Source organism: Chiloscyllium plagiosum, unplaced genomic scaffold (assembly GCF_037043375.1).
Source record: "Chiloscyllium plagiosum isolate Xiang-an unplaced genomic scaffold, Cpla_swu_hap1 HiC_scaffold_8, whole genome shotgun sequence".
Taxonomy (NCBI): Eukaryota; Metazoa; Chordata; class Chondrichthyes; order Orectolobiformes; family Hemiscylliidae; genus Chiloscyllium; species Chiloscyllium plagiosum.
The window spans coordinates 110,663,239-110,735,327 of NW_028270146.1; the positions used below are offsets into that span (position 1 = coordinate 110,663,239).

Here is a 72,089-nt window from a genome sequence, read left to right on the forward strand (position 1 = left end):
ATGAATGTTTGAGCACTTATTCAAGGGCATCTAGGTAGTTGCCAGAGGAAGTGATGGGGCTGGTACAGTTGTTGACATTTAAAAGGCATCAGGATGAGTATGTGAATAGGAAGGGTTTAGAGGGATATCAGCCAAGTGCTAGCTAATGGAATGAAATGAGATGAGAATATCTGGTTGGTATGGACGAGTTGGACAGGAGGATCCATTTCCATGCTGTGCACCTCTGTGACTCTGTGCCTCTGAATAGTCTATGACAGAGTCTTTCAGACAGGGATGGTTTGTGTGTCTCCCTCACGCTTCCTCAGAATCTGCAAACCCTATGTCTCCAAATTTCCACAAGACTCTATGAAATAGAAAAAAAGAGGGTCAGTGCTGAGGGAGTGCAGCACTGTCAGAGGGTCAGTGCTGAGGGAGTACTGCACTGTCAGAGGGTCAGTACTGAGGGAGTGCTGCACTGTCGGAGGATCAGTACTGAGGGAGTGCTGAACTGTCAGAGGGTCAGTACTGAGGGAATGCTGCACTGTAAGAGGGTCAGTACTGAGGGAGTGCTGCACTGTCAGAGGGTCAGTACTGAGGGAATGCTGCACTGTCAGAGGGTCAGTACTGAGGGAGTACTGCACTGTTAGAGGGTCAGTAATGAGGGAGTGCTGCAATGTCAGAAGGTCAGTACTGAGGGAGTGCTGCACTGTCAGAGGGTAAGTATTGAGGGAGTGCTGCACTGTCAGAGGGTCAGTACTGAGGGAGTGCTGAAATGTTAGAGGGTCAGTGCTGAGGGACTGCTGCACTGTCAGAGGGTCAGTACTGAGGGAGTGCTGCACTGTCAGAGGGTCAGTACTGAGGGAGTGCTGCACTGTCGGAGGGTCAGTAGTGAGGGAGTGTTGCACTGTCGGAGGGTAAGTACTGAGGGAATGCTGCACTGTCAGAGGGTCAGTACTGTGGGAGTGCTGCACTGTCAGAGGGTCAGTACTGTGGGAGTGCTGCACTGTCAGAGGGTCAGTACTGAGGGAATGCTGCACTGTCAGAGGCTCAATACTGAGGGAGTGCTGCACTATCAGAGGGTCAGTAATGAGGGAGTGCTGCAATGTCAGATGGTCAGTACTGAGGGAGTGCTGCACTGTCAGAGGGTCAGTACTGAGGGAGTGCTGCACTGTCAGAGGGTCAGTACTGAGGGAGTGCAGTAATGTCAGAGGGTCAGTACTGAGGGAGTGCTGCACTGTCAGAGGGTCAGTACTGAGGGAGTGCAGTAATGTCAGAGGGTCAGTACTGAGGGAGTACTGCACTGTCAGAGGGTCAGTACTGAGGGAATGCTGCACTGTCAGAGGGTCAGTACTGAGGGAATGCTGCACTGTCAGAGGGTCAGTACTGAGGGAGTGCTGCACTGTCAGAGGGTCAGTCCTGAGAGAGTGCTGCACTGTGTGAGGGTCTGTACTGAGGGAGTGGTGCACTGTCAGAGGGTGAGTACTGAGGTAGCGCTGCACTGTGAGAGGGTCAGTACTGAGGGAGTGCTGCACTGTCAGAGGGTCAGTACTGAGGGAGTGCAGTAATGTCAGAGGGATAGTACTGTGGGAGTTCTGCACTGTCAGATGGTCAGTAATGTGGGAGTGCTGCACTGTCAGAGGGACAGTAATGAGGGAGTGTTGCACTGTCAGAAGGTCAGTACTGAGGGAATGCTGCACTGTTAGAGGGTCAGTACTGAGGGAATGCCTCACTGTCAGAGGGTCAGTACTGAGGAAGTGCTGCACTGTGAGAGGGTCATTACTGAGGGAGTGCCGCACTGTCAGAGGGTGAGTACTGAGGTAGCGCTGCACTGTTAGATCGTCAGTACTGAGGGAGTGCTGCACTGTCAGAGGGTCAGTACTGAGGGAGTGCTGCACTGTCAGAGGGTCAGTACTGAGGGAGTGCTGCACTGTCAGAGGGTCAATACTGAGGGAATGCTGCACTGTCAGATGGTCAGTACTGAGGGAGTGCTGCACTGTCAGAGGGTCTGTACTGAGGGAGCGGTGCATTCTCAGAGGGTCAGCACTGAGGGAGCACGACACGGTTAGATTGTCAGAACTAAAGGATCGCTGCACTGTCAAAGAGCTGCAAGGTCATATGGTCAGTTCTGCGGGAATGCTGCACTGTCAGAGGGTCAGTGCTGTTCGAGTGCTGCACTGTCAGAAGATCAGTACTGCGGGAGTGCTGCACTGTCAGAGGGTCAGCACTGAGGGAGTGCTGCACTGTCAAAGAGTTAGTACTGAGCGAGCGCTGCACTGTAAGAATGTCAGAACTAAAGGAGCGCTGCACTGTCAAAGAGCTGCACTACCAGAGGGTCAGTACTGAGGGTGTACCGCACTGTCACACGGTCGGTATGGGGGCAGTGCCACAGTGTCACATGGTCAGTGCTGAGGAAGTTCTGCACTGTGTGAGCGTCAGTACTGAGGGAGTGCCGCACTGTCAGAGGGTCAGTACTGAGGGATCACTGCACTATCAGAGGGTCAGTACTGAGGGAGTGCCGCAATGTCAGAGGGTCAGTACTGAGGGAGTGCCGCACTGTCAGAGGGTCAGAACTGAGGAAGTGCCGCACTGTCACAGGGTCAGTTCTGAGGGAGTGCTGCACTGTCAGAGAGTCAGTACTGAGTGAGCACCACACTGTCAGAGTTTCAGCCCAGACAGCAAGCCTCACTATCAGAGGATCTGCACTGAATGAGCACTGCACCATCAAGGGGTCAGTACTGAAGGAGTGCCTCATTGACAGAGGGTCAGTCCTGAGAGTGCTGCACTGTCAGAGGGTCAATACTGAGGGAGTGCTGCACTGTCAGAGGGTAAGTACATAGAGAGTGCTGCACTGTCAGATAGACAGTACTGAGGCACTGCTGGACTGTCAGATGTGCAGGACCGAGGCAGAAGATCAGTGCTGAGGGACTGCTACATTGTCAATGAGTCAGGACTGAGGAAGTGCTGCATTGTCAGAGAGTCAGTTATGATGGAGTGCTGTACTGTCAGAGGTTTTGTACTGAGATTGGGCCACACTGTCGGAGGTCAGTATAGGGCCACTTCCACACAGTCAGAGAGTCAGTACTGAGGGAGTGGACCACTATCAGAGGATCAGTGTGGAGGGAGTGCAGCATTGTCAGAGGGTCAGTGTGGAGGGACTGCAGCATTGTCAGAGGATCAGTGTGGAGGGAGAGCAGCATTGTCAGAGGATCAGTGTGGAGGGAGTGCAGCATTGTCAGAGGGTCAGTGTGGAGGGAGTGCAGCATTGTCAGAGAATCAGTGTGGAGGGAATGCAGCATTGTCAGAGGGTCAGAATGGAGGGAGTGCAGCATTGTCAGAGGGTCAGTATGGAGGGAGTGCAGAATTGTCAGAGAGTCAGTGTGGAGGGAGTGCAGTATTGTCAGAGGGTCAGTGTGGAGGGAGTGTAGCATTGTCAGAGGATCAGAGTGGAGGGAGTGCAGCATTGTCAGAGGGTCAGTGTGGAGGGAGTGCAGCATTGTCAGAGGGTCAGTGTGGAGGGAGTGCAGCATTGTCAGAGGATCAGTGTGAAGGGAGTGCAGCATTGTCAGAGGGTCAGTGTGGAGGGAGTGCAGCATTATCAGAGGATCAGTGTGGAGGGTATGCAGCAGTGTCAGAGGGTCGGTATGGAGGGAGTGCAGCATTGTCAGAGGGTCAGTGTGGAGAGAGTGCAGCATTGTCAGAGGATCAGTGTGGAGGGAGTGCAGTATTGTCAGAGGGTCAGTGTGGAGGGAGTGCAGCATTGTCAGAGGGTCAGTGTGGAGGGAGTGCAGCATTGTCAGAGGATCAGTGTGAAGGGAGTGCAGCATTGTCAGAGGGTCAGTGTGGAGGGAGTGCAGCATTGTCAGAGGGTCAGTGTGGAGGGAGTGCAGCATTGTCAGAGGGGTAGTGTGGAGGGAGTGCAGCATTGTCAGAGAGTCAGTGTGGAGGGAGTGCAGCAGTGTGAGAGAGCCCGGACTGAGAGATTGCTGTGCAGTGAGAGGGTCAGTAATGATGAAGTGCACACTCTCTGAAGGTCAGTGCTAATGGATGGCCATGCCATCAGAGTGTCGCACTGTGAGAAGGTTACGACTGAGGGATCACCGCGCTGTGAAAGGTTTAGAACTGTGGGAGCACGGCACTCTGAGGCGATTAGTACTGATGGATCACTGCGCTGTGAGGGGTTCAGTACTGAGGGAGCGTCACGCTATGTCTCGGACAGTCAGTACTGAATGATTGCTGCATTGCCAGAGGGTCAGTACTGAGAGAGTGATGCACACTCAAAGGGTCATTCTGAGGGAGTGCTACATGGTCAGTGTGTCAGTTCTGAGGGAGTGTTGTTTCAGAGGGTCAGTACTGAGGGAGTTCTGCTCTGTCGGAGGGTGAGTACTGAGAAAATTCCACGTTATCGGAGGGTCAGTACCGATGGAGTGATGCACTGTGAGAGCATCTGTATTGAGGAAGTGCCACATTGTCGTAGGGTCAGTACTGAGGGAATGCCACACTGTATGAGTATCAGTACTGAGGGAATGCCACACTGTATGAGTATCAATACTGAGGGAATGCTGCACTATAGAAATGTCAGTACAAAGAGAGTGCTGCAGAGTCAGAGGGTCAGGACTGAGGGAATGCTGTTCTGTCAGAGGGTAACTACTGAGGGAATGCTGCACTGTCAGAGGGTGAGTACTGAGGGAATGCTGTTCTGTCAGAGGGTCACTACTGAGGGAATGCTGCACTGTCAGAGGGTCAGTACTGAGGTACTGATGAAGCACTTTCTGAGGTACTGAGAGAGCACTATCTGAGGAATTGAGGGAGCACTTTCTGAGGTATTAAGCGAGTACTATCTAAGGAACTCAGGGAGAAATATGTGAGGTACTGAGGAAGCACTATCTGAGGTACTGAGTAAGTACTATCTGAGGTATTGAGGGTGCACTGTCTGAGGTATTGAGGGAGCACTATCTGAGGTACTGAGGGAGCACTTTTGAGATATTGAAGGAACATTTTCTGAGGTACTGAGGGAGCACTATCTGATGCACTGAGGGAAAAAATTTTGAGATATTGATGGAGCACTTTCTGAGGTACTGAGGGAGCACTATCTGAGGTATTGCGCGGGCACTTTCTGAGGTATTAAGGGAGTAGTATCTGAGGTACTGTGGGAGCACTGTTTGAGTTATTGAGGGTGCACTATCTGATGAACTGAGGAATCACTATCTGAGGTATTGAGGGAGTACTAACTGAGGTACTGAGGAAGCACTATCTGAGTTATTGAGGGAGCACTATTTGATGTACTGAGGAAACAATATCTGAGGTATTGAGGGAGTACTATCAGACGTACTGAGGGAGCACTTTCTGAGGTACTGAGAGAACACTATCTGAGGTACTGAGGAAGCACTATCTGAGGCATTGAGGGAGCACTATTTGGGCTATTGAGGGAACACTTTCTGAGGTACTGAGGGAGAACTTTCTGAGGTACTGAGGGAGCACTATCTGAGGTATTGAGGGAATACTATCTGATGTAATGTGGAAGCACAATCTGAGGTATTGAGGGAGCACTATCTGAGGTATTGAGGGAGCACTATCTGAGGTACTGAGTGAGCACTTTCAGAGGTACTGAGGGAGCACTATCTGAGGTATTGAGGGAGTACTAACTGAGGTATTGAGGGAGCACATACTGGGTTTTGGGCAAGCACTATCTGAGGTATTGTAAGTGCACTTTCTGAGGTACGGAGGGAGCACTTTCTGAGGTATTGAGGGAGCACTATCTGAGGTACTGAGAGCGCACTTTTGAGATATTGAGGGAGCATTTTCTGACATATTGACGGAGCACATTCTGAGTTATTGAGGGAGCACTATCTGATGTACTGAGGAAGCACTGAGGCATTGAGGAACAACTATCTGAGGTACTGACGAAGCACTATCTGAGGTACTGCGGAAGCACTATCTTAGGTACTGAGGGAGCACTATTTGAGGTATTGAGGGAGTACTATCTGAGGTATTGAGGGAGCATTTTCTGAGGTACTGAGGAAGCACTATCTGAGGTATTGAGGGAGCACCTTCTGAGGTACTGAGGAAGCACTATCTGAGGTACTGAGGAAGCACTATCTGAAGTATTGAGGGAGCACTTTCTGAGGTATTAAGGGAGTACTATCTGAGGAACTCAGGGAGAAATATGTGAGATACTGAGGAAGCACTATCTGAGGTATCGAGGGAGGACCGTCTGAGGTACTGAGGGAGCACTGTCTGAAGTACTGAGGGAGCACTATCTGAGGTATTGATGGACAACTATCTGAGGAATTGAGAGTGCATTATCTGATGGACTGAGGGAGAAATATCTGAGCTATTGAGGGAGCACATTCTCAGGTATTGAGGGAGCACTTTCTGAAGTATTGAGGGAGAACTATCTGAGATATTGAGGGAGAACGATCTGACGTATTGAGGGAGCACTTTCTGAGGTATTGAGGGGGAAATATCTGAGCTATTGAGGGAGCACATTCTGAGATTTTGAGTGGGAGCAGCGTCAAAGTAAAAGTGAACTCGGGAGACTATAGCAAAGGTAAGACAGTTTGTTTTAAAATTGCTTACCGGTAGCGGGCAGCGGTGTGTTTTTTCTTTACTCTCTCTCCACAGAAAGAGCGGGAGCAGCAGAGGAAGTGACGGCAAGCAGAGGGGCAGCCGGGAAGGAAAAGTGAGTATATAAGTCAGGAAGGCGGGAGCAATTTCTGAGGTATTGAGGGAGCACTTTCTGAGGTACTGAGGGAGCACTTTCTGAGGTACTGAGGGAGCACTGAGGTATTGAGGGAGTACTATCTGATGTAATGAGGAAGCACTATCTGAGGTATTGAGGGAGCACTTTCTGAGGTACTGAGGGAGAACTATCTGAGGTATTGAGGGAGTACTATCTGAGGTATTGAGGGAGCACTTTCTGGGTTTTGAGGAAGCACTATCTGAGGTACTGAGGAAGCACTGTCTGAGGTATTGAGGGAGTACTAACTGAGGTACTAAGGGAGCACTTTCTGAGGTATTGAGGGAGCACTATCTGAGGTACTGAGAGAGCACTTTTTGAGATATTGAGGGAGCACTTTCTGAGGTGTTGAGGAAGCACTTTCTTAGTCATTGAGGGAGCACTATCTGATGTACTGAGGAAGCACTATCTGAGACATTGAGGGAGAACTATCTGAGGGACTGAGGGAGTACTATCTGAGTTATTGAGGGAGCACTATCAGATGTACTGTGGAAACACTCTGTGGTACTGAGGGAGGACTATCTGAGGTACTGAGGGAGAACTATCTGAGGAATTCAGAGCACATTATCTGATGTACAGAGGGAGTAATATCTGAGCTATTGTGGGAGCACATTCTGAGGTATTGTGGGAGCACATTCTGAGGTATTGAGGGAGCACTTTCTGAGGTATTGAGGGAGAACTATCTGAGACATTGAGGGAGAACGATCTGACGTATTGAGGGAGTATATTCTGAGGTAGGGAGAGAGAAATGTCTGAGGTATTGAGGGAGCAATTTCTGAGGCATTGATTGAGCACTTTCTGAGGTACTGAGGGCGCACTTTCTGAGGTAATGAGGGAGCACTTTCTGAGGTACTGAGGGAGCACTTTCTGAGGTGTTGAGGGAGTACTATCTGATGTAATGAGGAAGCATTATCTGAGGTATTGAGGGAGCACTTTCTGAGGTATTGAGGGAGCACTATCTGAGGTATTGAGGGAGCACTCACTGAGGTATTAAGGGAGTACTATCTGAGGTACTGAGGGAGCACTACCTGAGCTATTGAGAGAGCACAATCTGATGCACTGAGAGAGAACTATCTGAGGTACTGACGAAGCACTATCTGAGGTACTGCAGAAGCACTATCTTAGGTACTGAGGAAGCACTGTCTGAGTTATTGAGGGAGCACACTCTGATGTACTGAGGAAGCACTATCTGAAGTATTGAGGGAGCACTTTCTGAGGTATTAAGGGAGTACTATCTGATGAACTCAGGGAGAACTATGTGAGATACTGAGGAACCACTATCTGAGGTACTGAGTAAGCACTATCTGAGGTATTGAGGGAGAACTATCTGAGGTACTGAGGGAGAACTATCTGAGGAATTGAGAGCACATTATCTGATGTACTGAGGGAGTAATATCTGAGCTATTGTGGGAGCACATTCTGAGGTATTGAGGGAGCACTTTCTGAGGTATTGAGGGAGCACTTTCTGAGGTATTGAGGGAGCACTTTCTGAGGTATTGAGGGAGTACTATCTGAGGTATTGAGGGAGCACTTTTAGGGGCATTGATTGAGCACTTTCTGTGGAACTGAGGGTGCACTTTCTGAGGTACTGAGGAAGCACTATCTGAGGTATTGAGGGAGCACTTTCTGAGGTACTGAGGGAGCACTATCTGAAGTATTGAGAGAGCACTTTCTCAGGTATTAAAGGAGTACTATCTGAGGAACTCAGGGAGACCTATGTGAGATACTGAGGAAGCACTATCTGAAGTACTGAGTAAGCACTATCTGAGGTACTGAGGGAGCACTATTTGAGGTATTGAGGGAGAACTATCTGAGGAATTAAGAGTGCATTATCTGATGTACTGAGGGAGAAATATCTGAGCTATTGAGGGAGCACATTCTGAGGTATTGAGGGAGCACTTTCTGAAGTATTGAGGGAGAAATATCTGAGCTATTGAGGGAGCACATTCTGAGATTTTGAGTGGGAGCAGCGTCGAAGTAAAAGCGAACCCGGGAGACTGCAGCAAAGGTAAGACAGTTTGTTTTAAAATTGCTTACCTGTAGCGGGCAGCGGTGTGTTTTTTTTTAACTCTCTCTCCACAGAAAGAGCGGGAGCAGCTGAGGAAGTGACTGCAAGCAGAGGGGCAGCCGGGAAGGAAAAGTGAGTATGTAAGTCAGGAAGGCGGGAGCAATTTCTGAGGTATTGAGGGAGCACTATCTGTGGTATTGAGGGAGCACTATCTGTGGTATTGAGGGAGCACTTTCTGAGGTACTGAGGGAGAACTATCTGAGGTATTGAGGGAGAACTATCTGAGGTACTGAGGGAGCAGTTTCTGAGGTACTGAGGGAGCTCTTTCTGAGGTATTGAGGGAGTACTAACTGAGGTATTGAGGGAGCACTTTCTGGGTTTTGAGGGAGCACTATCTGAGGTACTGAGGGAGTACTAACTGAGGTACGGAGGGAGCATTTTCTGAGGTACTGAGATAGCACTATATGCGGTATATAGGGAGTACTAACTGAAGTATTGAGGGAGCACTTTCTGGGTTTTGAGGAAGCACTTTCTGAGGTACTGAGGGAGAACTATCTGAGGTATTAAGGGAATACTATCTGAGGTATTGAGGGAGTACTAACTGAGGTATTGAGGGAGCACTTTCTGGGTTTTGAGGAAGCACTATCTGAGGTACTGAGGGAGCACATTCTGAGGTACTGAGGGAAAACTATCTGAGGTACTGAGGGAGCAGTTTCTGAGGTACTGAGGGAGCTCTTTCTGAGGTATTGAGGGAGTACTAACTGAGGTATTGAGGGAGCACTTTCTGGGTTTTGAGGGAGCACTGTCTGAGGTACTGAGGGAGTACTAACTGAGGTACGGAGGGAGCATTTTCTGAGGTACTGAGATAGCACTATATGCGGTATATAGGGAGTACTAACTGAAGTATTGAGGGAGCACTTTCTGGGTTTTGAGGAAGCACTTTCTGAGGTACTGAGGGAGAACTATCTGAGGTATTAAGGGAATACTATCTGAGGTATTGAGGGAGTACTAACTGAGGTATTGAGGGAGCACTTTCTGGGTTTTGAGGAAGCACTATCTGAGGTACTGAGGGAGCACTATCTGAGTTAATGAGTGAGTACTAACAGGTACTGAGAGAGCACTTTTTGAGATATTGAGGGAGCACTTTCTGAGGTACTGAGGGAGCATTTTCTGAGTTTTTGAGGGACCACTATCTGATGTACTGTGGAAACACTACCTGAGGTACTGAGTGAGAACTATCTGAGGTACTGAGGGAGAAGTATCTGAGCTATTGTGGGAGCACATTCTGAGGTATTGTGGGAGCACGTTCTGAGGTATTGAGGGAGCACTTTCTGAAGTATTGAGGGATAATTATCTGAGACATTGAAGGAGAACGATCTGACGTATTGAGGGAGGACATTCTGAGGTATGGAGGGAGAAATATTTGAGGTTCTGAGGGTGCACTTTCTGAGGTACTGAGGGAGCACTATCTGAGGTACTGAGGGAGCACTCTCTGAGGTATTAAGGGAGTACTATCTGAGCTATTGAGGGAGCACAATCTGATGCACTGAGAGAGAACTATCTGAGGTACTGACGAAGCACTCTCTGAGGTACTGCGGAAGCACCATCTTAGGTACTGAGGAAGCACTATCTGAGGTATTGAGGGAGTACTATCTGATGTAATGAGGAAGCACTATCTGAGGTATTGAGGGAGCACCTTCTGAGGTACTGATGGAGTACTATCTGAGGTTTTGAGGGAGCACTTTCTGAGGTATTGAGGGAGCACTACCTGAGCTATTGAGGGAGCACAATCTGATGCACTGAGAGAGAACTATCTGAGGTACTGACGAAGCACTCTCTGAGGTACTGCAGAAGCACTATCTTAGGTACTGAGGGAGCACTATCTGAGGTATTGAGGGAGCACTTTCTGAGGTACTGAGGGAGCACTACCTGAGCTATTGAGGGAGCACAATCTGATGCACTGAGAGAGAACTATCTGAGGTACTGACGAAGCACTCTCTGAGGTACTGCGGAAGCACTATCTTAGGTACTGAGGGAGCACTATCTGAGGTAATGAGGGAGCACTTTCTGAGGTAATGAGGGAGCACTATCTGAGGTATTGAGGGAGCACTTTCTGAGGTACTGAGGAAGCACTATCTGAGGTATTGAGGGAGCACTTTCTGAGGTACTGAGGGAGCACTATCTGATCTATTGAGGGAGCACAATCCGATGCACTGAGAGAGAACTATCTGAGGTTCTGACGAAGCACTCTCTGAGGTAATGCGGAAGCACTATCTTAGGTACTGAGGGAGCACTATCTGATGTATTGATGGTGTACTATCTGATGTAATGAGGAAGCACTATCTGAGCTATTGATGGAGCACTTTCTGAGGTATTGAGGGAGTACTATCTGATGTAATGAGGAAGCACTATCTGAGGTATTGAGGGAGCACTTTCTGAGGTACTGAGGGAGAACTATCTGAGGTATTGAGGGAGTACTATCTGAGGTATTGAGGGAGCACTTTCTGGATTTTGAGGAAGCACTATCTGAGGTACTGAGGAAGCACTATCTGAGGTATTGAGGGAGTACTAACTGAGGTACTAAGGTAGCACTTTCTGAGGTACTGAGGGAGCACTATCTGAGGTACTGAGGAAGCACTATCTGAGACATTGAGGGAGAACTATCTGAGGGACTGAGGGAGTACTATCTGAGTTATTGAGGGAGCACTATCAGATGTACTGTGGAAACACTATCTGTGGTACTGAGGGAGAACTATCTGAGGAATTGAGAGCACATTATCTGATGTACAGAGGGAGTAATATCTGAGCTATTGTGGGAGCACATTCTGAGGTATTGTGGGAGCACATTCTGAGGTATTGATGGAGCACTTTCTGAGGTATTGAGGGAGAACTATCTGAGACATTGAGGGAGAACGATCTGACGTATTGAGGGAGTATATTCTGAGGTAGGGAGGGAGAAATGTCTGAGGTATTGAGGGAGCAATTTCTGAGGCATTGATTGAGCACCTTCTGAGGTACTGAGGGTGCACTTTCTGAGGTAATGAGGGAGCACTTTCTGAGGTACTGAGGGAGCACTTTCTGAGGTGTTGAGGGAGTACTATCTGATGTAATGAGGAAGCATTATCTGAGGTATTGAGGGAGCACTTTCTGAGGTATTGAGGGAGCACTATCTGTGGTATTGAGGGAGCACTCACTGAGGTATTAAGGGAGTACTATCTGAGGTACTGAGGGAGCACTACCTGAGGTATTGAGAGAGCACAATCTGATGCACTGAGAGAGAACTATCTGAGGTACTGACGAAGCACTATCTGAGGTACTGCGGAAGCACTATCTTAGGTACTGAGGAAGCACTGTCTGAGTTATTGAGGGAGCACACTCTGATGTATTGAGGAAGCACTATCTGAAGTATTGAGGGAGCACTTTCTGAGGTATTAAGGGAGTACTATCTGATGAACTCAGGGAGAACTATGTGAGATACTGAGGAACCACTATCTGAGGTACTGAGTAAGCACTATCTGAGGTATTGAGGGAGAACTATCTGAGGTACTGAGGGAGAACTCTCTGAGGAATTGAGAGCACATTATCTGATGTACTGAGGGAGTAATATCTGAGCTATTGTGGGAGCACATTCTGAGGTATTGTGGGAGCACATTCTGAGGTATTGAGGGAGCACTTTCTGAGGTATTGAGGGAGGAATATCTGAGGTATTGAGGGAGTACTATCTGAGGTATTGAGGGAGCTCTTTCAGAGGCATTGATTGAGCACTTTCTGTGGTACTGAGGGTGCACTTTCTGAGGTAATGAGGAAGCACTATCTGAGGTATTGAGGGAGCACTTTCTGAGGTACTGAGGGGGCACTATCTGAAGTATTGAGAGAGCACTTTCTCAGGTATTAAGGGAGTACTATCTGAGGAACTCAGGGAGAACTATGTGAGATACTGAGGAAGCACTATCTGAGGTACTGAGTAAGCACTATCTGAGGTACTGAGGGAGCACTATTTGAGGTATTGAGGGAGAAATATCTGAGGAATTGAGAGTGCATTATCTGATGTACTGAGGGAGAAATATCTGAGCTATTGAGGGAGCACATTCTGAGGTATTGAGGGAGCACTTTCTGAAGTATTGAGGGAGAACTCTCTGAGATATTGAAGGAGAACGATCTGACGTATTGAGGGATCACGTTCTGAGGTATTGAGGGAGAAATATCTGAGCTATTGAGGGAGCACATTCTGAGATTTTGATTGGGAGCAGCGTCGAAGTAAAAGCGAACCCGGGAGACTACAGCAAAGGTAAGACAGTTTGTTTTAAAATTGCTTACCGGTAGCGGGCAGCGGTGTGTTTTTTTTACTCTCTCTCCACAGAAAGAGCGGGAGCAGCAGAGGAAGTGACTGCAAGCAGAGGGGCAGCCGGGAAGGAAAAGTGAGCATATAAGTCAGGAAGGCGGGAGCAATTTCTGAGGTACTGAGGGAGCACTTTCTGAGGTATTGAGGGAGCACTATCTGAGGTATTGAGGGAGAACTATCTGAGGAATTGAGGGAGCACTTTCAGAGGCATTGATTGAGCACTTTCTGAGGTACTGAGGGAGCACTTTCTGAGGTTTTGAGGGAGTAAAATCTGATGTAATGAGGAAGCACTATCTGAGGTATTGAGGGAGCACTTTCTGAGGTACTGAGGGAGCACTATCTGAGGTATTGAGGGAACACTCTCTGAGGTATTAAAGGAGTACTATCTGAGGTACTGAGGGAGCACTACCTGAGATATTGAGGGAGTACAATCTGATGCACTGAGAGAGAACTATCTGGGGTACTGACGAAACACTATCTGAGGTACTGCGGAAGCACTATCTTAGGTACTGAGGAAGCACTGTCTGAGTTATTGTGGAAGCACTCTCTGATGTACTGAGGAAGCACTATCTGAAGTATTGAGGGAGCACTTTCTGAGGTATTGAGGGAGAATTATCTGAGACATTGAGGGAGAACGATCTGACGTATTGAGGGAGCACATTCTGACGTATAGAGGGAGAAATATTTGAGGTTCTGAGGGTGAACTTTCTGAGGTAATGAGGGAGTACTATCTGAGGTATTGAGAAAGCACTATCTGAGGTACTGAGGGAGCACTATCTGAGGTATTGAGGGAGCACTCTCTGAGGTATTAAGGGAGTACTATCTGAGCTATTGAGGGAGCACAATCTGATGCACTGAGAGAGAACTATCTGAGGTACTGACGAAGCACTCTATGAGGTCCTGCGGAAGCACCATCTTAGGTACTGAGGGAGCACTATCTGAGGTATTGAGGGAGCACTTTCTGAGGTACTGAGGGAGCACTACCTGAGCTATTGAAGGAGCACAATCTGATGCACTGAGAGAGAACTATCTGAGGTACTGACGAAGCACTCTCTGAGGTACTGCGGACGTACTATCTTAGGTACTGAGGGAGCAGTATCTGAGGAATTGAGGGAGCACTTTCTGAGGTACTGAGGGAGCACTACCTGAGCTATTGAGGGAGCACAATCTGATGCACTGAGAGAGAACTATCTGAGGTACTGACGAAGCACTCTCTGAGGTACTGCGGAAGCACTATCTTAGGTACTGAGGGAGCACTATCTGAGGTATTGAGTGAGCACTTTCTGAGGTATTGAGGGAGCACTATCTGAGGTATTGAGGGAGCACTTTCTGAGGTACTGAGGAAGCACTATCTGAGGTATTGAGGGAGCACTTTCTGAGGTACTGAGGGAGCACTACCTGAGCTATTGAGGGAGCACAATCTGATGCACTGAGAGAGAACTATCTGAGGTCTTGAGGGAGTACTAACTGAGGTACTAAGGGAGCACTATCTTAGGTACTGAGGGAGCACTATCTGAGGTATTGAGGGAGTACTATCTGATGTACTGAGGGAGCACTATCTGAGGTGTTGAGGGAGTACTATCTGAAGTAATGAGGAAGCACTATCTGAGGTATTGAGGGAGCACTTTCTGAGGTACTGAGGGAGCACTATCTGAGGTATTGAGGGAGCACTTTCTGAGGTACCGAGGGAGCACTACCTGAGCTATTGAGGGAGCACAATCTGATGCACTGAGAGAGAACTATCTGAGGTACTGACGAAGCACTCTCTGAGGTACTGCGGAAGCACTATCTTAGGTACTGAGGGAGCACTATCTGAGGTATTGAGGGAGTACTATCTGATGTAATGAGGAAGCACTATCTGAGGTTTTGAGGGAGCACTATCTGAGGTATTGAGGGAGCACTATCTGAGGTATTCAGGGAGCACTCTCTGAGGTATTAAGGGACTACTGTCTGAGGTACTGAGGGAGTACTACCTGAGCTATTGAGGGAGCACAATCTGATGCAGTGAGAGAGAACTATCTGAGGTACTGACGAAGCACTATCTGAGGTACTGCGGAAGCACTATCCTAGGTACTGAGGAAGCACTGCCTGAGTTATTGAGGGAGCACTATCTGAGCTACTGAGTAAGCACTATCTGAGGTACTGAGGGAGCACTGTCTGTGGAATTGAGCGTGCATTATCTGATGTACTGAGGGAGAAATAATTGAGATATTGAGGGAGAACGATCTGACGTATTGAGGGAGCACTTTCTGAGTTATTGAGGGAGAAATATTTGAGGTATTGAGGGAGAAATATCTGAGCTTTTGAGGGAGCACATTCTGAGATTTTGAGTGGGAGCAGCGTCGAAGTAAAAGCGAACCCGGGAGTCTACAGCAAAGGTAAGACAGTTTGTTTTCAAATTGCTTACCTGTAGCGGGCAGCGGTGTGTTTTTTTTTTAATCTCTCTCCACAGAATGTGCGGGAGCAGCAGAGGAAGTGACGGCAAGCAGAGGGGCAGCCGGGAAGGAAAGGTGAGTATATAAGTCAGGAAGGCGGGAGCAAGGTCTGAGGTATTGAGGGAGCACTCTCTGAGGTACTGTGGAAGCACTATCTTAGGTATTGAGGGAGCACTATCTGAGGTATTGAGGGAGCACGTTCTGAGGTACTGAGGGAGCACTATCTGAGGTATTGAGGGAGTACTATCTGATGTAATGAGGAAGCACTATCTGAGGTATTGAGGGAGCACTATCTGAGGTACTGAGGGAGCACTATCTGAGGTATTGAGGGAGCACTATCTGAGGTATTGAGAAAGCACTATCTGAGGTACTGAGGGAGAACTAACTGAGGTACTAAGAGAGCACTTTTTGAGATATTGAGGGAGCACTTTCTGAGGTGAAGAGGGAGTACTATCTGAGGTATTGAGAAAGCACTATCTGAGGTACTGAGGGAGCACTATCTGAGGTACTAAGTGAGCACTATCTGAGGTATTAAGGGAGTACTATCTGAGGTACTGAGGGAGCACTACCTGAGGTACTGAGGGAGCACTTTCTGAGGTATTGAGGGAGCACTTTCTGAGGTATTGAGGGAGCACTACCTGAGGTACTGAGAGAGCACTACCTGAGGTACTGAGAGAGCACTTTTTGAGATATTGAGGGAGCACTTTCTGAGGTAAAAAGGGAGTACTATCTGAGGTATTGAGAAAGCACGATCTGAGGTACTGAGGGAGCACTATCTGAGGTATTGAGGGAGCACTTTCTGAGGTACTGAGGGAGCACTATCTGAGGTATTGAGGGAGTACTATCTGATGTAATGAGGAAGCACTATCTGAGGTATTGAGGGAGCACTATCTGAGGTACTGAGGGAGCACTATCTGAGGTATTGAGTGAGCACTATCTGAGGTATTAAGGGAGTACTATCTGAGGGAGCACTACCTGAGCTATTGAGGGAGCACAATCTGATGCAGTGAGAGAGAACTAACTGGGGTACTGACGAAGCACTATCTGAGGTACTGCGGAAGCACTATCTTAGGTACTGAGGAAGCACTGTCTGAGTTACTAAGGATAACTCTCTGATGTACTAAGGAAGCACTATCTGAAGTATTGAGGGAGCACTTTCTGAGGTATTAAGGGAGTACTATCTGAGGAACTCAGGGAGAACTATGTGAGAAACTGAGGAAGCACTATCTGAGGTACTGAGTAAGCACTATCTGAAGTACTGAGGGAGCACTATCTTAGGTACTGAGGGAGCACTATTTGAGGTATTGAGGGAGAACTATCTGAGGAATTGAGAGTGCATTATCTGATGTACAAATGGAGAAATATCTGAGCTATTGAGGGAGCACATTCTGAGGTATTGAGGGAGAACTATCTGAGATATTGAGGGAGAACGATCTGACGTATTGAGGGAGCACTTTCTGAGGTATTGAGGGAGAAATATCTGAGCTATTGAGGGAGCACATTCTGTGATTTTGAGTGGGAGCAGCGTCGAATTAAAAGCGAACCCGGGAGACTACAGCAAAGGTAAGACAGTTTGTTTTAAAATTGCTTACCTGTAGCGGGCAGTGGTGTGTTTTTTTTTACTCTCTCTCCACAGAATGTGCGGGAGCAGCAGAGGAAGTGACGGCAGCAGAGGGGCAGCCGGGAAGGAAAAGTGAGTATATAAGTCAGGAAGGCGGTAGCAATTTCTGAGGTATTGAGGGAGCACTTTCTGAGGTATTGAGGGAGTACTATCTGAGGTATTGAGGGAGTACTAACAGGTATTGAGGGAGCACTATCTGAGATATTGAGGCAGCACTTTCTGAGGTACTGAGGGAGCACTTTCTGAGGTACTGAGGGAGCACTATCTCAGGTATTGAGGGAGTACTAACAGGTATTGAGGGAGCACATTCTGGGTTTTGAGGAAGCACTTTCTGAGGTACTGAGGGAGAACTACCTGAGGTATTGAGGGAATACTGTCTGAGGTATTGAGGGAGAACTAACAGGTATTGAGGGAGCACTTTCTGGGTTTTGAGGAAGCACTATCTGAGGTACTGAGGGAGCACTTTCTGAGGAACTGAGGGAGAACTATCTGAGGTATTGAGGGAGTACTAACTGAGGTATTGAGGGAGCACTTTCTGGGTTTTGAGGAAGCACTTTCTGAGGTACTGAGGGAGAACTACCTGAGGTATTGAGGGAATACTGTCTGAGGTATTGAGGGAGTACTAACAGGTTTTGAGGGAGCACTTTCTGGGTTTTGAGGAAGCACTATCTGAGGTACTGAGGGAGCACTTTCTGAGGTACTGAGGGAGAACTATCTGAGGTATTGAGGGAGTACTAACTGAGGTATTGAGGGAGCACTTTCTGGGTTTTGAGGAAGCACTTTCTGAGGTACTGAGGGAGAACCATCTGAGGTATTGAAGGAATACTATCTGAGGTATTGAGGGAGTACTAACTGAGGTATTGAGGGAGCACTTTCAGGGTTTTGAGGAAGCACTACCTGAGGTACTGAGGGAGCACTATCTGAGTTACTGAGGGAGTACTAACTGAGGTACTGAGAGAGCACTATTTGAGATATTGAGGGAGCACTTTCTGATGTACTGAGGGAGCACTTTCTGAGTCATTGTGGGAGCACTATCTGATGTACTGAGGAAGCAGTATCTGAGGCATTGAGGGAGAACTATCTGAGGGACTGAGGGAGCACTATCTGAGTTATTGTGGGAGCACTGTCAGATGTACTGTGGAAACAATATCTGAGGTACTGAGGGAGAACTATCTGAGGTACTGAGGGAGAACTATCTGAGGTACTGAGGGAGAACTATCTGAGGAATTGGGAGCACATTATCTGATGTACTGAGGGAGTAATATCTGAGGTATTGTGGGAGCACATTCTGAGGTATTGTGGGAGCACATTCTGAGGTATTGTGGGAGCACATTCTGAGGTATTGAGGGAGCACTTTGAGGTATTGAGGGAGACCTATCTGAGACATTGAGGGAGAACGATCTGACGTATGGAGGGAGCACATTCTGAGGTATGGAGGGAGAAATATTTGAGGTATTGAGGGAGCACATTCTGAGATTTTGAGTGGGAGCAGCGTCGAAGTAAAAGCAAACCCGGGAGACTACAGCAAAGGTAAGACAGTTTGTTTTAAAATTGCTTACATGTAGCGGGCAGCGATGTGTTTTTTATTACTCTCTCTCCACAGAATGAGCGGGAGCAGCGGAGGAAGTGACGGCAAGCAGAGGGGCAGCCGGGAAGGAAAAGTGAGTATAAAAGTCAGGAAGGCGGGAGCAACTTCTGAGGTATTGAGGGAGCACTATCTGAGGTATTGAGGAAGCACTATCTGAGGTATTGAGTGAGTACGAACTGTGGTACTAAGGGAGCACTCTCTGAGATACTGAGAGATCACTTTTTGAGATATTGAGGGAGCACTTTCTGAGGTATTGAGGGAGCACTTTCTGATGTACTGAGGAAGCACTATCTGAGGCATTGAGGGAGAACTATCTGCGGGACTGAGGGAGCACTATCTGAATTATTGAGTGAGCACTATCAGATGTACTGTGGAAACACTATCTGAGGTACTGAGGGAGAACTATCTGAGGTACTGAGGGAGAACTATCTGAGGAATTGAGAGCACATTATCTGATATACTGAGGGAGTAATATCTGAGCTATTGTGGGAGCAAATTCTGAGGTATTATGGGAGCACATTCTGAGGGATTGAAGGAGTACTATCTGATGTAATGAGGGAGCACTATCTGAGGTATTGAGGGAGCACTTTCTGAGGTACTGAGGGAGCACTATCTGAGGTATTGAGGGAGCACTCTCCGAGGTACTGTGGGAGCACTACCTGAGCTATTGAGGGAGCACAATCTGATGCACTGAAAGAGAACGATCTGAGGTACTGACGAAGCACTATCTGAGGTACTGCGGAAGCACTATCTTAGGTACTGAGGGAGCACTATCTGAGGTATTGAGGGAGCACTATCTGATGTACTGAGGGAGAAATATCTGAGCTATTGATGGAGCACATTCTGAGGTATTGAGGGAGCACTTTCTGAAGTATTGAGGGAGAACTCTCTGAGATATTGAAGGAGAACGATCTGACGTATTGAGGGATCACGTTCTGAGGTATTGAGGGAGAAATATCTGAGCTATTGAGGGAGCACATTCTGAGATTTTGATTGGGAGCAGCGTCGAAGTAAAAGCGAACCCGGGAGACTACAGCAAAGGTAAGACAGTTTGTTTTAAAATTGCTTACCGGTAGCGGGCAGCGGTGTGTTTTTTTTTTACTCTCTCTCCACAGAAAGAGCGGGAGCAGCAGAGGAAGTGACTGCAAGCAGAGGGGCAACCGGGAAGGAAAAGTGAGCATATAAGTCAGGAAGGCGGGAGCAATTTCTGAGGTACTGAGGGAGCACTTTCTGAGGTATTGAGGGAGCACTATCTGAGGTATTGAGGGAGAACTATCTGAGGTATTGAGGGAGCACTTTCAGAGGCATTGATTGAGCACTTTCTGAGGTACTGAGGGAGCACTTTCTGAGGTTTTGAGGGAGTAAAATCTGATGTAATGAGGGAACACTCTCTGAGGTATTAAAGGAGTACTATCTGAGGTACTGAGGGAGCACTACCTGAGATATTGAGGGAGCACAATCTGATGCACTGAGAGAGAACTATCTGGGGTACTGACGAAGCACTATCTGAGGTACTGCGGAAGCACTATCTTAGGTACTGAGGAAGCACTGTCTGAGTTATTGTGGAAGCACTCTCTGATGTACTGAGGAAGCACTATCTGAAGTATTGAGGGAGCACTTTCTGAGGTATTGAGGGAGAATTATCTGAGACATTGAGGGAGAACGATCTGAGGTATTGAGGGAGCACTATCTGAGGTACTGAGGGAGCACTATCTGTGGTTTTGAGGGAGCATTCTCTGAGGTATTAAGGGAGTTCTATCTGAGGGAGCACTACCTAAGCTATTGAGGGAGCACAATCTGATGCACTGAGAGAGAACTATCTGAGGTACTGACGAAGCACTGTCTTCGGTACTGCGGAAGCACTATCTTCTGTACTGAGCAAGCACTGTCTGAGTTATTGAGGGAGCACTCTCTGATGTACTGAGGAAGCACTATCTGAAGTATTGAGGGAGCACTTTCTGAGGTATTAAGGGAGTACTATCTGAGGAACTCAGGGAGAACTATGTGAGATACTGAGGAAGCACTATCTGAGGTACTGAGTAAGCACTATCTGAGGTATTGAGGGAGCACTATCTGAGGTATTGAGGGAGAACTATCTGAGGAATCGAGAGGTAATTATCTGACGTACTGAGGGAGAAATATCTGAGCTATTGAGGGAGCACTTTCTGAGGTATTGAGGGAGCACTTTCTGAGGTATTGAGAGAGTACTATCTGAGGTATTGAGGAAGCACTATCTGAGATACTGAGAGATCACTTTTTGAGATATTGAGGGAGCACATTCTGAGGTATTGAGGGAGCACTATCTGATGTACTGTGGAAGCACTATCTGAGGCATTGAGGGAGAACTATCTGAGGGACTGAGGGAGCACTATCTGAATTATTGAGTGAGCACTATCAGATGTACTGTGGAAACACTATCAGGGGTACTGAGGGAGAACTATCTGAGGTACTGAGGGAGAACTATCTGAGGAATTGAGAGCACATTATCTGATGTACTGAGGGACTAATATCTGAGCTATTGTGGGAGCACATTCTGAGGTATTATGGGAGCACATTCTGAGGGATTGAAGGAGTACTATCTGATGTAATGAGGAAGCACTATCTGAGGTATTGAGGGAGCACTTTCTGAGGTACCGAGGGAGCACTATCTGAGGTATTGAGGGAGCACTCTCTGAGGTACGTAGGGAGCACTACCTGAGCTATTGAGGGAGCACAATCTGATGCACTGAAAGAGAACGATCTGAGGTACCGACGAAGCACTATCTGATGTACTGCGGAAGCACTATCTTAGGTACTGAGGGAGCACTATCTGAGGTATTGAGGGAGCGCTATCTGAGGTATTGAGGGAGTACTATCTGAGGTATTGAGGGAGCACTATCTGAGGTACTGAACGAGCACTATCTGAGGTTTTGAGGGAGCATTCTCTGAGGTATTAAGGGAGTACTATCTGAGGGAGCACTACCTAAGCTATTGAGGGAGCACAATCTGATGCACTGAGAGAGAACTATCTGAGGTACTGACGAAGCACTATCTTCGGTACTGCGGAAGCACTATCTACGGTACTGAGCAAGCACTGTCTGAGTTATTGAGGGAGCACTCTCTGATGTACTGAGGAAGCACTATCTGAAGTATTGAGGGAGCACTTTCTGAGGTATTAAGGGAGTATTATCTAAGGAACTCAGGGAGAACTATGTGAGATACTGAGGGAGCACTGTCTGAGGTACTGAGGGAGCACTATCTGAGGTATTGAGGGAGAACTATCTGAGGAATTGAGAGTTAATTATATGATGTACTGAGGGAGAACTATCTGAGATATTGTGGGAGCACTTTCTGAGGTACTGAGGGAGCACTTTCTGAGGTATTGAGAGAGTACTAACTGAGGTATTTAGGGAGCACTTTCTGAGTTTTGAGGGAGCACTATCTGAGGTACTGAGGGTGTACCTACTGAGGGACCATTTTCTGAGGTACTGAGGGAGCACTATCTAAGGTATTGAGGGAGTACTAACTGAGGTATTGAGCGAGCACTTTCTGGGTTTTGAGGAAGCACTTTCTGAGGTACTGAGGAAGCACTATCTGAGGTATTGAGGGAGTACTAACTGAGGTATTGAGGGAGCACTCTCTGGGTTTTGAGGAAGCACTATCTGAGGTTCTGAGGGAGCACTATCTGAGTTATTGAGAGAGTACTAACTGAGGAACTGAGAGAGCACTTTTTGAGATATTGAGGGAGCACTTTCTGAGGTACTGAGGGAGCACTTTCTGAGTCATTGAGGGAGCACTATCTTATGTACTGTGGAAACACTATCAGAGGTACTGAGGGAGAACTATCTGAGGAATTGAGAGCACATTATCTGATGTACTGAGGGAGTAATATCTGAGCTATTGTGGGAGCACATTCTGAGGTATTGTGGGAGCACATTCTGAGGTATTGAGAGACAACTATCTGAGACATTGAGGGTGAACGATCTGACGTATTGAGGGAGCACATTCTGAGGTATGGAGGGAGAAATATCTGAGGTACTGAGGGTGCACTTTCTGAGGTAATGAGGGTGCACTTTCTGAGGTAGTTCTATCTGAGGTATTGAGGGAGCACTGTCTGAGGTATTGAGGGAGCACTCTCTGAGGTATTAAGGGAGTACTGTCTGAGGTACTGAGAGAGCACTACCTGAGCTATTGAGGGAGCACAATCTGATGCACAGAGAGAGAACTCTCTGAGGTACTGACGAAGCACTCTCTGAGGTACTGACGAAGCACTCTCTGAGGTACTGAGGGAGCACTGTCTGTGGTACTGAGGGAGCACCATCTGAGGTACTGAGGGAGCACTATCTGAGGTATTGAGTGAGCACTATCTGAGGTACTGAGGGAGCACTATCTGAGGTATTGAGGGAGCACATTCTGAGGAATTGAGAGTGCATTATCTGATGTACTGAGGGAGAAATATCTGAGCTATTGAGTGAGAACGATCTGACGTATTGAGGGAGCACTTTCTGAGGTATTGAGGGAGAAATATCTGAGCTTTTGAGGTAGCACATTCTGAGATTTTTAGTGGGAGCAGCGTCGAAGTAAAAGCGAACGCGGGAGACTATGGCAAAGGTAAGACAGTTTGTTTTAAAATTGCTTACCTGTAGCGGGCAGCGGTGTGTTTTTTTTTACTCTCTCTCCACAGAATGAGCGGGAGCAGCAGAGGAAGTGACGGCAAGCAGAGGGGCAGCCGGGAAGGAAAAGTGAGCATATAAGTCAGGAAGGCGGGAGCAATTTCTGAGGTATTGAGGGAGCACTATCTGAGGTATTGAGGGAGCACTATCTGAGGTATTGAGGAAGCACTATCTGAGGTATTGAGGAAGCACTATCTGAGGTATTGTGGAAGCACTATGAGGTACTGAGGGAGCACTATCTGAGGTATTGAGGGAGTACTAACTGAGGTACTATGGGCGCACTTTCTGAGGTATTGTGGGAGCACATTCTGAGGTATTGAGGGAGCACTTTCTGAGGTAATGAGGGAGAACTATCTGAGACATTGAGGGAGAACGACCTGACGTATTGAGGGAGCACATTCTGAGGTATGGAGGGAGAAATATCTGAGGTACTGAGGGTGCACTTTCTGAGGTTATGAGGGTGCACTTTCTGAGGTAGTACTATCTGAGGTATTCAGGGAGCACTATCTGAGGTATTGAGGGAGCACTATCTGAGGTATTGAGGGAGCACTCTCCGAGGTATTAAGGGAGTACAATCTGAGGTACTGAGGGCGCACTACCTGAGCTATTGAGGGAGCACAATCTAATGCACTGAGAGAGAACTCTCTGAGGTACTGACGAAGCACTCTCTGAGGTATTGAGGGAGCATTATCTGAGGTATTGAGGGAGCATTATCTGAGGTATTGAGGAAGCACTATCTGAGGTATTGAGGGAGTACTAACTGAGGTACTAAGGGAGCGCTTTCTGAGGTATTGAGGGAGAACTATCTGAGACATTGAGGGAGAACGATCTGACCTATTGAGGGAGCACATTCTGAGGTACTGAGGAAGCACTATCTGAGGTATTGAGGGAGCACTTTCTGAGGTACTGAGGGAGCACTATCTGAGGTATTGAGGGAGGACTCTCTGATGTAATGAGGAAGCACTATCTGAGGTAGTAAGAGAGTACTATCTGAGGTACTGAGGGAGCACTACCTGAGCTATTGAAGGAGCACAATCTGATGCACTGTGAGAGCACGATCTGAGGTACTGACGAAGCACTATCTGAGGTACTGCGGAAGCACTGTCTTAGGTACTGAGGATGTACTATCTGAAGTATTGAGGGAGCACTTTCTGAGGTATTAAGGGAGTACTATCTGCGGAACTCAGGGAGAACTATGTGAGATACTGAGGAAGCACTATCTGAGGTACTGAGTAAGCACTATCTGAGGTACTGAGGGAGCACTGTCTGAAGTACAGAGGGAGCACTATTTGAGGTATTGAGGGAGAACTGTCTGAGGAATTGCGAGTGCATTATCTGATGTACTGAGGGAGAAATATCTGAGGTATTGAGGGAGCACATTCTGAGATATTGAGGGAGAACGATCTGACGTATTGAGGGAGCACTTTCTGAGATTTTGAGTGGGAGCAGCGTCAAAGTAAAAGCGAACTCGGGAGACTATAGCAAAGGTAAGACAGTTTGTATTAAAATTGCTTACCGGTAGCGGGCAGCGGTGTGTTTTTTCTTTACTCTCTCTCCACAGAAAGAGCGGGAGCAGCAGAGGAAGTGACTGCAAGCAGAGGGGCAGCCAGGAAGGAAAAGTGAGTATATAAGTCAGGAAGGCGGCTAAACTATCTGAGGTACTCCCACCCACCCTCCTCCTCTAACCTTCTTAACTACTCTGCTTTTTCTTTTAAGGTAAGGATTTTTATTTCTTTCCCTGGGACTATTAAAAATTTACTTCGTTTTTTATTTGTGTGTGTATACATCAAGTCCTTATTTAGGGTAAAAAAAAACTATAGCAGAGAGGTATGAGAAGGTATTCTAACTCATACTTGTACAAAGTAAGTAATTAACTAACTAAGCAGAGATGGCTGGGCAGGTGATGTGCTGTTGCTGTTTGATGTGGGAGCTGGCTGATCCCATTGTGAACGGCAGTTACCACATCTGCAGCGAGTGTTGGTTGCTGGAAGAACTCCGGATCAGAGTTGATGATCTGGAATCTGAGCTTCAAACACTGCGGCACAACCGGGAGGGGGAGAGTTACCTGGATGCTTTGTTTCAGGAGGCAGTCACACCTGGGACATTAAGTAATTCACATTCAGCTGGTGATCAGGCACAAAAGAGTGTGACTGTAAGTGAGGCAGGTAGGGGGAACCGGAGTTCAGGAGTGGAGGAGCCTCAGCCCTTGACCTTGTCCAACAGGTACGAGATTCTTGCTCCCTGTTCGGATGAGGAAAAGGGCTCTGGACAGGATGAGCCAACTGACCAAGGCACCATGGTGCAGAAGGCCATTCAAGAGGGGGGAGCTAATAGACAAGTAGTGGTTATAGGGGATTCTATAATTAGGGGGACAGATAGTATCCTTTGCAAGCCGGATCGGGAGTCTCGCATGGTGTGTTGCCTGCCCGGTGCCAGGGTGCGAGACATCTCTGACCGGCTTGAAAGGATATTGGAGCGGGAGGGGGAAGGATCCAGTTGTTGTGATCCACGTTGGTACCAACAACATAGGCAAGACTAGGGTGGAGGACCTGTTTGGGCATTACGAAGCACTAGGCAGGAAATTGAAGCACAGATCCTCAAGGGTCATAATCTCCGGACTACTGCCCGAGCCACATGCCAATTGGCATAGGGACAAGAAAATTAGGCAAGTAAACACGTGGCTAAGGGATTGGTGTGGGAAAGAGTGATTCCACTTCATGGGGCATTGGCATCAGTTTTGGAACAAGGGGGATCTGTACTGTTGGGACGGTCTCCACCTGAACCGATCAGGTACCAATGTTCTAGCGAAGAGGATAAATAGGGTGGTCAGTAGGACTTTAAACTTCTGAGTTGGGGGGAAGGGAAAGTGAAAGCGACAGGGAGTATGGAGGTAAATGGCAAGATAAGCAGCAGGATAGCATGTTTCCAGGCGGATTTAAAATTGAGGCAGACTGAGAATGCAGTAAAAAGCAAGGATAACTTAGGACATATGACTTCCAACATCTCTAATGATAAGGAAGTTAGCATTAAGGCACTTTACCTGAATGCTCGTAGCATTCATAACAAAGCCGATGAACTAATGGCACTGATAATAGTGAATGATTATGATGTAGTAGGCATCACAGAGACTTGGTTACAGGGGGGTCAGGACTGGCAGTTAAACCTCCATGGTTCTTCAACTTATCGAAAAGACAGAGAGGTGGGCAGAGGGGGTGGGGTTGCCTTGTTAGTTAAGAACACAATTAAATCTATGGTATTGAATGACATAGCGTCGGATGATGTGAAGTCTGTGTGGGTAGAATTGAGGAACCACAAAGGCAAAAAAAAAACATAATTGGAGTTGTGTATAGACCTCCTAACAGTGGTCAGGACCAGGGACGCAACATGTACCGGGAAATAGAGAAGGCATGTCAGAAAGGCAAGGTTACATTGATCATGGGAGACTTCAATATGCAGGTGGACTGGGTAAATAATGTTGCTAGTGGATCTAAAGAAAGGGAATTCATGGAATGCTTACAGGATGGCTTTTTGGAACAGCTTCTCATGGAGCCCACAAGAGAGCAGGCTATTCTGGACCTAGTGCTTTGCAATGAACCAGACTCTATAAAAGATCTTAAAGTAAGGGAACCCTTAGGAAGTAGCGACTATAATATGATAGAGTTCAGTCTGGAGTTTGAAATGGAGAAGGCAAAATCGGATGTAATGGTGTTACAGTTGAATAAAGGTAATTATGAGGGCATGAGAGAGGAACTGACTAAAATAGACTGGAAGCAGAGGCTAACCGGGAAGACAGTAGAGCAAAAATGGCAGGAGTTTGTAGGTATAATTGAGGACACTGTACAGAGGTTCATTCCCAAGAAAAGAAAGATTAACCGGGGAGGGATTAGACAACCTTGGCTGACAAAGGAAGTCAGGAAATGTATTAAAGAAAAAGAGAGATCCTATAAAGTGGCTAAGAACAGTGGGAAATCAGAAGATTGGGAAGGATACAAAAGCAAACAGAGGATAACAAAGAGTGTAATAAGAAATGAGAGGATCAAATATGAAGGTAGGCTAGCCAGTAATATTAGAAATAATAGTAAAAGTTTCTTTCAGTACATAAGAAACAAACGACAGGCAAAAGTAGACATTGGGCCACTTCAAACTGATGCAGGAAGCCTAGTGATGGGAGATAAGGAAATAGCAGGAGAACTTAACAAGTACTTTGCGTCAGTATTCACAGTGGAAGACATGAGTAATATCCCAAAAATTAAAGGCTGTCAGGGGGCTGAGTTGAGTATGGTTGCCATTACGAAAGAGATAGTGCTAGGAAAGTTAAAAAGTCTTAAAATTGATAAATCTCCTGGCCCCGATGGGATACACCCTAGAGTTCTGAGAAAGGTGGCTGAGGAAATAGCAGAGGCATTGGTTGAGATCTTTCAAGAGTCACTGGAGTCAGGAAAGGTCCCGGATGATTGGAAGATGGCTGTTGTAACCCCCTTGTTCAAGAAAGGATCAAGGCAAAAGATGGAAAATTATAGGCCAATCAGCTGAACCTCGGTTGTTGGTAAAATTCTAGAATCCATCATTAAGGATGAGGTTTCTAAATTCTTGGAAGAGCAGAGTCCGATTAGAACAAGTCAACATGGATTTAGTAAAGGGAGGTCATGCCTGACAAACCTGTTGGAATTTTTTGAAGAGGTAACAAGTAGGTTAGACCAGGGAAACCCAGTGGATGTGGTCTATCTAGACTTTCAAAAGGCCTTTGATAAGGTGCCACACGGGAGGCTGCTGAGCAAAGTGAGGGCCCATAGTGTTCGAGGTGAGCTGCTGGGATGGATTGAGGATTGGCTGTCTAACAGAAGGCAGAGAGTTGGGATAAAAGGTTCTTTTTCAGAATGGCAGCCGGTGACGAGCGGTGTCCCGCAGGGTTCGGTGCTGGGGCCACAGCTGTTCGCATTATATATTAATGATTTGGATGAGGGAACCGGGGGCTTTCTAGTGAAGTTTGCCGATGATACGAAGTTAGGTGGACAGGCAGGTAGTACTGAGGAAGTGGGGAGGCTACAGAAGGATCTAGACAGGTTGGGAGAGTGATCCAGGAAATGGCTGATGGAATTTAATGTGAGCAAGTGCGAGGTCTTGCACTTTGGCAAAAAGAATAAACTAGACTACTTTCTAAATGGTGAGAAAATTAGTAAAGCCAAAGCACAAAGGGATCTGGGAGTGCTAGTCGAGGATTCTCTAAAGGTAGCCATGCAGTTTGAGTCCGTGATTAAGAAAGCGAATGCAATGTTGTCTCTTATCTCAAGAGGGTTGGAATATAAAAGCAGAGATGTACTACTAAGACTTTATAAAGCTCTGGTTAGGCCCCATTTGGAGTACTGTGTCCAGTTTTGGTCCCCACACCTCAGGAAGGACATACTGGCACTGGAACGTGTCCAGCGGAGATTCACACGGATGATCCCTGGAATGACAGGTCTAACATATGAGGAACGGCTGAGGATACTGGGATTGTATTCGTTGGAGTTTAGAAGATTAAGGGGAGACTTAATAGAGACGTACAAAATAATACATGGCTTGGAAAAGGTGGATGCTAGGAAATTGTTTCAGTTGAACGAGGAGACTCGGACCCGTGGACACAGCCTTAGAATTAGAGGGGGTCATTTCAGAACAGAAATGCGGAGACATTTCTTCAGCCAGAGAGTGGTGGGCCTGTGGAATTCATTGCCACGGAGTGCAGTGGAAGCCGGGATGCTAAATGTCTTCAAGGCCGAGATTGATAGATTCTTGTTGTCTAGAGGAATTAAGGGCTACGGGGAGAACGCTGGTAAGTGGAGCTGAAATACGCATCAGCCATGATTGAATGGCGGAGTGGACTCGATGGGCCGAATGGCCTTACTTCCACTCCTATGTCTTATGGTCTTATGGTCCATGATGTCTGTTTGATTCTCGAGAACACTGTTCTCATGAACTGCGACAAAATCTGCCAAACTGAAACAAAAACAGAAATTGCTGTAAAATCACAGGTAAGCTAGCACCATCTGTGCAAATGAATCACAGTTAACGTTTCACATTCACTGGGTCCATCTCTCCATAGATGCTGCAAGACATCCTGAAATTTTCCAGCAACGTCTGTTTTTGTTTGATTTTCAACATCGGCAATTTTTTTGTTTATGTTTTCTTATTTTCTGCCAATATGATTTGGCTAAAGATTACGTTAAATGTTTTAAATATGACTGCGATGGAACAGCCAGATTCCACCACCCCTCGACTTTTATTTGGTTCACATGACCAATGTCTTTCCACTTGTTCACCGCACCCTACAGCTGCACTGCATATAAATTGAGAAAATTGTGGCATTCTCTCGGATTGGTAATCAGGAGCGAGATTGATTGAAATTGTTGAAAACGTAAGATAAACTGAGAAAATACGGGATATTAAACGGGAAACTGAAAGGAAAATGAGAACAGCGAATGACAATGTTTTGACAAAATTGAAATGGAATTGCTCAAGATTCAGAAAGTGTTTTCATCCACAAACATACCATAATGTGGAATGTAATGTTTGGGACAACCAGTGCAAGCAGATTGCAAAATTTTAGTTTTAAAATCTTGCTGCAACTGTTTTGGTTTTAATGAACGCACACACGGGATTCAGTGCTTTAATGATCCGCTAAACTGGAGAAGGAAATTCTTGCCTTTGAGGACACGTTGCGAATGTTCATTGATTTATCCCAGTAATGGCAGGACTGTCCTCTGGAAGCATATGAGTAAAATCATTCAATGTTCCATGAGTTTCGAATGAGTGGTGAAGGGAATGCCTCCATTCACAAATTACTCATTCAGTAGAATTCAATACAGGGATCCATGAAATGATGAAAAAAATGAACAAGTACACGGACATACGATACACAATAGCTACGGCAATTACGATGTGAACACTGTTGATTTCAGATCCACGGTGGCCTTTGGTGATGGAATGACTGCACTGGAATGACTGGAGACACACTATGAAGTATTTGAACTTCAGTCACTTTTAGAAATAGCTGAGAATCACTCAGTGCACGAGGAGTTAGAGATATTGACCTTACAAACGTCTCGAACATTTCGTGGAAGAATAAAGGGAATGCTAGGTAATTTTCGGCTCCATGGAGACGATGTTCATGAACTGGATAGATAATACTTTACCTCATTGGAGTTTATGCATAGAGACGTCATATTTAAAAAAGCAGAATTCATAGTGTAACTGTAAAATCTGTAGATCACCCTCAGTGGGAGCATGTGTGTAATCCTCATTCTCCACCAAAAACATGTAAAGAGATTAGAAAGGGCACAGACGCTGTTTCCTGGATGGCAAGATATTAGAAAGCCAAGTGACGTTGTTTACTGAGACAGAAAAATATTAGAAAGGATACAAACGGGATGATAGAAAGAATGAAGGCGTTTATTCACGAGATCTGGAAATGCTGGAGTAGAAACACGAAAGTTTGAAGTAAAGAAATGAGATTTTCACATAACGCGAGGTTTGAATGACTAAATCAGTGAAATGCCCGAATTCGAGTGAATCAATAACTTTAGTTCGAGCTTCAAAACCATTAGTGAATCATTAAAAAAAGTTTGGATGAGAGTTTTGTCCACTCAATAGAATTAGCTAAATCGTGAACGACTTTCCAGAAATAAAGCGTAGAAGCTGATTTCACAGTGTTTTAAAAGATACACGAACAAACATACAAGGAGGGAATTTACCATTGAGAGAAAGTCAGTTTGGTTGCGTAACAATTTCGAATTTGATTGACTTCAGACACAAAGACATTTTATGAACACGTACAACTGATTAAGACTGAGTATAAAAAGTTCATGGATTGGTAAGGTGTGACGTATTAGTCAAGGTGAAACTCTGCAAATGGAGCTGATGTCTCAAAATAACTGCAGATAGATATTATATCCTAATAAGTAGGAATTGAATCATCACTTGGAGACGCAACATCTACTTTAAAGATTTGACCACATTCACATGATGTTATGTATATTTCGTACATTCTTAACTCCACCCAAGAAATCCACCAAGAAGACTCTGTCCTTTTGTGTTGATTACCCTCTGTACCTCTCTGCAGCACGCCATTGAAGATAAAATATGGTCAGACCAAAATTCAATTCAACACAATGTTCAAACGGTCCTATGTGATTTTTTAAATTATTGCAATGACCTTTGTGATTTTGTAACAAACTGCGTAACATGAAACCATTTCAACATCTGTTTTCCCGGAATTTAACTCAGTACACATGGGAGACGTTATCCAACGGCTGAAAACTCACCTTTGGCTCTCTCTCCACACATATCTCTCCACGTTTTAGATACTTGCAGTATTTGTTGATCAAGGAGTTATTATCCAGAAATGGTCGTTTCTCAATCCACAAACACGAGTCTTTTCCCATAAACTTGGCTTTGCTCAATATCACCTTCTATCTGTACTCCTCAAGACGACGACAAACTAAAGCTGGTCCATGTGAGGCTCAAACTTAAAACTTCGGCACAGCACAGCCCACTATACTGGAACAGAGATACCGTGCACTGGTCACCTGCAGCAGAGGAGCAACACATTAATGCTTACCTCCACATTCCTGGTTGTACCTGAACGTTTGGCAAACCGAGTTTCTCTGATTCCATGGCTAGTAACGGGGATTATACGATCATCTTCACCAGTAGTTCTGGCCCCGAGTGCGGAAAGTGGTGAGCTCCTTATTCCAAAAATCGGTAGATTATTGACATATACAATTTCAACGTTTGCCTTCACTAACAAATGAACATTTGATTTTGTTTTTCATCTGTAGAAATCTTAAAGTCTTCATCTTTAACAGACTCAATGACAGATCTCCATTGTACTCTGGCATCAAATTCCAAAGTGTAAACCCCCTCTGAATTCTTCCACCGCAGTCTGCTGTTTGGGAAGTGTTCCTGTTGTGGGAAATGCAGTTCCCCGTGTGTCACCTGCTGCTCCCAGCATGCGTTCTGGCACTGCACTCATTTTCCTTCTGACACTTGCTCACTGTGTTGCTGTGATCATACAGTGACTTGGTGTCTCACGGCCCAGGAAAATGATACAGATCAAGGTTTTTGCATTGTTGAATTCAATTGTCAGTTTAGCCTAATTGAGGATTTTAAAATTGTCTGCCCTGAACACAAGTACGTGTTAAAAGTATCTGAGCAGAAGAAAGGTGTTCCGAATAATGGCATTGAGCACTGTGCACACTCCTCCAGTCTGGAAAACAATTCCTCAAGGGAAATATAATAGACAATAGGTGCATAGAACATAGAAGAATACAGCGCAGTACAGGCTCTTTGGCCCTCGATGTTGCGCCGATCCAAGCCCACCTAACCTATACTAACCCACTATCCTCCATATACCTATCCAATGCCCGCTTAAATGCCCATAAAGAGGGAGAGTCCACCACTGCTACTGGCAGGGCATTCCATGAACTTACGACTCGCTGAGTGAAGAACCTACCCCTAACTTCAGTCCTATATCTACCCCCCCATATGGAGTAGGCCATTCTGCCCTTCGCGCCAGCACTACCATTCATTATGATCATGGCGGCACAGTGGCAGTGGGCGGCACGGTGGCACAGTGGTTAGCACTGCTGCCTCATAGTGCCTCAGTCCTGGGTTCGATTCCCATCTCAGGCGACTCCGGTGCTCCGGTTTCCTCCCACAGTCACAAAAATGTGCAGGTCAGGTGAATTGGCCATGTTAAATTGCCCGTAGTGTTAGGTAAGGGATAAATGTAGGGGCATGGGTGGGTTGTGCTTCGGCGGGTCGGTGTGGACTTGTTGGGCCGAAGGGTCTGTATCCACGCTGTAATCTAATCTAATCCTCAATCAGTATCCTGTTCCTGCCTTATCCCCATAACTCTTGATTCCTCTATCGTTATGAGCTCTATCCAACTCTTTCTTGAAAGAACACCTCCTGTTTTCTCGGGTTCTTCATTCCGTCGACTTCAAATCTTCACAGAATTCAACAGACCTTGTTACATAGTCTTTTCTTCATTTTTGTTCAGATCACTGTGAGCAGAATGGGAATGCGCTTGCCCCATAACCCAGAGGTCAGACCATCGCCTTGGAACCGTACTGTACTATTTATCATCTCACCAACACGTGGGAGAAATATCTGCTGTGCTGCATAATTTACGCAATTCACTTATTAATTACGTCATATGCTAGCCTGCATATGTGACGAGGTGGCCGAGAGGTTAAGGCGATGGACTGCTAATCCATTGTGCTCTGCACGCGTGGGTTCGAATCCCACTCTCGTCGCTGTTTTTAATTACCCTTCCTCAACAGTCTTCTGCTAAAAGAAGGTCCACAGATCCAGAACTGTCTAAGAGAATAAATGCTTCTTCATCTCTGTTTTAATTGTGGGATCCGAATTCTAATGGGAAGTTAAAAATCACACAACACCAGGTCATAGTCCAACAGGTTTAATGGAAGCAATAGCTTTTGGAGAGCTGCTCCTTCATCAGGTGACCGTGGAGTACACAGTGGTAAGATACAGAATTCATAGCCAAAGTTACAGTGTAATGTCACTGACACTAAACTTTGAAAAATACCTTGATTTTTTGTTAAATCTTACATCTGTTAGAATGACTATGTTAGGTTCACTTCTTTCTTATATAAATCGAAAAACTTTCTTTTAACAGTTACATTCTCAGGTGAACTTTACCAATTAGTGTCATCACAGATAATATGTTGACAGTGTTCGTCCCTGTGTGCTGCTTCCGTGCCATAATGTTTAGATTGACGCTAATCTAAAAAAAAAACAACATACTGCAGGCAAGGATGCTTTGAGACATGGTACATTGGTGAAACCGAGCAGAGGAGACAGCAACGGAATGGGTACTGCACATCAATCAACAGACAGGCATGCTTCTTCCCAGTTGGAGAGCACTTCAGTGGTCCAGGACATTCGACCTCAGACCGTCGGGTGACAATCCTCCAGGGCGGGCTTCGGTACAAGTAACAGCTAAAAGTACCAACGCAGCTAAATTCAGTACTGAAAATGTGTTGCTGGAAAAGCGCAGCAGGTCAGGCAGCATCCAGGGAACAGGAGAATCGACGTTTCGGACATAAGCCCTTCTTCAGGAATGATCAAAGTTTGTCCAGCAACAGTCGTGTTGTTGTGGTCTGGCGATGGAGGAGTCCAAAGACCTGCATATCCTTGGTGGAGTGGGAGGGGGAGTTAAAGTGTTGAGCCACAGGGTGGTTGGGTTAGTTGGTCCGGGTGTCCCAGAGGTGTTCTCTGAAACGCTCCGCAAGTAGGCGGCCTGTCTCGCCAATAAAGAGGAGGCCACATCGGGTGTAGAGGATGAGGAATGCTTGGAACTTTTCTTGCTGACTTTGTTTTTACCTATTTTGTTCAGTTGAAAAATGACAGTTTTTGAGTTTTTTAGAGCAAGGTGAATGGCCTTTCAGCCTATTATATCAGTATGAGTCATCAAACATCTGGCTTGTAAACACAGTTTCAAGCACGTGACTCACCGCCTGTTGTGTTCTCACATTTCAAGTCTTTAGTTAAATTGTTATTCAATTTCGTAAGGGCTTAAGTGGAACAAAAACATCTCTGTGAACTGACAGTTCTGAAAGACACTATTTCTCAGAGTCGTTTGTCAGTTTTCCTCATGACGCTGCGGAAAATGTTTCTGCACTCACATCTGAATTGGTTTGCCCTGTTTCTTCTTCAACTTCCTCCTTCTTTCTATTAAATGGTTTAGATTCCAATACAGACACAAGGTTCAGACGGCGGAAGTCAAGTGTTTGTACTTTCACTGACACTCTGTCTCGCCGGGATCTGCAGTCCTTCCTCACACTAATTCAGACAGCACTGTCCTTCCTTTGACATGTCCCGTGGAGAATGGAAGGACAGGCATTAATAACCCGCATTTGGAGACGGAGCGACAGTTTCAAAACATTTACAATGCCCCAGCGAGTAATTGAGCTCCTATCTCCCGCATAACATACGGTGACACTAACCACTATACTACCGAGGACGACAGTTTCAAAGGAGACTCTTCAGCCCGTTGTGGTTGCATTTGTAAAAATCTACTGCTCAACGCTCCGATTCGTTTAGTCCATAGCCTTACCGGTATTGGCAAAACATTCACATCTGAATATTCCTTCAGGTTATAAGGGTTGCTGCCTCTCTGACCCTTATAGACAGTGTGTTCCAAATTCGAACACATGCTGGTCTATACCGCTTTTATACACATCTACTTAAACCTTTCTGTCCCTCTCATTAAATTTCTGGCCCCCTGTGATCGTTCTTTCCATTGATGGGAAACGCTTCTTTCAGTCTACCTTATCCATACCACTCACAAACTCCTCTGCGCGGTGACAAACAACCCCAGTTTGTCCTGTCTCCCTTCATGACTGAAACTCTTCTGCCTAGACTCTGTCCGAGTGAATCTCTTCTGCAATTTTCCCAGTGCGATCACATCCCTGGACAATTCTAGCAATGAGCCGAATGAACATATTTCCATTCTGTACCAGCATCGGGGGTGGCTCTGCAGCATTTATTGCCTTCCGGTTTGGGTTCACGTGGACGCCAGACCAGATAAGGACGGTAGTTTCCTTCCCTGAAGGACGTCAGTGAAACAGATGGGTTTTTCAGACAAAGTAATCTTAATTCTAGGCATTTATTGAATTCACATACGACCATCGTCGTGGTGTGTAGGGAATCCAACCCGTAAGCCCAGAATATTACCTGACTTTGCTATGTCAACAATCCAGCGATAATATCACAAGGCTATCGCAGAAAGCCCTCATGGGGGATCTTTTCCAACAGAGTCTCTTTTCCCCAGTTATTCCCTGTTGTCCTTTTATTGAACCTCACGCTCCAATAATCTCTGGTCCATGTCAGTAAAAGCTACTAAAAGAGAATTGATCTCACAGCCACGATATCCAAACGGATCGAATGATTTGAAGGTGCCAATGAAGAGATTGGGGCATGGTCACCCAGCAACAGTGAGTGCAACGGAACAGACTGAATGGTATCAACGTGAAAATGTATGTTAGATTGAGCAATGCCTCAGTCAAATGGGACGAGGAACGGAAAAGAGAGCTCGGGAGAGTGCGAGGGAGAGACATCTTCGAGAACGTTTGGGTTTAAATCCTGATACATGAAACGCAGAAATATCAGAGAACAAAATTCGATTGAAAACAGATCATCACCTCGGAGAATATAATCTTGTAAAAAACGATTAATTTCTGACCGTGTTTCACCAAAAGAAAAACTTTGAGAGAACTGACCGCCATGATGCGGATTCGAGCCGGGGTCGCTGCAATCACAACGCATAATACGATCGACTGAACGGTTACAGCATTCCACAGACCACGCTTGCAAACTGCAACCATTATGATAGCAGAGGAAATGTCAGGAAGAATGTACAATATCAGGACTTAGCGACAGGCATGTGGGAACGCAGAATGAACCGAATATTTAACTTTAGCGTCCGCAGAGACTGTGGAGATTCCATGAATGAGAGTATTAGAGAATGCGATTAATGAAACTCTCCAAACTCTTGGGACAATGCAGAATATTGTTGAATCGAATGTTCAATAGCATTACAGTTTAGCATCACTTTGCCCACACAAGGCAGTACCAACTGCTGCATGCAATCACACATAATCCCAGTTCCAGACCCAGAATCAGAGAAACTGTGTGAATCATGCACGAAGATCCAATTGGAAATTGGGATGGAATGACAGGAGAGAGGCGCATGTATTTCCGAGGTTGGGACAGCTCCTGGTCAAAAGCGGGGCGGAAGGGGATACTTGCCCCCATTTATAATATTATGACCATAAACAGTACATGTTGCTGAGACAGCCGATTGGCGCATCTAAAGCGTGGGGAGACTTAAACTTTGGGATGGCAAGGTTCGAATTTTCATTTTCCTGTTTGGATCAGTGGTTTTGACATTGGCCTCTGCTTTTGCGAGCATCAGCTCAGAATCACCTTCTTGTTCCCAATAAATACTGCAACCTGGAGAAGGTGGTGTTGTGGTTATATAAAAAGCTAGTCATCCTTGGGGACTCAGACATGGAACTGGTAATGTCATAGTTCGACGAATAAAACCTGGAATGGAAGCCTGACCACAGGTACAGAGAATATGCCTTTAATTTCCTGCAATCCCATTCATGTACGTCGCTTATACAGGGGATGCTACCATCTTTATCCAATCCTGCCTAATTGTGACTCCAGGATCTGAACAACATAGCTGACCCTTAATCCGAGAATGACGACCGTGTGGGAAAGCAGGCCATTCGGCCCTTCCAGTATACACCATCCCTCCGAAGCACATCCTAATAGACCCTTACTCCATACCTATTACGTTCCCCTTCATTTCCCATGGCTGATCCCAGTAATCTGCACACCTTCAGACTGTGGGAGGAAACTCACACAAGCAAAGAGAGAATATGCAAACTGTACTCAGTCACAGGAGACTGGGATCGAATCCATGTCTCTCATGCAGCGAGACAGCAGCGAATCAGGTTGGACAACAAATGCTGGCCTGACCAGCGACATCCACACCCTGTGGGTATATCAGGAAGAATAAAAACACATTCACAACATGGACAACGGGTCTTGCGTCTGCGTGGACATGATTTGAACCATATCGTTCACTCCGGGTAGATACAAGGACACCGATATCACAGAGAAACCAGGGCAATGCCGGATTCAATTACCTGCTGAAGTGGAAACTCAGTTACTCAGTCAAACTGGGGACAGAGTATTCAACAATCCCGTGTATGGGACGGGCTCAATGAGCAGAAGAACCTCCAGAGTAACCAGCAAGATTACATATCCCAGAAGGAGATCAATTAAACTGTAAACACTGCTGTTAATCCAAACCAGCTGCCACTTTTATCGCGTCAAAGTCATAGATTCGCACAGCATGAATACAGGCCTTTCACTCCTACCAGCTCATACTGCACATAATGACAAACTAAACGAGTCACATCTGACGGCTCTTGTAATAACTGAGGGTTAATAATGCCCTTGTGATATTATTACTGCATTGTTAATATGAATGTCCAGATATAATTCTTTGGACACGGGTTCAAACTGGGTAGATTCAGGGATTTTATTTAAATAAATACCTGGAGTCCAATGATGATGTTGAATCAGTTGTTGTAGATCTGATTTACTAATGTCTGATAGGGAAGGAAACTGCCATACCTATCTGGTCTGGCTAGTATGTGACTCCAGATCCATAATATCGTGGTTGATTCTGAACTTCCCGCGAGGCAATACAAAATGGATTAGGCATGAATGAATAGCTTTTGTTAATCCCACTGAAACGCTCTAATTCATTTATCGATCCAAATATCCTGTAAATATTGTAAATGTACTTTCATTCACCACTGCCTCAGGAAGTGAATTGCACACATAAACTATCCTCTGTTAACAAAAGCCTCTCATGTCTTATTTTAAATCCCTCTTTTCACTTTAAACATTTTCCCTCTCGTCTTCAAGTGTTCCTCCATGGGGAAACAAACAGTTACAGTTAACTCTAGCCGGACTCTCAATAATTTATAAATTTCTATCAGGTGGCCTTTCAACCTCCAGTGCTCGAGTGAAAATATTCTCAGCCTATCCAGCCTTTCGTTATAACACAAACCTTCCCCACGAGCCATACGCTGGTAAACCTGTTCTAAACTTACACCAGCTGAATAATTTCCTTGCTGTTACTGGGCAACAAAAACTGGACACAGTATTCCAGAAGAGGCCTCACACAATGGCCTATTCAACTTCAACATAACATACCAACTCCTACGCTAAAAGGACTGAGCAACGAAGGCAAAATGACAATTTTTTAACCATTCTGTCAATATTTGAAACAAACTAAAAAGAATTATGAACTTGCATTCCTGGCCTCCGTGTTCCACAATACGATGCAACGCCCAATCAATAATTGTATCAGCCCTACTCCTATTTGATGTAGCAAAATGCAATACCCTCCATTTATCCAGATGGAACTTCATGTGACATTTTTCAGCCCAAAGACGCATTGGATTAAGATCCTTCTGGAATCTTAGATCACTTTCTTTACAGTCTCCAATTCTGCTGTCTTCTGCAAGCTTATGAACCATGGATTCTATGAGTTCCATTGTTTTCTCATATAGGTGAATAATTCATACTTATTTGTTGTGGCCATCATTTAGCAGTTTGCAAATCTTGTAACAATTAGTCATGTAGTTAACCATGAGGAAGACAGCCATAGACTGCAGGGAGATTGGAAACAATTGGCAAGAAAATGTGCTGAAAGGAATTCAATCCGGTGAAGTGGGTGATAATGAATTTGGGGAGAAACAATGATAAACGTGTGAACACTGAGTGGTTTACAGTAATAAAAGAGAAATTGGAGTAGGCATTCACGAATTTTTGAAGGTGATTGGACAAGGGATCAAGTGGTCTCGCGGGGTAAGAGATACTTTCTGTTCTTGACTGCAGGTGGGAAAATTAGTGCAGGGAAATGATGCTGGAACTTTAGCAACTGCCTGTTCAGAGAAGAGTTAGAGGACCGGCCACAAGTCTGGTCATTGCAGTAATCATTTTTTTTCAGAAGAATGATAACATAGAAGATGGAGGGCAGAAATAGACCATTTGGCCCATCGGGTCTTTGATCAGCACTCAATCAGATCTTCACTGACAATGCTTCAAGTCAGGCTGGCACGTTCCTTAGAGGGGAATTTGCAGATGGAGGTTATTCGATGCATAAGTCCATAAAACAACAGAGCAGAAATTAAAGCATTCAGCGCAGTGAGTATGCTCTGGCATTAAATCATGGTAGATACTTTCTAAACCCAGTTCTCATGCTTTCGCCCCATAAACCTTGATCCCCTTGAAAACCACGCTGCTCCATATCTCCATCCTACATGAAATCAAAGACCTAGCTTCCATAGCGTTATCTAGCAATGAATCCCATATATTCACCACTCTGTGGCTGAATAAGTGTCTCTTCGTAGTGGTCTCAAATGTCTTCCCTTTTCTCCAAGGCTGTGCCTTTGCATTCTAGTCTCTACTAAAAATAGAAACACCTTACCAGCATCCACTCTATCCACGATATTCACGATTCTATAAGTACCAATTAGATTTCCTCTTATCCTTTTAAACATCGTCGAGTATAGACCCAGAGTCGTCAAACGTTCCTCATGTGTCAAGGTTTTCATTCCTGGGACCATAATCGTGAATCACTTCTGAACACACTCCAGGAACAGTGCATCCTTCCTGAGACTAGAGTCTCAGAAGTGCATCCCTGCTTTTATATTCAAATTTTCCCCCAAAAAAAGTCATCATTGCAATTGTCTTCCAAACTACAGATTCAACCTGCAAGTTCATCTTGAGAGAATCCTGGGCTAAAGCTCTCAAGTATCTTTGCACACCAGGCATGTGAACTTTCGCCCCATTTAGACAATAATCCACATCTTTATTCTTCCTACCAAAGTGCATCACCTCACACTTCCCACAGTTTGCTCCATCTGCCATTTATTTTCCGACGCTCCCTACATGTCCATATCCTTCTGCAGTATCCCTGCCTCCTCAATATGGCCTGTCCTTCTACCTTTGCATTGTCTGCAAATTGACACGCGTTGCCCTCAGATACTTTATCTAGATCGCTAATGGAGAAAATGAAAAGTTGTAGTCACAATACAGCCTTGAGGAAGGCCACTTGTCACCAGCTGTCATCCTGAGAAGGATCCTTTTGTTCCCAATCACTGCTTGTGTCCTGCAAACGCACCTTGCCTCTGGCACCATGGGCTCTTTGCTTATTGAGTAGCCTTCTGTGCGGAAAATATCAAAGGCCTTCATAAAGTCCAGACACATAACATCCAATGGCTCTCCTTGGCCTACCTTCCTCGTTACTTCCTCAAAGAGGAATTCTTGCAGATTTGTCAGCATGGCCTCCGCTTATTGAAACCATGCTGACTTTGCCTTATTTTAACATAACTTCCAAGTATTCAGAAATTTCTTCCAACGCAATGGATTCCAGGGCCTTATCCACAACCAAGATTCGGCTGATTGGTCTGCAATTTGCCAGCTTTTGTGCTGTTTCTTTTTAAAATCGTTTGTGATTTTTCAGTCCTGTAGCAGCCTTCCTGATTCTAGCGACTCCTGAAAGTTCTCCACTAACGTATCCACTGTTTCTTCAGTTGTCTACCTGGCGCGTACTCCACCTGATCCAGATGATTTATCCAACTTCAGGCCATTCAGTGTTTCTTGCACTTTCTCAGTGATGGCCACTAGACTCACATCTGTTCCCCCATTCTCTTGTATGTTTGGGTATAACTCATGTTTTCCACTGTGAAGACCGGCATAATATATTTTTTTTCAGTTCCTCAACCATTTCCTTGTTCCCCACTACTATCTGTCAAGTGTCATTTTCCAGTGGCCCATTGTCCACTTCTATCTCTGTTTTGCATTTATTTGAATAAAGAAACAACGACAGTCTTTCTTTATACTAGTAGTTTTCTTATATTTAATCCTCTCCCTCCTCATTTGTTTTGTTGTTGCCCTTTATGGGTCTTTGTGAGCTTCCCAATCCTCTGATTATCCATTGCGCTTCGTTCCATTATATGTTTTCTCTTTTGCTTTTATGCTATCATTGACTTCCTCAGTCAGTCATGGTTGCCTCATCCACCATGCACCATGCCTCATTTTCCGCAGAATGTATCTCGGATGTGTCTGCTGAATTACGCTCAGACAGTCCTACCATTGCATTTCCACTTTCCTGCTTTCTTGCTAGGCTCCTTTCCTCACTAATTTTATCCAGCGCCCCTACCTCCTCATGCATCTGTAATTGCCTTTATTCAACTTTAGTACCGTTACCTCTGAATGAATATTCTCCCTCTCAAATTGCAGGGTAAATTCAATCATATTATCATCACCACTTCCTAAGGGTTCCTTCATCTTCAGCTCCTTTGTTAAGTCTGCCTCATTGCACAACTCTAAATCCAGTATTGCCTGTTCCCTACTTGGCTCCACCACAAGCTGCTCCGAAAATCCATTTTATCGACATTCCACAATTGAATTAAATTGAATTTATTGTCACGTGTACTGAGGCACAGTGAAAAGCTTTATCTTGCAATCAGTACAAGCAGACCGCAGTGATACGTAGCACACATGTATCAATAATATGTAAACATATAACAGGTTGGCCTTTGTGATTGTCTGGACCTAGTTCACCACTCGCTGTAACCGTCTCCGATCTTGAATGGTACAGATGCCATACCACGTAGTGATACATCCAGACATAAAGCTCTCAATGGCGCACCTAAAAAAGTTGGCTAATGAATTCACAGTGGTGATTCAAGTGATCATCGATTTTTTTTTTTTTTAATTTCGACCACCTCTAGCGAGATGCAATCATCAGACTTATATTTCTCTTCATTTCCTGTCCACCATCCACAGGGACCATTCCCTACAGGAAACTCTGTTGCACTGTGCCTTCACTCCTAACACCTCCTCCAACACGCCCCAAGGAGTCTTCCCCCTGCATAGCTGCTTTTGTGACACATAAATGCATAGAACCTAAAATCCCGAGCACGAGTAGGCTGTCCGGCCCTTCAACCCTACTCCGCCGTTCAATGACATCATTGCTGATCTTTCTAAAGACTCAAATCGCTTACACGCCCTCCCACTGTATCCTTTTTTTCCTTTATTTTTCAAAAGAAGTATCGCTCTTACCTTCAAAAAACAATTAGTGAACTAGCGTCAACTTCTTCGCTGGGCAAGGTATTCCATATTTGAACATCAGTCTGGGTGAAGAAGGTCCTTCTGAACTCAATCCTAAATCTGCTCCCTCTAATCCTGTGGCTATGACCTCTTGTCCAAGTTTCACCCAGAAGTGGAAGCATTCTTTATAATTCTCTCTAATCTATTCCGTTCAATGTTTCATGTTTCGGTAAGATTTCCCGCTCATCTTTCTAAATTCCAAAGAAAATAATCCGAATCTCCTTCGTCTCTCTTTATCGGCCAACCCCCTAAACTCGGGAATCAACCCAGTGAACCTCCTCTGCACCCCTCCCCCCACCAGTGCCATTACATCCGTTCTCAAGTAAAGGGACCAAAAGTGCACACATTAAACCAAGCACCTTGTACAGCTGCAACATAACATCTCTGCTTGAGCCTTCATGAACCTACGTTACATCTGTCTAATTTCCATCGAGATGTCTTGCTATTTCTTCCTTGATAATGCACTCAAGCATCATCGCCACTGCAGTAATGAAGCTAGCTGATCAATAATTCCCAATCTTTTATCCACCTTCGTTATTAAACAGTGGTGTCACACGAGCTGTTTTCCAATCTGCTGGGACTGCCAGGCAGTCTAGTGAATTTGAAAATTGCCACTAGTGCATTGCTGTTTCTCCCGTCATCTTCAATACCCTGAGATGCATTCCCTCACGGCCAGGAGACTTGTCCATCCTCAGCTCCATTAGCTTGCCTAACACTACCTTTCCGTCATCATGTTTGTTTCCAGGTCCTCACCTACATTTGTCTCTTTGCCACTTACTGGCATGTTATTCGCATCCTCCACTGTGAAGACTGACACAAAATACCTGTTCAATGCCTCGACCATTTCATCACATCGCATAACTAAATGTCCCTTCTCATCCTCGAAAGAGTCAACTTTTACTTTAGCCACTCTTTTTTCGTTATATATTTTTACAGAAACTCTTGCTATCCGTCTTTGTAATCTTTGCTAGTTATTTTTCCTCATGTTTATCTTTAATGTTTTCCAACCTTTCAGTTTCATGCTGTTCTTGGCCACTTGGTATGCCTTCTCATTCGTTTTGATCGCCTCCCTTATTTTCTAAGACATGCAGGAAAGATTACCCCTTTTCTTACAGTCCTTCCGTTTCACAGGAATAAACTTTTGCTGAACACTTGTACAAAAAACTCTTTTTTGGAAGTCCTCCACTGCTCGATATCTGTCCCACCATATAACCTTGTTTCCAGTATACTTTAGCCAGGTGCTCTCTCGTTCTATTGTTGTGCCTCCTGTACATGCACAGGACACTGGTATTGGATTTTATCTTCACACTCCCCATCTTCATTCTAAGTTCTGCCATACTGTGATCACTCGTTCCAAGAGTGCCATGCTGTGATCCCTAGCTATGAGATTATTAATTATTTCTGTTCCATTACACAGGGCCAGATCGAGGATTGCTTTCTCCCGCGTCGGTTCCATTGCATACTGTTCAAGAAAACTATCACGGATACACTCAACGAACTCCTCCTCAAATATATTGTGACTGAGCTGTTTCGACCAAGTAACATGTAGATTAATATCCCGAATGATAAAAGCTGACCCACTTTTACAGACATTGCTCATTTCTTTGTTTATTGCATTCACCAATGTGATGTTATTTGCTGACTGATAGACTGCACCTATCAGTGACTTTTTTCTTCATAGAATTTCTAGTTACCACGCAAATTAATTCAAACTTATTCTCCATCGAACTTATAGTGTCTCTTCACACTGCCCTGATGTCGGCCTTGTATAACAGAGAGACACCATCTTCTTTACACTGCTGTCTGACCCTCCAAGTAATCTCGTACACCTGGATATTTAACTCGCAGTCGTGGCCATCCTTTTGACGTGTCTCTCCAATGTCTATGAAATCATTTTCATTCGTGTTGATTTGTGCCATTAGCTCTTCAACCATGTTACAAATGCGACCAGCATTCATGTGAAGTGCGTTTTTGTTAGGTTTCTTGTCCTCATGATTTATCTAATAATATCTCCTTTTGCTTCTTGTCTCCGGTCACCTATCACTTGACGTCTTCTCTCCTCTGTGTCCATGGCCCAACACACCTTCCAGGTGAAACAACACATGAACTGCACTTCACGCAATCCACTCTGCTGCAATCACTGCTCGCAATGTGGTTTCCACTATCTTGGGAAACGAAGTTTGGTCTGGGTCACCACACTGCAGAACATCCAAGTTCTGTCTTCAAGAAGAGTTCCAGCGAACCTCAGCGCATGCTGGAAGCACACCACCTCAGTTTCCATTTCGGGATTCTGCAGCCTGCCAGGCCCCATATCAATTATTTTTTAGGGCCTGAACTCTCCCATGTCCTATCTCCCTGTCCCACCCGCCAGGCCTTGTTGTCACGTAGCCTGCCATAACACATTACAGATGGATCGCCACTAACAGTCTCCATTAACAACTTTTCACCTTGCCAGCCAGATCATCATCCATTTATTTGTTCAACTGTTCTTCACTCTATTTGAACGCTATCCCTACCTATCGTTTACTCCTTTCCATCTCCCAACCCCCATTATATCTTCTGCAGATAGACTAACATTTTCCCAGCTATCGTCAGTTCTGCGGAATGGTCACTGCAATCGAAATGTTAACTCTGATTTCGTTTTTTAGATGCTGCTAAACCTGCTGAGTTTTTCCAGCACCATCTGGTTTTGGGCTGGTTCGAGTCGGATACTGTAAATGTTTGAGGAAGAATGACTGCTCGTGGCCTGGGAGAAGCCAGTGCAATGATCCCTGCACAGAATACAGAACTGTGTTCCTGTTGAAAAGTTCTCTTGCGGGTAGTTCCCATTACAAGGTGAGCCATCGGCATCAACTTCTTAGGTCAATGAAGACAGCAATCATTTCTGCCGCAGTTCTCTCCTGGATGAGATGAACAGCAGAGAGAAAAACATCTCTCATTTCAGATGTGAACGGATTGGAGTCCATGCAGGAGATGTAATCAAGTGACTGTTTTTTTTTACAGATAGAGAACACTCAAACGCTTTCTCACTGTAACAATGTGCCATTGGGTATCAGAGATAAAAGGTTTATAGGCGCAAAGGCTGAAAAAAGCGTCTTCCAGTTAAAATACGTGAGTGTGCTCCCTCCAGTGTGACAGTGTAGTTCTGTATAGTTGTAAACAGGATAACTGGATGAATCACTTTACACATTCAGCTCGCGAACAGTCCTGTTGTGGGAAGACATCTGTATAGAATGCAGGAACATGCACTGAGAGGTTCTTGATCAGTTTCATCTTGGGACTGAGACTATACTGGAGGTTTTGAGAGTCTTAAACGTGGACAACTCCCCAGCTCAGAGTGAAGTTGTATCTCACGTTGCTCTGTGAGACAAAGGAGCAATTTAAGGGGTTCGGACCAATGTTTCACTTTCCTCTTTGGCCAAAAGGGGGTCGGTCGAGGACTGCGGGACTACTAATGGGGTTCCACTTATTAACAAGACAGATAGAAACAAAGCAGGGAATTACAGCCAAGTGAGTCTCACAGGAGTGATCAGGAAACTTATGTAGAAACCTCTGAAGGAGAAAATTAATTGCGACTTGTCCAGGCAAGGTTTGATGAAGGAATCAGCATGGTTTTGTCCGAGGAGGTGATGCCTAACAGATCTGATTAAATGTTCTGAAGAAGTGATCAGATTTTTAAATGAGGGGAGTGAAAATAATGGACTGTATATGAGTTTCAGCGAGATTTCACACGGGAGACTGATAACAGGGTAAAAACATAAGCAATTCACGATCACGTGGTGTCAGAGAAATTCATTCCAATGGATCAGAGACCAGATACGAAGCTAGCAAGTTGACATTGTGGAAAAGAAAATGACCAGGCTGACACAGAATTGATTCTCCGCACAGAGTACCAGAATGTTATCCACTAAGTAGTGGGTGCAGACAGATTTCATAGGGGTACATCACAAAGGTGATAATTGTAAATCAGTAACAGTACAGTGGTGAAAATTGTATAGCGATTAAAACAAGAATAAACTGAATGGAATTTAAACAAACGTCTGGCAGTAATAATTCATTTGTAATTGACACTGGATATTCCAGCCATCTCCTTGAATAGCTGATTATGTCTTCTCGAGTATTTCCTGCGTGCACGAGTGTGCATAAATGTTCATTTTCCTGGCTTTCAGTTCTGTTCATTGTGTTCCTCCTGGGAGCAAAGTCTTCCGGGGTCTCTCAGTCTGCCTCTTTGTTTATGTGCCATTGGTTTATACGGGAAACGAGCTTGCGCTTCGGGTATTCGGACTGAAGTGATGATCGAGGCTAGGAGCTTACTGTGAAGGCTGTTTGAGAAGTGTATTATCTGGTCTGGGAGTAGATTAGAATGTCTGGATTCTATATTCGCCTCTTTGGTCAAGACTGAGGCAATATGGGTGTGTTCTGTGTGTGTTGGCAGGCATGATTTCTATGTTTCGCCGACATGCTTCTGTGCTTTTTATGTAGTTATGCTATGGGTGGGCAGTGGAACAGATTTTCTCCCAAAGTTCGCCCTTCTTTTGTTAAGAGCATGTTGAAAAAGTGCAAAGTAGCCCGGACCGGGGAGGCTATCTGGTGGTGCGGATTTGATGTCAGAGAGGTAGTAGTCAGTGTCTGAATTTGACCGAGGGTAATTTGTGTCGGGGAGGGGATCTCACTCCAGTGAACTTGTACAAGCTGGGTTGTGAGGAGGGCAGGTGTAACAGTACTGTACAAAACCGGCAGTAGCTCATACGGAGGCCCATGACCAGGATAATGATACCTACAAACGCAATACGGGATATTCTTCCTCCATAAGTTCAGTGCCCCGTGAGCAAAGCACTCAGGAGGTTGCCCAGGTCCACAAGTCTCAGTGGGACTCCGGTTCATTTGGGACAGCAGCAACCTGTGTAAAGCGGTGTGTCTGGTCCGTTATATTTTCACTGGGGTCAGGGATGTAGGTACAGCAGTCTGTACCAATGAAGACGCTAGTGCCCTTTTTGTGGCCAGCTAGCATTCCAGGACCATTCTGTTTTGTAAGGCGACAGTACGAATGGCGACAACCTCTGCATTCAGCTGGGCAAACACTTCAGCCATAGCATGTTATCTCCTCTAACGTGGTGGCCAGCTGATGTGCCTCTATGTCGAGACGCAGTGTTTCATAAGTGGACACGAAACCGGTGGGGCGGAGGTATCTCGTCTAGGGCAGTGAGGGTGCGTTTTCTGTGGGAATAAGCTTCTGGAAGTGAGACTGCTTGGAGTGGTAATGGAGTGGTAATACATACCACGTGCCAGCCCATGACGACGCCAGCCAAGGTATGCCTTGTGGCAGCAGACTACATAAGTATCATTGTATGTTCTTAGGTGGTGGGTTTGGGTTCCTGTCCAAATATTATTGAAAATGGAATTGTGGGCAGACATGTTGTGGCCAGGTAAATCCAGGATGCTGCACTCTGCTACAGACCAGAGCAGTGAGTTAGTGCATCAGCTTCATCTAACCACCCATGCGGATGGCTGGCGTCCCGTTGACACATGGTTTCTCTGCGTGACCCCCGTGCGGTGGTGTCAGTGATGGTCAAGGTTGGGTGTTCATCTGAGAGATTCTGGGCTGCGTAGAACCAACCTGCGAATTTGTCGAGGTGGTATCCTGCGGATTTCCAGTAGTCTGAGCTATTAGCCACATGAATGGCCGGTCTGGTTTGCAGACTGAGCGTTGTGACCCCTGGGACCTGTCCGGTTTCAGACACAACTCTGCCATCTCTGCGGTGTGAAAAGGGACTGCACCATGGGGAATGCGCAGGTGGGAATTTTCAGGTTCATGGGTACAGACTCAGCAGCTGGTCTCGTTTACGCTCTGGGCATACATGTGGGTCATGTCAAGGAAAATGTTCACCCACGGCTCACGATGGATTAAGTGCCCTGTTCTGTGTGCCCTGTTACTGATAAGTGGAGAAGTGCAGGTCAGACCAAGAGTGATGATCACAATGGTTGCAGCGAGCAGCTGGATCCCTCTATGGTGTTTGGAACTGTATCCTGTTCTGCTTTATTGTCCTTCTGTGGAGGCAGACCCTCTTTCACTGGGTCGTATTCTGGTCTCCCTGAGAGCGTGACAGCTGTCGTGGTCGTGAGACAGACCAAGAGTGGTCCTATCCATCTCGGGGAGAGAGAATCTTACGGCAGGGACTGTCTCATTACATAGTGCCCAGTTTAAACTGGTGAAGTGGTTCCTGCCGTGGTGTGGACACGGCAGCTTTAGTTTTGTTTGCTTGTTTTGTACCCCCACACTATTGAATAACTGCGGTAGTGCTTATTTTTTCCTCAGCACCCATGTTGTGTTTGTGCAGGTTTGAGACACAGTGAAAGACACAAGGTGCACGAATCTTTATTCAGTTTCCACCAGGGGGAAGATACGTAGCACTCAAGTACATCGCAGCTTTTAGCAAATCTTGGTTTACAGTGATCCTTCTACTAATGGCTTGAACGTAATCCAAGAGAGTTTCCTGTGTTAAGAGTAGCGCTGTGTCATTGGCTAGTTTTGGGGGTCCAGTGGTTGTGGGCATGGATCATTCCGTTAGCACTTCAAATTGTGTAATTTCCGTCGTTCGGTTTCCCTCTCCACTTACTGTGTGAAGCACTAGTGGCCGGCCATCAGGCCAAACCAGTCCTTTGTCCCGAGTGATTTTGGGGAGCGTGGTTTTGAGGGTGCTGTTCATTCTCTCCACCATTCCTGATGACTGGGGGTGGTACAGAATGTGGTATTTCCAGGGTATCCCAAGGGCGTCGCAGTCAGCAGTAATGAGCTTCGCAGTGAAATGGGCACTATCCCCCGTATGTTTCTATGCGCTCTGGGATATAAAACTCATGTAATAACGTCCTGCAGGATACACTTTACCACTGCGCTGGCGTCATTTTTTTTGGTGGGGAATGACTCTACCTATTTTGAAAACATGTCGACAATAACTAGGACATTTTTTTTCCTCCTTCTGAAACATGTGGGCAATCTCAATTAGAAAGTGGGTGAATGGACCCTCAGGAACTGGCATGTAGTCACATTTGGCCATCGACTTCCCTGCAGATTTCGGTAGACAGATGAGGCACTGCGACGGGAGAGCTTGGGCAGTTGCAGCGACTTCTGTTGCATACCAGGAATGGCTGACAATATCTTGCCTGTGTGTCCGATTCCGTGTACCACCAGGGCCAGTAAGTGCAGGTGGGATTTCAGTTAAAAGATGCAGGGGTGCGTAAGAACCTGTAAGAACAGTGATTGTACGGCACCAATGCGGGCCCATGTGGCCCTCTCTTCTGGCGTGGCAGCTTGCTGATCTGTTGGTACTGCATCGAGAGAGTCGGGGGTCTCTGGCGCTTTCACCACCCAGGGGGACTGCAGGGCATAAGTGGCCAGGGGTAGTACAGATTCCCGGGTGGCTGCATCAGCTGAGGCATTTGCTTGTGTGACGGGATCGGTGGCAGAATTATTGGCATCACATTTTATAATTGCGACAGCGGCAGGTAGCAGGACTGCTTGTTGGATGTTGGCAATGAGTGCAGCATGTTGGAGTGGTCTCCCTCCAAAACTGATGAACACCCTCTGTTTCCATATTATGCCAAATTCCTGAACGACTCCAAAGACATATCTGGAGTCTGTGTAGATATTGGCTGTGCTACCCTGTGCCAGGAGGCAGTCTCTGGTGAGAGCAAAGAGCTCTGCCGCCTGTGTGGACACCCCGTCTGGTAATGCAGCTGATTGGAGAGGGGTGAAGGGGATGCAGATGGCATGTCCTTCGAATGTGTCTAGGTCTGATGGCCGGAAGAAAGAGCTGCCGGTGAAAAGAATCTGGTCAGGGTTTTCTCAGACCTGTCAGGACACCTGCTGAACCAGGCAAAAGTGAGGAGTGCAGATGCTGGAGATTAGAGTCAAGATGAGAGTGGTGCTGGAAAAGCACAGCAGGTTAGAAAGCATCCGAGAAGCAGGAAAATCAACGTTTCTGGCAGGAGCGCTTTGTCAGGAATGCTGAACCAGGTCCAAGCAGTTGTGATTGTCTGCAGAATCATGTTAGTTATGCAGAATGCGGGTGGCGGGGTTCAAAGCTAGGGCGCCGTGTAGGGAAAGGTATGCCTAGATCATAAAGCGACCTCATGACCAGTTCTCTGAGTTGGATTGCTGTTGAATTAAGCAGCAGGGAGAGTGACAGTGAAACCAAAACAGTACACGGGTGATCTCGCACAATGGAGGTGGCCTTATCCACTGTTACTGTGACTGAATCCACCGTGCACAAACATGCGGTATTCTCATAACTAAGCATTATACAACGCAACAGGACGACGGAGATCCCCATGAAGCTGTGTTAAAATGCCAGACGCGAACCCTTCTGACTTGATTACATGAAGATAGAAGCCCTGTGAGTAATCTGGGAATCCCAGAGCAGGAGTGAAGATTAGTTGTTGCTTCAGTTCAGTGAATGCCCGTTGCATTTCGGGTGTCCACTTTACTCTGGCCGGCTGTTTAGGGGAAGCTGCCTCCCACAGAGGTGCATCAATAGCACAATGGACAGGAACCCAGAGCCTGCAGCAGTTTACCAGCCTCAGAAAAACTTGCAGCTGCCTGTTTTTGGCAGGTAGGGGAATCTGGGCGATGACAGCCAATTGCTCCATGGACAGTGCTCTGTGGCCATAGGAAAGATTGCACCCCAGATATTAGACATTTTGCTGACACAACTGCATTTTCTTGATAGACACCCTATGCCCATCCTGTGCCAGACTGCAGAGCAAGGCCACCGTAAACTGCTTGCATGCAGTAGTGAAGGTGGAAGCCAATAGCAGGCCATCCGCAAACTGGAGGAAGGTGCTGTGGCCTGGTAGGTGAAGGGTGGACAGGGTGAGAAAAACTGCAGTAGCATAAACTTTGGGACTCTCCGAATACGCTTAGGGAAAACCGGTCTATGTATTTTGGCAGCCGCCAGATGTAAAAACATAACGTTTCAGTGGGCAACTTAATGGAGAATGAGGCTGAGCAAAGGTCGATTACAAGAATATCAACTGGAGGAGGCGGGGATACTGGTCAGGTTAGCATTTGTGTCCTGGACTAGTGGGAACAACAATGGCATTGACAGCCCGAAGATCTTGCACAAAACACAATTTTCGTGGTCTTCCAAGCTTCGGGATAGGGAAGAAGGGAGTGTTGTATGGGCTGGTTGTGGGCACGAGGATTCCTTGTTGAAAAGGTGATTCAATAACTGGTTTGATTCACAATACTGCTGCGGGTGATACGGGTGTTGTGTTGATGGCAGGATTGCTCCCTGTCTGAGAGTAACTGTATGTGTTTGGGAGGACAACAGCTGGCCTGCATGGTTCTATTGCTGTGCCCACAGTGATTATGGGAGATTTGCTAATAACAGTTGGTTCTCGGAGGAGGAGGCAGCGTCTGTGCCTTGTTTTGTAAAATAGCTCGCCCTGTCCAATCAGTGTAAGCTCTACTAAGGGGTCTGTGTCTTGCCCAAAGGGTGTGAAATGTATTGTTGGTTGTGCGACACGCCCCACCATGGTTGTGAGGTCTTTGAGGTGCCACGTATTCTTAATTATAAAGGGCCTTTGCAGGCCAGTGCGGCCTCCTCTGCGCTGAGTTGCACGTCTGTTGCAACACCGTGTGGTCTGACTACGTATCTGCCAGTCATGGTTAGTGGGGATTTGAGCTCTCGATGCGAGTCCATGAGTGGAGGATATGTTGATGCTGGTTCCGGGGGTGGAAGATGGACAGTGAAAGTGACAGACAAAACGGCCTGACAACAGCACCCACCAGAGAATGGGTGGAAGGTGAAGGGGTAGTTGATATCGAGGAGCGGAAAGGGTCAGGAAAGGCGAGGGTAGGTTCTGGCTGGCACAACCAGGCGCGTGAGCCATATACTAATCTTACAACTGACAGCAGGGGAATTCCAGACTGTTCTTGCAAACATCCTGGAGCCTTAGTGCACCGCCACTTCCCAGAAAGTGCTGAAAAGAGAGAAAGAAAGAACACAAAAAGAATGGACCATAAAAAGTGAATTTCACCAACCACATTCTCGATGAGATTGCATTTCCCTTCCGCCGTCTCCAGGAGATAAATGAGGGAAACGGGAGTAATTTAAGAACATATGACATCGAAATACATTGGAATTATTTTCTCATTCGCCAAAACAGAAAATAATGGCGGGTCGAGTCACCGTAGAACTTTTTCACTACAGTGATGAAATAACAGTCCCTCCTCGGTTCCAGTGAAAACAACTTGTCTGGAACAAAACAGCAGCAGTAGAGATGCTTGAGCCTACGATTTATCTTGTGGGCGGCGAACACGATCATGACAACATGGACACTGATCCCTTTGAGAGAGTCTGCACTCGCCCACACCGCAGTTAATTCTCCAAGTAGAAAACCCGCCAGTTCTGGGTTTTTTTGTTTGCTTTGCACACGGCACTTAAACACGCTGCAGCTTTGTTGTTGGCACACAGAAATGGCATGGGTGGGATTGGAAGCGACGCTCCCTTAGAGACTGGAACCTGGTTCCAGCGCCTGAGACCGGTCGGCCACGTTAACACCCGAAAGCGTGCCATCTATTTTCATACATTTACAATTGTGCTCCATGATCCCTGTCCTGCTCGCATCACAGCTGGGATATGCGCGACTACAAGATCAATTTCGCAACAGAAAAAGGTAGCCCATCAAACCACACAAAAATCAATGGAAAGTTGAATCTATCTTCTGAGACTCTTTTCAGCTACAAATGTATATGCGAGTGTGAGAATGTATGTTCCCTCATGATTTGATAAAATAACCGTGACATTACTGGAATGTCGATTCTTGCTTTAGTAAATGATTTCGCCCATTGGTCGAAACAGATCAACTTTCACAGTTACACAGAAGACAAAACACACCGGACTACAGGGAAAATGCACAAAGCTGAGCAGGCCGTGTTCCACATCATACCATGAGCGTAGTTTCAGTCACTGGGACTATTTTGCAGAATAAGCGACACAAAGAAAGTTTTCTACCTGAAAGCCGCGGTAGCAGTACAACCCGAGAAGACAAATCACAATGTCAGCATGCTCATACCTCGGTGCCAGTACAAGTTGGCACTTTCCTTGTCTGTGACATTAACCGTGCAACTTGCTGCAGAGATGTCTCCACCGGGACATCAGCAACATGGCTGCCAACTGAGTTGAAAACCTGTGTGGGAATCGATGGGAAGCGACTCAGTAAATTTCACAAAATTCCATGGTTCTTATTAGAGATGCAGTCTCTGTTCACGTCAATGCAAAATGCAGTTTCTGAATATATTTACAGAAGTCAAAAGGAGATTACCCCACTCCCCCCACCCCACAAGATGTCAAAGAGGTGCTAACTGCACTTGAGTGCTTTTTGTTCTCGATGTGAAGAGCTCTCACGCCTTAGTCACCTTCACGTCTCTTGTTGTTGCGTGAATCATAAATAAGGAGTTTCACCAGAGCTGCAACTGCCTCACTTTGTTATCCCGCTTCCCCTTCCCCTCCCCCACCCCGTTTACATTTTCCTGCTCATCTATGATTTAAAGAAAACAAAATGGATGCAATGGCAATCGGTAGCCTGGCTGTTATTTCCGAATTCCCACTTCCAACATGGCTTAGATCTCGGGTCGCACCTTAATACTAGCGACGCTATGAAAGCACAAGTCCCCAGAGGTTCCTCTGAGAGTGTAAATTCATTCATTGCTGTTGCTGACGGAATGAGCCGCTAACGTGCAAAAACATGATTCAGGACTTCTGGTGCTAATTCTCGCACGTTGAATAACGGCAGACAGCTTCCAAATCAGGCCTGTCAGAGAGTACTTTAGGGTACATTTGACAGAGGGGCTCCATTAGGAATCCATGGTGCACCGTGACACCAGCACATCAGCTTTCTCCTTCGCTTTGAAATGGGCTATCTGCGCAAGGAATGCAAATGTGTTACTTTTTTTTGTGGAAGGATTAGAACGCGGGAACTACACTCTTAAACAGAATGGTGTATGTTCATAAGCAGGTTGGAGAAACACTTAACAACGTTTCGCCAGGGCTGTTTCTGCCCAGTTTCAAACTGGGGACCTTTCGTGGGTGAGGCGCATGTGACAACCACTTCACTATAGAAACAAGCTGCACTGGAAGCAAAATGCTGGAAAATTGCACTTATTTAATTTTGGCAATTTGGTCAGCATGGACGAGATACACCGAAGACTCTGTTGCCATGCTGTGTACTTCAATAACGTTGTGTTGCTTTCACCCCCTTTAAAGGATTACTATTAGCGGGGCTTGCCATCGCTCGCTGTGGCGCAATAGTTTAGTCTGTTCGACTGTTCAACGGAAAGGTAGCATTGTGAAAAACTGCAGAACTGAAAGACTTCCTTACTTTTGTCCCGACTGACCATACTTCGTGAAATATTCCCGGATCCTCAGTTGAGGATTTTTGCTGCTGGAAATTATCTCACAAACCGTGTTATCTCGAAATGTATTGAGCGAATCGCAAAACAATCACGATTTAACACGGAACACAAACAAAAATGACAAACCAAATGCATTTTCAGACACAGCGAAGCATGAATGCTAAATGTGAGACAGTCCGAGGGCATGAGTCATAAAGTAATCTCACAACTAACAACAGGGCAATTCCAAACTACTCTTTCAAACATACTGCAGCCTTAGTGCACCACCACTTTCCAGACAATGCTGAAAAGAGAGAAAGAAAGAACTCTTCAGCTCCATGTCAAACACGGGTTTGGGGATCGGGGAGGCGGCAAGAGGGAGTGGGAGATATGCAAATTCTGGAAAGCTGTACAATAGGGTGATTGCACATGCACAGGAACCCATCTTCTTTTGGGAACCTTGTGCAAATAACGCCATCTGAAACAGATGAAACATTCTGAAGCAGAACTGCAGGGAAAAAAGAGAGTCTCTCCCAGTCATCGGGAATGTGTCTGTGTCCTCCTCGAATTTACAGCGAGGGCTTTGCTGTCTGAATCAGCATGGGATGATACTGCAGCATATCCTGCCGCTCAGGCACACTGCACCTGATATGTATAAGCTTTATCACGTTACCCCAAGCTCAGAGAATAAACTTCACAGCTCGCATCATACCAGAGTGACAGCGAACAGAAGAAATCGTTTCAGACCATCATCCTTACACCCTGGGAAGAAAACGGATGTCGGAGTGCAGACAATCTCGACTAGTGCTGTTGTTGTTGTCTGTGTGATAACAAGAGCAGGTAACAGGAAATGTTTGTCTTGCTTCTTAAAACAGGCGTGTAAATTTGCAGAGCATAGACACATCTACCTGCTGTTAGTGAAATGATGAACAGCAGAGTACAGTTCACAGAGTATGGTCAGCCTCTGGGTTATGGGCTCAGCACTCTCCAACTGTGACCCTCTGCTCACAGGATTTGAACACAAATAAATGACTCAGTGACAAATTCCGTTGAAACGGATTCTGTGCGGAATTGAAAGCGATGGAATGAAAAGTCGCTTGAGAGCGGGATGTAGCATTATCTGTGAAGGGATTATTTTCCAGACTCGAGGAGACTGCGCAGTGCTGTTTCCATGGGTCGATATCAGGATTGATAGATTTACACAGAGTCGGATGTCATTGTAGGGAACCCTGTCGCTTAGACACACTGCACCTTTTGTACAATGGTGCAAAAACACGGACCTTTTCTGTAGAGGGGACAACTTCAAAATCGTTAATGCGGCAAAATTCATAAATGAGCGAAACAACAAAGCAACCACAGAAATTGGTGTTACGTGACGGGGAAAACCTCTCTGCAAATGTAAACCGACAAAACAGAAAGGATTCACCCCGTACTGTATTCTGTTAAAATTCAAGAGGCAAAGAATTATTCCAAAAATTACAATTTAAAGTTAAAAATAACAACTTCATTGTTTTTTTTTAACATTTGACAGATAATGATCATCTTATAACTACTTACAACTCATTTCTCTAAACCTTGTGCTCTACAATACCTTCCCCAAACCCGACACCATTAACATTTACAAAAAAAATCAATTTACAAACCAGCTTGTTGTCGAATCTTCTCTTCGTATCTTTCTCTGTAGATTTTTTCTCCAGGTCGGTGGTGATGCTTCTTTTCTATGCAATCTATTTCTCCAGATAGGCACCACTTGGAGATTTTACTAACATCCTACATTAGTTGATCTTTTAGCTGCTCTCTTTGCTGTTCTTTGTCGCTTTGGGTAACTGTTCAAAATGGCCGATATTTGTCTCACAAAACGTCGGATCGTTTCATTGGTTTTAACATTGTAAAAATACCACATTCAAACTTGATTCGGGCATAATTGAAACTGATTGGCCGAATTCTAATTTGTTTTTGTATCCATGTAACACAGCTGTTAGTTGTTTCGAACTAATGTTATGTTGTTACCTTGTTCTGGACTCCTTGTGCTAGACAGACATTTCAGCACCATTAAAAGTACATTACACCACAACTTCATAACAATGGCATTTGCCAAGATCGTCTATTTCGCTCAACATCGCTCTCTGTCAATCTCATGTGCCTGAGATTTGAACAATCTCTGGTCTATGTTAATTAAAACTGCCCTATTCTCATAACCTTAGATTTAACACACCCGGTTATGTATGTCTTACAATATTAATTGATTCCTCACTGTGTTACTTCAACACCCATTGATTAGAAATAAAAATGAGAACAACAGTCACCTGTGCGACTGTGGTTTGACCCAATGTTGCTGCAGCCAACCGATTCAGCTGCAAGTAAAATAGCCCACACCTTTCCTGTGCCAGTAATGAGACATAGTGGTAAGTTTTAATGAGTTGAATTAGACCCAGCATCATTTTTCAGGACGAAATTTACTGGGATATAGAGATGATGAAATAGACGGGGGGTTGGGGTGTGGAATATAGTTAAAAAGGATATGGCCAGAGTTCCCTTGAGACAAAATCGTTAGAGATGACGGAAATGAGGTTTACTGGGAGATAAAGCCACGAGAAAAGAAAAGAAGGAATTTAATTCGATGGTGGAATAGACGAAGAATCATGCGACACAAATCAGGAATGACTGATTTGTGTCCTAATGGAGCTTTTCCAGCTGATGTGAGGTTGGAAAGGATAAATAGGAGGGAAATTGTGAATGTATAACTAAAGGTTAGAGCTTCAATATCAGTGAGGAACGAGAAAGAAGTTTACAGCAGGTACTTTTTATTCTGAGAGTTATTGAAATCGGAGATGATTTTTCAGCAGAAGAAAATATGTTAGAAGATGATTCCAGCATATTTGAAAGGCTTCGTGCAGACACACAAGGAGCGAATTTAGCAGGGACAGGAATTCTGAGCTGCCTGAATGGGGAGGCAAAATGGACGCACTCACAAATTGTTCAGCGTTCATCGGAAAGAAATTGCTAAATACCTGCAACTGAACATGTTAAGTGTAAGAAGATCTGGTGGTGTTGAAAGGTGTAGCAGCTGGTTCTCCGTGAACTACTACAGATTGTTAATATGCTGTGCTGTTTGTTTTAGCTTTGCATTAAATGGAAGCCTGTTAGCTCAGTCCGCTGGATAACTGGTTTACGATATAGAGTGAGACTAACAACATGGCATTAAATGTTGCACTGTCTCAGTTTGCTATAAGGATCATCATCTCCTCCGCTCACGTGATCTGTAATACAATGGTGACTCCAGTGAGTAGGAACGGACCTGTCGATGTCAAGCATCATTATCATTGCCATATATTGCCTTGGACATTTGGTCACAATGACCAGGAACGGGACTGATTCCTTTTAATACTCACTCATCTCCGTCCGAAAAATCCAGCGACAAGACTCATCCTTATTTCGGTTTGAACCCTTTGTTCCACACAGCATCAAAACTATTTGTCATTAGTTTACCAGATTTGGTGACAACATTCAATCTACCAAAGAAATAAATCTAATTCCTTTCGAACGGTTAATGGAGCTGTGTGAGTTTGCAGCAAACAGGATTATATGAAACGAGTTTAAGAGCCCCTTCAAGAATGTAATCCAGTGTAATATTAGAGATTTGAAAAAGGTCATCAAGCTAAAATATCATCTCTGTTTCTCGATCCACAGATGGATAATTACTTGGGGAACATGTGCAGTTTTACGGTTAACAATTGATACCTTTCCGAAATCAGAAACTGGAGTTTTAGAAGAGATGCTACTTTATTCGACATTATTCTTCAACTATGCTTCAGTCTGATGCTCCAATAATTCCTGATTAACGTCAGTAAAAGCAGCTTTAGATAACGATTGGAATTACAACTGCGGCATTTTTACCCGCTGTTATGTACCAAGCGCTGATCAGTTGCTCCACTGGAGCCGCCGGCAGCAAGCCTATAAAGTGCCCTATTCATACCTCTGGGATCTTCGACCCGCCTGTTCTACTTTTGCTGTGGTTCTGAAATTAAAGCTAAGGCAGAGGAGGAGGAACTGAAATGGACCTATGACTTTTCGAGCATCAGTTTCAGGAAATGGGACACAGAAAAACGTTGTGCAAAATAGACTTGATTGAAAACTGGGTTTCTGTGGGTCGCTGCGTTGTTTACAGACAATGTTATATTTTCGCTGTCACAGGACTTCTCATTCGGTCGGCTTCAATTTGGCACAGAAGTCGATTCAACGACACTTCACTATCTTCCTTCTGCATGTTCCTACAGACAACAAGAAATATACTGCACTCATCATCAATATTCAACATGGTTACATTCAAGGTCATGTTGTACAGTTTTCATGAATACTGAAGATATCAGAAAGTTATGCAAGAGTAAATTAAATTTCAGTTTAAATTGTAAAGTGATAAAAATCCAGAGTAAGATCCAGAATGCCCGAAATTCCTGATTATTACCGTGGCCAGAACTCTAGCCAGGCAAAGGGGAAATCTGACCCTGAATCCCTAATATCCACACGGCCGTTCGCTCCATGTGTCCAGTTGGAAACCTGTGTGAAGGAACATGCAGTCTGACAGAGCGCCTGGGAGAATCCTCCACTGTCTGATCTAAAGCTACAACAGGAGCTGTGTATTCCAGCTGTGAGAGTGGTGGGATAAAGGGAAGGTCCTTGGTATTCCGTGGTTTAGATTCCCAGTGTCCTCATCATGCTATTGTTTAAAACCCTCTGCCAGAAACAGCACAGACAGAGAGGAATCGGAGGGGGCCATTTCACCCGCAAGCGCTACCCCGTCATTTGATATCATTATGGCTGACCGAAACGTCAATGTCTTTTCCCAACCCATCCACATCAACCTGTCGCCCAAAGGCGAAAAGACACTGAATAAAACGAAAAACGCTGTGCAACCGTGGGAGGGAAATGTGTTTAGAGACATTGGGCTTCAGCAGTTGGTTTTGTGAATGAGCAGCGTATTCTGGACTGATCATATTTTAAATGATGCGATTCCCTCAAAACTCACCACCAAGAAGGTGAGGAATCTTCTCTGGTCAGTAGCGGGGACGAGAACTCCAGACGATGGAAACTGATGATGAATCAGCAGAACAATCATTGATTCAGCTGAAATCTGAACTAAACTCCGATTCTGCTGGGACTTAAACCCACAAACTTTGAATCACAATCTTAACAATGCAGTAGAAGTCCAACACGACTTTCATTGTGCCACAGAGGTGAGCTAGCCTACATTTTACTGCACCCAACGTTACGGTGTTCAAGTCTTTCATCAAACGTCTATTTATCCTCGCCCCACTTTCCAGTACCTGGTCCTTACCCGTACATGCTCTAGCTCCTCAAGTGTTTGGCTAAATACTCCTGAAGTGTTCTGAGGACTCTTAGATTTACCATAAATTCACACAGTGAGTTCCAGACAAACAACACTCTCAGGATGCAAACGTTCTTCCTAAATCTTCTCTGAACATCCTCTCTCAAGCGTTTCATCTATATCCCTGGTTATTAACCCTTCCCATTAGAATTTTATTCCTATCACACGTATCTATTACCTTTCTGTGCACGTTAATCAATTCCTCTCTCAGATTTCTCCGGTCTCAGATTAAGAGCCCCAATCGAGCTCATCTATCTTTGCAGTGACGAGAGTGTAGTGCTTTAAAAGAGCACAGCCGGTCAGGCAGCATCCGAGGAGCAGGAGAATCGATTTTTCGGGCAAAAGCCATTCGTCAGGAATGAGACTTTTGTGGGAGGGGTTTGTGGGAGGGGAATGAGGTTGATGGTCAGGTAGCTGGGAACGCGATAAGTGGATGAAGTTGAGGGAGAAGGTGGTAGTTCAGAGGGGGATTGATGGCAGGGTCCAGAGAGCAGTGCAGAGTTGGAAGCTTTGGACTGGGATAATGTGGGGGAGGTGAAATGAGGAAGCTCTTTAAATACACATTTATCCCGTGTGGTTGCAGGGTTCGAAGGTGGAATATAAGACATTCTTCCTCCAGGCATCGGCTGATATTGGAATGGCAGTGGCTTGTGCCCGAAGCATCGATTCTCCTGCTCCTCAGATGCTGTCTGACGTGCTGTGCTCTTCCAGCACTAGACTCTCGACTCTGAGCTCCAGCACCTGCAGCCCTCACTTTCACTTAACTTTTCAGGGTGAATGGTCAAGCTCAGACACCACCTTGGTAAATCTCCTCTGACTACCCTCCCGTGCAAACACACGTTTCCTGAAGGCTGGCGATCAGAACAGAACAAAATTATCCAAAGAAAAGCAGAAATATCTGAACAAACTCAGCAGGTGTTGTGGATCTGAGGAGAGATTTTCGAGCCAAACGATCCACCTTTGGAACGAATGGTATGCGTAGGTGGGCAAGGTCTAAAATTATTGAACTCAGTGTTGGGTACTGAAGATTGCATTGTCTCTCAGTCGGAAATTACGTGCTGCTCTTCCAACTCGCGCTATGCTCTGCGGGAGCGCTGCAGCACACCAAACTGACATGGAGGCATGGGAACATAGTGGGATGTTGCAGTGACAGGAACATGGAAGCTCAGTGTCTTAGTTTGCTTGCCGACAGAACGTACGTGTACTCATGTTTGTCACCCACTTTGTTTTTCTCTCCACAGTCTCGATGAGACCACATTCTGAGCAGGAAATGCGGTTTGCTAAATTGAGTGATGGGCAGATAAATCAGTGGAACCTTACACAGTAAATGGGAGACATCGTAAACGAGCAGCATTACACCTTCTGGGATTGCGTGTAATGGTGCCAATGGGGAAGTGCTGGGGGTCAAGGAGGATTGGACGATGGTGTACCGAGAGTAATTGTCCTGCACAGTGCCAGTATTCAGTGGTGTGGTCCAGTGGGGAAAGGGCAGTAGATTGTATATCTTCCTGAGCTACCTGCTATAAGTAAACACCTCACTACGGAGCAAAAGTATCAAATGATTTTCATTTCAACAACAGCACCAGGTACAGCTTGAGAAGTTACGTGTTTGCACTGTCAGTGTCACCCTGTCTCCCCGGGAGCAGTAGTACTCCCCCACGCTGATTCAGACAGCACAATTCTTCCTGTGACTTGTCCCTTAGAGAATGGAAGGACAGGTATCAATAATCCGTACTTGGAATGGAGTATCTGTATTGCTTAATAACAATTGCTTAACTATCCTAACTCCTTTTCAAATCACTTGACCCACATCCTTGTATGCCTTGGCATCATAAATTCACATTTGAATACTTCGGAAAGTTATGTGGATTTCTGCCTCTCCGACCCTTGCATACACTGTGTTCCCCATTTCAACCACCCACTGTTTGAAAACGTTTTCCACGCATTCACTCTAATCTTTCCGTCTCTGACCTTAAATCGATGGCCTCCCGTGATTGAAATCTCCATCAAAGCGAAACATATATTTCAGTCTACGCTATTCATATCCGTCAGTACTTTGTACATCTTAATCATGCCCCTCTCAATCTCCTCTTCTCTAAGAAAAACAACTCCAGTTTGTCCAATCTCTCTTCTTCAGCCAGACAATATCCTGGCAAATCTCCCCTTCATAATTACTCACAATAGTCTCGCTAGAGCCGAATGAACACGTGAAATAAATGATGCGAAAGTCGACAGAAACTGGTATTTTTTGAATAAAGTTTATTTTCCTCAATGCTTCCCTGTGCCATTTTCCTGAACCTGATGTTTCAATAATCGCTGGTCCATTTCAGTAAAAGCTTCGCCATGTGGATTGAGCTCACAACTGTGGTATCGAAATTGATCAACTGGTTTGAAGGTCCCGATGGTAAGACTTGGGCATGGTCACACAGCAACAGTGTGCGCAGCAGCACAGGCCTAACGAGTTCAATGTGAAAGTGATTGTAAGGGAAATGGAAGGGGGAACTTAAAGGAGGTATGTGTTTGCGGGAGGGAGGGAATTCTCCGAGAATGGTGAGTCTGGATCCTGTTTATGACTCGCAGAGATGTGAGAGAGAGAGGGGTTTGATGGAAAAAAATATAATCTCAAAGAATGCTTTCATGTAAAATCAACTGATTCCTTTCTGTGTTTCTTCAGCATTAATCACAAGGAGTAAAATGCAGTGACTCGGATTCGAACGATCTTACTGCGGCCACAATGCAGAATGTTTTAACATTCAAACCACCACAGAGTCATGCAAAGACCCGCGTTTAAAAACAACAATAATTACAGTGACAGAGGATGCGTTAGGAAGAGAAGCAGATACACAGCAGGAATATTACATGAGCGACTGCAGACATGTGGGAATTCAGAATTAGCTGAATCTTTCAATTCGATACCACCAGACGCTGTGGTGGTTCCATCGAATACTGCATGTTGAAGACTGAGCTTGATAGATTTCTAGAAAAAATAAGGTTCAGGGGATGGTGCGGGATATTGGTGCAATGGATGTTTCAATAACAATGTGTTATTAACTATGTGTTAATAACAGTTTCTTCACCAACTTCCCCAAACAAGGAAGTACACATTGCTGCAGTCAGTCACATAACTCCAGTTCCTGGAACCAGAATCAGACAAACTTTGTGGCACAGCCGCGAATACCAAACTGGAAGTGGCGGTGGAGAAAGTGAGGACTGCAGATGCTGGAGATCAGAGCTTAAAAATGTGTTGCTGGAAAAGCGCAGCAGGTCAGGCAGCATCCAATGAGCTGGAGAATCGATGTTTCGGGCATGAGCCCTTCTTCAGGAATGAGGAGGGTGTGCCAAGCAGGCTAAGATAAAAGGTAGGGAGGAGGGACTTGGGGAGGGGCGTTGGAAATGGAGGTTAAGGTGAGGGTGATAGACCGGAGTGGGGGTGGGGCCGGAGAGGTCAGGAAGAAGATTGCACGTTAGGAAGGCGGTGCTGAGTTCGAGGGATTTGACTGAGACAAGGTGGGGGGAGGGTAAATGAGGAAGCTGGAGGAATCTGCATTCATCCCTTGTGGTTGGAGGGTTCCTAGGCGGAAGGTGAGGCGCTCTTCCTCCAGGCATCCTGTTGCCATGGTCTGGCGATGGAGGAGGCCAAGGATCTGCAAGTCCTTGGCGGAGTTGGAGGGGGAGTTAAAGTGTTCAGCGACGGGGCGTTTGGGTTGGTTCGTGCGGGTGTCCCAGAGGTGTTCTCTGAACCGTTCTGCAAGTAGGCGGCCTGTCTCCCCAATGTAGAGGAGACCACATCGGGTGCAAAGGATACAGTAAGTGATGTGTATGGAGGTGCAGGTGAATTTCTGATGGACATATAAGGATGCCTTGGGGTATGAGGGAAATGAGGGGGAGGTGTGGGCACAAGTTTTGCATTTCTTGCAGTTGCAGGGCAGGGTGCCGGGAGTGGAGGTTGGGTTGGTGGTGAGTGTGGAGTTGACGAGGGAGTCGCGGAGGGAGTTGTCTTTTCGGAACGCTGATAGTGGTGGGGGGGAATGTATCCTTGGTGGTGGGGTCCGTTTGGAGGTGGTGGAAATGACGAAGGATGTTACGATGTATCTGGAGGTTGGTGGGGTGGTAGGTGAGGACCAGTGGGGTTGTCCTGGTGGCGTTTGGACGGGCGGGGTTCAAGGGTGGAGGAGCAGGAAGTGGAGGAGATGTGGTGGAGAGCATCGTCAACCACGTCTGAGGGGAAATTGCGGTCTTTGAAGAAGGAGGCCATCTGGGTTGTTTGGTATTGGAATTGGTCCTCCTGGGAGCAGATGCGGCAAAGGCGAAGGAATTGGGAATATGGGATGGCGTTTTTACATGGGGCAGGGTGGAAGGGGGTGTATTCTAGGTAGCTGTGGGAGTCAGTCGGTTTATAGTAAACGTCCGTGTTGAGTCGGTCGTCCGAGATAGAAATGGAGAGGTCTAGGAGGGGGAGGGAGGAGTCTGAGACGGTCCTGGTAAATTTGAGGTTGGGGTGGAAGGTGTTAGTAAAGTGGGTGAACTGTTCAATCTCCTTGTGGGAGCACGAGGCAGCGCCAATACAGTCATCGATGTAGAGGAGGAAAAGGTGAGGGGTGGTGCCAGTTTAGCTGCGGAAGATGGACTGTTCCACTTATCCAACGAAGAGGCAGGCATAGCTGGGGCCCATGCGGGTGTCTATGGCTACTCCTTTGGTTTGGAGGAAGTGGGAGGATTGGAAAGAGAAGTTGTTCAGAGTGAGGACCAGTTCAGTCAGTCGAAGAAGGGTGTCAGTGGAAGGGTACTGGTTGGTTCGGCGAGAAAGGAAGAAGCGGAGGGCTTTGAGGCCTTTGTGGTGGGGAATGGAGGTGTATAGGGACTGGAAGTGGCGGTGGACATGAGCACGTGAAGCTATTCTGTGGCACCAGTGACATGATTGGTTAAGGCCCGGTCACAGACTCATTAGATTAGATTAGATTAGATTGCTTACAGTATGGAAACAGGCCCTTCGGCCCAACAAGTCAACCAACCCATACCCATTCCCCTGCATTTACCCCTGCATCTAACACTATGGGCAATTTAGCATGGCCAATTCACCTAACCTGCAAATTTTGGACTGTGGGAGGAAACCGGAGTACGCGGAGGAAACCCACGCAGACACTGGGAGAATGTGCAAACTCCACCTGATTGAACCCGGGTCTCTGGCACTGTGAGGCAGCAGTGCTAACCACTGTGCCACCATGCCGCCCAGTTATAGAAATGTACAGCACGGAAACAGTCTCTTCAGTCCAACCCGTATATGCCGACCAGATATCCTAAACCAATCGAGTCCCATCTGCCACCACCCGACCCATATCCCTCCAAACCCTTCCTATTCATATACCCATCCAAATTCCTTTGAAATGTTGCAATTGTACCAGACTCCACCACTTCCTCTGGCAGCTTATTCTATACATGCACCACCGAGGATGAAAATGTAGCCCCTTATGTCTCATTTATACCTTTCCATTTTCAACCTAAACCTATGGCCTCTAGTTCTGGACTCTCCAAACCCAGGGAAAAGATTTTGTCTGTATATCCAAGCGCGTGAAATGCTGAGGCTGTGAGTGCTTCTGGTTAAAGGCGGGGTGGAAGGCATATTGATTTCAACCTATTACATTATTAAGAGTGAGCAGCAGCATTAACCCGCACTGAGGATTGGCTCAGAGGAAGCATGCTGGAGCCTTAAGTGAGAGGTCGACGTATTGAAGGCATTCTAAGTGATTTTCCTTAACAAAGTGGTATTTTGTTGCTTTGACAGTAAGAACTGCTTTTGCTCACATCGTCTCCACATCAGTCTCTTGCTGCAGTAAACACTCCAATCCAGCTACATTGCTTCCATTCCAACACAGAAACGCGTCCTATTCTCTCTCCATCTGGGATAATCTGAATTGACAATGTCATTCTTTGAATGGAGAAATGCAGCAGGGAGTTGTTAGTGCAGCGGCGATCTATTGGGCGAGTAATCTTTGGAGACTGGAACGTGGCAGCTGCTGTTAGTTAAATTCGATGAATGAAATCTGGAAAAGAAACCCAATCTCAGGAACAGAGACAATAACTTTATATTACTGAAAACTCATTCGTTCATGTCTGCCGACCGTGACGAGCACTGTCAATATGTGACTCCAGACCCACGACAATGTGGTTCACCCATGAATGCCCTCTGACTCAGACAAGGGGAAAATGGGAGTCGTATCTGTGTGGACTCGAATTTAACTGATATCCAAACTAAATAGACACAAGGATACCCGCAGTCCCAATATGTCACGGCCATGGGGTGACTGCAGGAAGGGATTCAATTACCCGCTGAGGTGTAAACTCACTTGCTTAGTCACAATGCGCACAGGTCACTCACCACTCCCATATGTGAGAAGTGATCACTCAGGAGACCAACTGACAGAGTCACCAGGAAGTTTACAAATTACAGCAGGATTTCGATTCTGCTGTTATAGAAGCTTTTAATCCCAACCAGCAATGAACCCTGTTTGGATGCCTGTTTCCAGTGGAGTGCCACTGTTTTCTGATGTAGACCAATGATTTAGACTTGGTTGTAGAAGCCATGATTTGCAAGTTTGCTGATGATACAACAATTGGTCGTGCAGTTGACTTTGGTGAAGAATTCCAAGGACTGCAGTGATGCATTAGTCAGGTGGAAAAGTAAAATGCTAAATGGAATTGAATCCAGATCAATGAGTGTTAATGAATTTGGGGAGAAGAAACAATAACAGTGAGTATTCTGTGTGGTGTAGACGGACAAAGAGATCATGGAGTGGACATTCACGATCCCTGAAGATCAATGGACAGGGGAATCAGTTGGACGGAAGAGTGTACTGTAGATGCTGGAGATCAGAATCAAGATTAGAGTGGTTCTGAAGAAACACAGCAGGTCAGGCAGCATCCGAGTTGCAAAAAAAAAACTATGTTTCCGCAAAAGGCCTTCATCAGGACTAAAGCTGGGAGCATCAAGGGTGGAGAGAAAAACGGGAGGGCTGGGACTGGGAAGAATTTAGCTGAGAATGGTGTATGTGGATGGAGGTGGGGATAAAGGTGATAGGTCGGAGAAGAGGGTGGAGCAGATAGATGGGAAGGAAGATAGACAGGCGGTACACGTCAGTAGGATGGCACCAAGCTCGAAGGCTGGAACTTGGATAAGGTGGGCGTGGGGCGAGGAGTAATCTGGCGAATACCACATTGATGCCCTGGGATTGAAGGGTCCCGAGGTGGAAGATGAGGCGTCAGGTGATGAGGTAATGGCGGTGGAGGAGGCCCAGGACCAGCATGCCATCAGGAGAGTGGGTGAGGAGGGGTAATTGATGTGTTTGTTCAAGGGGCGTTGGGTTGACTGTTGCGGGTGTCCTGGAAATGCTCTGCGAGAAGATATCCGATGGTCCCAATGTAGAAGAGACCACATCGTGAGAAACGGATGCAATAAATGACATGTGTGGAAGTGCAGATGCACATTTGATAGATGTGGAAGGCTCCTTTGGAGCTTTGGAAGGATGTGAGGGGGAAGATGTGGGTGCAGGTTTTGCAAGTCATGCAGTGGCAGGGGAATGTGCCGGGAGGGGAGGGTGGGTCATTGGAGGGCGTGGACTTGGCTAGGTCGTCGTGGAGGAAACAGTCTTTGTGAAAAGTGGATAGTGGTGGGGAAGGAAATTTCTCCCTCGAGGTCAGTATTACTGGCAAACTTCTTACAAACCCACTGATTCCCACAGCTGTCTGGATTATACCTCCTCCCACCCTACCTCTTGCGTAAATGTTTTCCTGTATTCCCAATTCCTCCACCTCCATCGTATCTGCTCCCAAAGGACCAGTTCCGCCACAGAACACACCAGATGTCCTCCTTCTTTAAAGACCGGAACTTCCCCTCCTTTCTGATTGAAGATGCCCTCCAACGCATCTCATCCATGTCCCGTACCTCCGCCCACGAAGTCCACACCTCCAACCACAACAAGGTCCTCATCTTCTATCCCACCAACCTCCACATAAATTACATCATCCGATGGTAGTTTCGCCACCTCTAAACGGACCACACCCCTATCCAATTTCTGCCAAGACCGTTCGCTCTGTGACTACCTCGTCAGGTCCACGCCCTCCAATGATCCACCCTTTCCTCCGAGCACTTTCCCCTGTCACTGCAGGAACTGCAAACCTTGCACCCACATCTACCCCCTCACCTCCGTCCAAAGCTCCAATGGAGGCTTCCACATCCATAAAAGATTCACCTGCACTTCCACACGTGCCATTTATTGTATCTGTTGCTCCCGATGTGGTCTCCTCTAAACTGCAGAGACTGGATGTCTTCTCGCAGAGCACTTCAGAAAATATCTCCAGAACACCCGAAAGATTCAACCCCAGTGCACCTTGGCCAAACATTTCAACTCCCCCTCCCACTCTCCCGAGGACATGCAGGTCCTGGGCCTCCTCCATCGCCACTGCCTCACCACACGATGCCTGGAGGAAGAAAGCCACATCTTTCGCTATGCGACCCTTCAACGCCATGGCATCAATTTGGACTTACCAGTTTCCTCATTTCCCCTCCCCTACCTTTCTCCAGTTCCCAACTTCCAGCTCAACACCGTCCTCCTGACCTGTCCCACTAATGCATCCTCATTCCCACCTATCCACTCCACCTTCTTTTCTGACATATCACGTTCACCCCCACCTCCATACACTTACTGCGCTCTCAGCTACCTTCTTCAAAGTCCCACCCCCTCCCAGTTATCTCTCCATCCCATATGCTTCCAGTCTCATTCCTGATGAAGGGCTTTTGCCTTAAACGTTCATTTTTCCTACTCTTCAGATGCTGCCGGACCTGCTGTGTTTCTCCAACACCATTCTAATCTTATGGGGAATCAGTTGATTGAGCGGGTTTTCGGATATTTTCTATTGTTGACCACAGGCCGTGGATGATAGCAGCACTTTAGCAACCACCAGTTTAGGGAACAGCTAAAGGACTGAGCACAAGTCTGGTCACCGCATAAAATTATAAGATAAAAGTAGAAAGCTGAAATATGCAATATTGCCCATCGAGACTGTTTCACCACTCAATGAGTTTATCACTGATTACTTTTCAAGTCAGGGTGCTATGCGCCTTGGAGGGTAACTTGCAAATGGTGAAATTTCGTTGCATCTTCCAACATTTTCCTTATAGTCAGTAAGCTGTTGAGCTTTGAACGTTCTGTCAAAATGCCCAGATTACTTACTCCAGTGCATCTTGTAGTTGGTGCACTCTGCTGAATTGTTCCTTAGCGGTGAAGAGAATGAATATTGCAGGTATTGAAGAGGGAACAATCAAGTGACTGCATTGTCGTAAATGGTATCCAGTTCTTTAAGTGTTATTGAAGTTACACCCATCTCAGCAAATGGAGAGAGTCGTGTTCCACGTCTCATTTGTGCGTTGCAAACGATGTAGGATTCACGGTGGCACAAGTTGAGTTTATAATCAAAAAATGACTACCGAAGGACATGTTTTTGTTGTCAAAATGTTTATATAGCCAGTTCATATCATTTTTTCCCTAAATTCTAGCTCTGTGGACGATTACATGGGGTAGTTTGGTTACAGTAAAGCCATTGAATGTCAATGGGATATGATTAGATTCTCATTTGTCAGAGTTATCATTACTGTATTCCGTCCTTGTGTGGACCGATCTGATTCCAGTCGCTGTCTGATTTCAAGTTCCATTTCACATCTGTGCTTGGAATTTCAATCGTTCCTTCACATAAATTTCTCTACTTGCCTTAATAATATGTAAGGACGCTGCAGGGGACAGCAGAGATTTGCGAAGATGTTGTCAACATTGGATAAACTGGAGCTACGTGGAATGATTGGTTAGCTTGGGATTATTCTCCTTGAAACAAAGGAGGCAAGTGGAGCTGTATTATCACATAATGACATTTATACACGTTCAATATTCATGGGATCTTAACAGGATTGTTACGGGTAGGTAGTTTGCCCTCTGGTATGATGAGAGCACCAGAGGACATGAAGTCATTAGTTATTGCCAATTTAATTCAGCAATGAGGAGTAATTTCTTTGCTCAGGGTCCAGTGATTCTGTGGAACCCTTTCCAGAAAATTTTGTTTAGGCTGAGTTATTGTGTATTTTCAAAATCTGCCAGACAGATATTTAACCAGAAAGACGATGAAGCTCTGTCGATGTAAGGCTGGAGAATGGAGTTGAGGATTAACAGATCAGCCATGAGTTCGTTGAATGGTGGAGTAGACTTGATGGGCTGAATGACCGACTTCCAATCCTACATCATTTGGTGGAACGTATTATTCTATTGATAAGTTTGGAATTCTGAGGGGATGGGATGAAGTGATAGAAAAGGTTTCTCAAACTTATCAGAAAGATCAGGAACAAGGCTGTTAAACCCATGAACAAGGAATGTGTTGTGGCCTGGAGACAACAAATGGCACTGGGCACACCGCAGATGGATATGTGCAGAAGTTGTGATTGCTAAAGAAAATTGGTGGATCTAATCCTGTTGGCAACTTGGTGATCCCGCTGGATGATGGATCGCAAGTGTGATTCACACAGCAATAGTTTGTGAAAGAATGAAAGGTTTGTTTCACTGGAGAAGCTTTCTGCAGTTCCAATTCCAATTGACTGTTTGAAATACTGATCAGACCTTTGTGTGGAATGTTACATCAAAATACTCATTCACAATCCCACTGGATAAACTATTGCTCTCGATCTCTCCTTATTTCTTTCTCTTTCATTCGATGTATATTCATAGAAAGTCAAGATGGAATGAAGGGACGAAACAAAAGTTGCACTCCTTTTCATTATCCCAATTCAACTTACAACAGAATCAAATTGGTTTGTTTCGACTTTGATGTGATATCAATTTATTGCAAATCTGCGGTGCAATGAAGGGCAAGAGCAAGATTCTCCATCTAATGTATACTAAAGAAGCGAGTCACAAAGGAAAATCACAGCTGCGTTTAATAAAAGTAACAACCAGAGCAGGATTTGAACCCACATGTGAACAATGAATTACCAACCCGTCGCCATAACCTCGGGGTCATTTCCTCGCATAGTAAAGGAGTTCACTTGTGACCCTGTCAAGATTACATATGGTGCTAATAGGGGATGAGAAATTCCTTGAGCGGAATCGAATCCACACCATTATGTTTCTGCTTTCAGAGGAATGA

At 45.7% G+C, this 72,089-nt stretch overlaps 1 non-coding gene across 1 annotated transcript; it reads left to right on the plus strand.

The window, feature by feature from the left end:
* The first annotated feature begins 33,571 nt into the window (after positions 1 to 33,571).
* On the plus strand, positions 33,572 to 33,653 carry trnas-gcu (transfer RNA serine (anticodon GCU)). Its single transcript has one exon. It is a non-coding gene; the product is annotated as a tRNA-Ser (tRNA).
* The last annotated feature ends 38,436 nt before the right edge of the window (positions 33,654 to 72,089 follow it).